Source organism: Marmota flaviventris, chromosome 3, assembly GCF_047511675.1.
Source record: "Marmota flaviventris isolate mMarFla1 chromosome 3, mMarFla1.hap1, whole genome shotgun sequence".
Lineage (NCBI taxonomy): Eukaryota > Metazoa > Chordata > Mammalia > Rodentia > Sciuridae > Marmota > Marmota flaviventris.
The window spans coordinates 172999601-173071689 of NC_092500.1; the positions used below are offsets into that span (position 1 = coordinate 172999601).

A 72089-nucleotide genomic window follows, 5' to 3' on the forward strand; every position below is an offset into this window, starting at 1 on the left:
GTGTGGTCTACCCAGGTGTCAGTCAACCTGCTGACAGTGGACATCATAGACTCAGCCCCCTGAAACCTGACCCCTTGCCTCATTTGAATAGCTTCTTCTCAATAAAAGGGGTCAGCGTGTGCTCTCGTTCTCTCTCTTTCTTTGGGACCCTTAAGGTCAGAGGAGCCGTCACAGCGACCCCAAAGAAAAAGGTATTTGTGTCTCTTGTGTGGTTATTTTGCGCAGCCCAGTTAGCCCAGTTCAACTGGAGTGACCCCTGAGCTTTTTAGTCGTGAGAACAGAAACTCGGCATTTCCAGGCATTGGTGTGGCAATGATGTGATAGGGATATATTTGAATTAGTACTACAAACAAGGAAAGAGAAGAAAAAGTGTTTTGTGTGTGTGTGTGTGTGTGTGTGTGTTTGCGTGCGTGGGCGCGCGCGCTCGCACGCGCACCTACATGTTTATAAGTATTTTCAGGTGTGGACATTTGCATACTAATAAAATCCCTGTAGTATTAGAGTTTGCATTCTTTAAAAACAATTTTAAGGGATGCGGATGTGGCTCAAGTGGCAGCACACTCACCTGGCATGCGTGGGGCGCTGGGTTCGATCCTCAGCACCACATAAAAAATAAAATAAAGATATTGTGTCCACCAAAAACTAAAAAATAAATGTTAAAAAAATTCTCTCTCTCTCTCTCTCAAAAAAAAAAAAAAAAAACAAAACAAAACAAAACAAAAAAACAAAAAACAAACAACAAAACACCCCCCCCTAATTTTCCCATTTAAGCCACCTCCAAGAAAAGGAAGCATTTTAACTCTTCCTCAATTAACCAAGTTGTCTTGACAGTCTTTCCTGACATATTTTTATGATGGTTTTGATGGAAGAGAAGTAGTATAGAAACAGCTCTACCTCTGTTTGGAAGAAATACAAAGGGAGCCAGGAGCAGGGGTTGCAGTAAGTTTTTTATGATGTTTTAGGTAATGCTCCATACAATACTCAGGTGCCATGTGGACTGAGCTCTGTACCCACACACGACTACTTTAGAAGACCATAAACAATTAAGAACAAGATTTTAAAGAAAAGCTTTCTTTCTGTGGTTCTTTATCTCTCTCAAATTTCATTCATAATTGGCATAGTAAGTAAAGTGGCTAAAAATATTAATCTATTTCTGTTGGGCCTATAAAATGTAACAATTTAAATCCCTGTCAATCAGTAAAAGCAGCCTGTACATTTTAATCTTCTATTTCCTAAAGTGGTTAGTATTCTCAGTCATAGAATTACCATGAGCACTATTGGTGTTATTCATTATTGTGTATACTATTCAATTTCTTTGCATGGGTTATTTTTGAACATTTCTCTGTTCAAGTTAGGTTTTACCTACTGATGATGACCACTGAGGTTTCTCTACACCTTGGATGCCCACAGATACTCTTGGATGGCATATTTACTGGTGGTTGCCTCTGGATTAGAATCCCCTCATTAAATATTTCAATTGGTCTTCTGGAGACAGTGAGTAACCTGGGCTTGTAGGGTTGATTCGAGGAAGGTGTCTGTGCGTGGTTGAGCATCTAAAAAGATGTAAAATTTAGGGATTTAGTGTGTCCCACACAGCCTGAAAAGCTGTGGGTGAGGATCCTTCCCTCCATAGCTGTGGGTGGCAATCTTTCCAACCACAGTCACCACCTGCTCATCCAGGAAAACTTGAGGCCAGGAACTGGCTTGTCTTTTGTGAGAGGTTGGGGATGGTGTTTCCATCCCAACCCCATCATCATCCCTGGAATTTCCCCCCTGCAGATCTTGAGCCCAGCAACTGTATTTTCTGGAAATGGAAGGTTAGTGCATACTCTTTGTGCAGGCCTGAGCCCTGGGAAATGTTCCAGTTGCCCTGGGGTGAGCAGGAAAGGCTAATCTAACCTGGAAGGCATGAAGAAAGTAGTGATCCTCATAGGCACTGCTGAAGTTTCACGTACTCCGTGGAGGTTTGTTAGTATTCCAATGATCTTCTTCTTCCCTTCAGGCTAGCAAATATGATGATGATGATGATGACCAAAGTCCAGATCTTCCCAATGCAAATTTATGTGTCTGGAATTCTCTGGGACCAAGAAAGAGGGATACTATCAGGAAAGGTCTGGAACACAGCTGGGAATTTCTGTTGGTCAGGGTGAGGTTTGGGACCACTGGGCAGGGCAGAGGGCCACTGCTAACATTTCTGCCTGCCACAGGCACTGAGCAGCACTGATTGATTTGGCCAGGTGAGGGCCCCAGTGGATTCTCCAGGAGAAGGGCTGATGCCAGAGCCATATACTGCTCCTCAAATGGAACTCAGAAGCCCCACCCAAATCTCATAGCAAACCAGGGACAACATCCCTCAGCATCAGACCGTCCTTCGCCCATGTGGTCATTCTGGGTTTCATGTCCAGAAATGTCATTCCAAATTTTCAGGAAATAGAAAGTCTTTTCAAGGCAAACTGAGGTTCATGTTCACCACATAACAAGTATATTTCTTGTAAATAATTGAATCATTGAAATGTATTACTTTTAATGAAGACATCATTAAGTAAAATGGCAGGAAAAAAATCTTTCAGACCACAGTAACCAAAATTCATTAAAACCAAATGCCGGAGATTCCGAAGATGGCGGCGAGGGGAGTGCATTGCCCCCGTGTGCTGCTTCACTGTGTGGGAGTATGACAAGTCAGGACGGCTAAAGGCTATCTTGTTAGGAATTTCCAGCAATAGTGGGGTGCTCCGGAACCTGGAGGAAGGATTTCCATCGCATGAGGATCGGCTACGGGGACTCAAACGCCAGAGGTTTGTCGCACGGAGGGTAACACTGCTTATTCAGCAAATCGCCCTGCGGCTAGAGTCTGCAGCGCGCGCTGGGAAACGAGGAGATAGCGACGCAGGGATACAGCGCTGCAGTTTCTGCCAGCCGTGCAAGCACCGTACTCAGGGCTGAATTCTGGGTTTGAGACGGGGGAAGGAAGCGGTCCATCTCGGTTCTCCACACCGGTCAGACCACAGAGGAGGCCAGCAGCCACCATGTTGGAAAGCTGACGTCACCATCCCTGTTTTCGACTGACTGCAGCTCATTCAGCCATAGAACAGGTAATTTCAGGCTGCCATTCGCCTGCGGCTTGCAGACAGATTGCTAGGGTTCAGTGCATGGGTGCTTCTTAGAACCTGATCTTATCGGAGCGAACACTGAGTGCGGGGCGGCCGAGTTCCGGCTCCCGGAACCGCCCTGGCCCAGGGCTGGGGAGCCCGCGGAGGCTGCTTCTTGGACCCTGCTCCTATCAGAGCATACACCAAGCACTAAGCGGCCGAATTCCGGCTCCCGGAACTGAGCCCGCGGGGACTGCTTCTTGGAGCCTACCCTTATAGGAGCTTACACCGAGCACGGAGAGGCCGAGTTCCGGCTCCCGGAACTTCCCTGGCCCGGGGCTAGGAGCCTGCGGAAACTGCTTCTTGGTCCGGGTCCTGCTGAGGGCCGGTCAGGACTCACCCGTTGCTTTGGTTGCCCGGCAAGGGGAACGAAATGCTGCCATTCGCATAGGATACCAACATGGCAGAGATCTGATGTCATCAGAAAGCGGCGGAGGAGAGAACTTCATCAATACCAGCGGCGACAGAAACAGTTGGTCTCCTGGTAGGGGGGGTGAGGCACAGACACCCGAGTCGCCTCAATTTGTCGTTGAGCCAGAGGGGAGGAGCTGGGCCGCCGCCAGCGCCCGGAGCAGGCCCAGCGGCTCGCCAGCATGGTGACCGCGTGACCCCAAATGGAGAGGGGGCGGAGCAGAGCCGCCACCCGCACCCGCAAAGTGGGCAGACCCGCGACCCAGTGGTACATGGGCGTGGTAGGAGGGGCAGGGCAGAGCCGCCGTTCGCGCTTGCAAGGTAAACAGACCTGTGACAGCCTGGCGGGTCAGGCCCAGTGGCCTGCCAGTGTGGTACACACGTCACCCCAACTGGAGTAGGGGCAGAGCAGATCCTTCTCCCACGCCCGGATCAGGCCCTGCCAGTGTGGTGGCCACGTGACCCCAATTGGAGTGGGGGCGGAGTGGAACCGCCACCCGTGCCCGCAGGGTGAGCAGACCTGTGACCAACCTGCAGATCAGGCCCAGGGGTCCGCAGGTGTGGTAGGAGGGGCAGGGCAGATCCGCCGCCCGCGCCTCCAAGGTAGGCAGACCTGCAACAGACCGGCGGATCAGGCCCAGGAGCCTGCTGGCGTGGTACACACACCACCATAATTGGAGTAGGGGCAGAGCAGAGTCGCCGCCCGTGCCAGGAACAGGCCCAGCGACCTGCAGGCGGGGTAGTCACGACACCCCAATTGGAGTAGGGGCAGAGCAGAGCCGCCACCCGTGCCCGAAAGGTGGGCAGATCTGCGACTGACCAGCGGGACAGGCCCAGTGGCCTGCCGGTACGACAGACATGTCACCCCATTTGGAGTAGGGGTAGAGTAGAGCCGCCGCCCGCGCCTGCAGGGTAGGCAAACCTGCAACCGACCGGCGGATCAGGCCCGGTGGCCTGCCGGCGTGGTACACTCGTCACCCCAATTGGAGTAGGGGCAGAACAGAGCCGACGCCAGCACCCAGAACAGGCCCAGTGACCTGCCGGCGTGGTAGCCACGACACCCCAATTGGAATAAGGAGAGAGCAGAGCTGCCGCCCGCGCCTGTAGGAAAGATACGCAAGCAGTATGAAAAGACAAGGAAAGAAAGGACCACAAGCAATGCAGGTCAACGCAACTTTAGAAGAGGTAACAGCTGCAGCAGATGGAATGTCAGATAAAGAATTCAGGATATACATGCTTCAGATGATCTGGAGTCTCAAGGAAGACATTAGACAGCAAAATCAGACAATGAAAGATCACTTCGACAATGAATTACGCAAACAAATCCAGGAAGCAAAGGATCAACTATACAGGGAGATAGAGGTTATAAAAAACAAACAAACAGAAATCCTAGAAATGCAGGAAGCAATAAACCAACTTAAAAACTCAATGGAGAATACTACCAGCAGAGTAGAACACTTAGAAGATAGAACATCAGACAATGAAGACAAAGTATTTCAACTGGAAAAGAACATAGATAGCTCAGCAAGACTGTTAAGAAACCATGAGCAGAACATCCAAGAAATATGGGATAACATTAAGAGACCAAACTTAAGAGTCATTGGGATACAGGAAGGTACAGAGCTCCAAACCAAAGGAATGAGCAGTCTATTCAATGAAATAATGCGAGAAAACTTCCCAGACTTGAAGAATGAGACAGAATCCCAAATCCTAGAAGCCTACAGGACGCCGAAAGTGCAAAATCATAAGAGATCCACACCTAGACACATTATAATGAAGATGCCCAACATACAGAATAAGGAGAGAATTTTAAAAGCTACAAGAGAAAGGAAGCAGATTACATTTAGGGGTAAGCCAATCAGGATAACAGCTGATCTTTCAACACAGACTCTGAAAGCTAGAAGATCCTGGAATAACATATTTCAAACACTGAAAGAAAATGGGTTCCAACCAAGAATTGTGTATCCAGCGAAATTAAGCTTCAGGATGGAAGATGAAATTAAAACCTTCCACGATAAACCAAAGTTTAAAGAATTCGCAGCTAGAAAACCATCTCTTCAAAACATCCTCGCCAAAACATTACAGGAAGAGGAAATGGAAAATAACAATGAAAACCAACAGTGGGAGGTAGGACAGTAAAGGGGGGGAAAATAATCAAAGAGGAAAACAAACCATGTTTAGTAACAGAAATAAACAAATATGGCTGGAAGAACAACCCATATCTCAATAATAACCCTAAATGTTAATGGCTTAAACTCACCAATTAAGAGACACAGGCTAGTAGAATGGATCACAAAACAAGACCCAACAATATGCTGTCTACAGGAGATGCATTTGATAGGAAAAGACATACATAGGCTGAAGGTGAAAGGTTGGGAAAAATCATATCACTCATATGGACTTCGGAAACAAGCAGGAGTGTCCATACTCATATCAAATAAAATAGATTTCAAGGCAAAGTTAATCAAAAGGGATAAAGAGGGACACTACATACTGCTTAAGGGAACCATACACCAACAAGACATAACAATCATAAATATTTATGCCCCAAACAATGGTGCAGCTATGTTCGTCAAACAAACTCTTCTCAAGTTCAAGAGTCTAATAGACCACCATACCATAATCATGGGAGACTTCAACACACCTCTCTCGCCACTGGACAGATCTTCCAAACAAAAGTTGAATAAGGAAACTATAGAACTCAATAACACAATTAATAACCTAGACCTAATTGACATATATAGAGTATACCACCCAACATCAAGCAGTTACACTTTTTTCTCAGCAGCACATGGATCCTTCTCAAAAATAGATCATATATTATGTCACAGGGCAACTCTTAGACAATATAAAGGAGTAGAGATAATACCATGCATCTTATCTGATCATAATGGAATGAAACTGAAAATCAACGATAAAAGAAGGAAGGAAAAAGCATACATCACTTGGAGAATGAACAATAGGTTACTGAATGATCAATGGGTTATAGAAGACATCAAGGAGGAAATTAAAAAATTCTTAGAGATAAATGAAAACACAGACACAACATATCGGAATCTATGGGACACATTGAAAGCAGTTCTAAGAGGAAAATTCATTGCTTGGAGTTCATTCCTTAAAAAAAGAAAAAAACAACAAATCAATGATCTCATACTTCATCTCAAAATCGTAGAAAAAGAAGAGCAAAACAACAGCAAAAGAAGTAGAAGGCAAGAAATAATTAAAATCAGAGCTGAAATTAATGAAATCGAAACAAAAGAAACAATTGAAAAAATTGACAAAACTAAAAGTTGGTTCTTTGAAATAATAAACAAAATCGACAGACCCTTAGTGATGCTAGCGAAGAGAAGAAGAGAGAGAACTCAAATTACTAGCATACGGGATGAAAAAGGCAATATCACAACAGACACTTCAGAAATACAGAAGATAATCAAAAACTATTTTGAATCCTTATACTCCAATAAATTAGAAGATAGTGAAGGCATAGATAAATTTCTTAAGTCATATGATCTGCCCAGATTGAGTCAGGAGGATATAGAAAACCTAAACAGACCAATATCAATTGAGGAAATAGAAGAAACCATAAAAAGACTACCAACTAAGAAAAGCCCAGGACCAGATGGGTATACAGCAGAATTTTACAAAACCTTTAAAGAAGAACTAATACCAATACTTTTCAAGCTACTTCAGGAAATAGAAAAAGAGGGAGAACTTCCAAATTCATTCTATGAGGCCAACATCACCCTGATACCTAAACCAGACAAAGACACTTCAAAGAAAGAAAACTACAGACCAATATCTCTAATGAACCTAGATGCAAAAATCCTCAACAAAATTCTGGCGAATCGGATACAAAAACATATCAAAAAATTGTACACCATGATCAAGTAGGATTCATCCCTGGGATGCAAGGCTGGTTCAATATACGGAAATCAATAAATGTTATTCACCACATCAATAGACTTAAAAATAAGAACCATATGATCATCTCGATAGATGCGGAAAAAGCATTCGACAAAGTACAGCATCCCTTTATGTTCAAAACTCTAGAAAAACTAGGGATAACAGGAACATACCTCAATATTGTAAAAGCAATCTATGCTAAGCCTCAGGCTAGCATCATTCTGAATGGAGAAAAACTGAAGGCATTCCCTCTAAAATCTGGAACAAGACAGGGATGCCCTCTCTCTCCACTTCTGTTCAACATAGTTCTCGAAACACTGGCCAGAGCAATTAGACAGACGAAAGAAATTAAAGGCATCAAAATAGGAAAAGAAGAACTTAAATTATCACTATTTGCAGATGATATGATTCTATACCTAGCAGACCCAAAAGGCTCTACAAAGAAACTATTAGAGCTAATAAATGAATTCAGCAAAGTGGCAGGATATAAAATCAACACGCATAAATCAAAGGCATTCCTGTATATCAGCGACAAATCCTCTGAAATGGAAATGAGGACAACCACTCCATTCACAATATCTTCAAAAAAAATAAAATACTTGGGAATCAACCTAACAAAAGAGGTGAAAGACTTATACAATGAAAACTACAGAACCCTAAAGAGAGAAATAGAAGAAGATCTTAGAACATGGAAAAATATACCCTGTTCATGGATAGGCAGAACTAACATCATCAAAATGGCGATATTACCAAAAGTTCTCTATAGGTTTAATGAAATGCCAATCAAAATCCCAATGGCATTTCTTGTAGAAATAGAGAAAGCAATCATGAAATTCATATGGAAAAATAAAAGACCCAGAATAGCAAAAACAATGCTAAGCAGGAAGTGTGAATCAGGCGGTATAGCGATACCAGACTTCAAACTATACTACAGAGCAATAGTAATAAAAACAGCATGGTACTGGTACCAAAACAGGCGGGTGGACCAATGGTACAGAATAGAGGACACAGAAACCAATCCACAAAACTACAACTATCTTATATTTGATAAAGGGGCTAAAAGCATGCAATGGAGGAAGGATAGCATCTTCAACAAATGGTGCTGGGAAAACTGGAAATCCATATGCAACAAAATGAAACTGAATCCCTTTCTCTCGCCATGCACAAAAGTTAATTCAAAATGGATCAAGGAGCTTGATATCAAATCAGAGACACGCCGTCTGATAGAAGAAAAAGTTGGCTACGTTCTACATTCGGTGGGGTCGGGCTCCAAATTCCTCAATAGGACACCCATAGCACAAAAGTTAATAACTAGAATCAACAAATGGGACTTACTCAAACTAAAAAGTTTTTTCTCAGCAAAAGAAACAATAAGAGAGGTAAATAGGGAGCCTACACCCTGGGAACAAATCTTTACTCCTCACACTTTAGATAGAGCCCTAATATCCAGAGTATACAAAGAACTCAAAAAATTAGACAATAAGAGAACAAACAACCCAATCAACAAATGGGCCAAGGACCTGAACAGACACTTCTCAGAGGAGGACATACAGTCAATCGACAAGTATATGAAAAAATGCTCACCATCTCTAGCTGTCAGAGAAATGCAAATCAAAACCACCCTAAGATACCATCTCACTCCAGTAAGATTGGCAGCCATTATGAAGTCAAACAACAACAAGTGCTGGCGAGGATGTGGGGAAAAGGGTACACTTGTACATTGCTGGTGGGACTGCAGATTGGTGCAGCCAATTTGGAAAGCAGTATGGAGATTTCTTGGAAAGCTGGGAATGGAGCCACCATTTGACCCAGCTATTCCCCTTCTTGGTCTATTCCCTAAAGACCTAAAAAGAGCATGCTACAGGGACACTGCTACATCGATGTTCATAGCAGCACAGTTCACAATAGCAAGATTGTGGAACCAACCTAGATGCCCTTCAATAGACGAATGGATAAAAAAATGTGGCATTTATACACAATGGAGTATTACTCTGCATTAAAAAATGACAAAATCATAGAATTTACAGGGAAATGGATGGCATTAGAGCAGATTATGCTAAGTGAAGCTAGCCAATCCCTAAAAAACAAATGCCAAATGTCTTCTTTGATATAAGGAGAGTAACTAAGATCAGAGTAGGGACGAAGAGCAGGAGAAGAAGATTAACATTTAACAGGGATGAGAGGTGGGAGGGAAAGGGAGAGAGAAGGGAAATTCCATGGTAATGGAAGGAGACCCTCAGGGTTATACAGTGGAGGGGGTAGAGAGAGAGAAGGGGAGGGAAGGGGAGAGGTGGGGAGGGGGGAGGGTGGAGGATGGGAAAGGCAGCGGAGCACAACAGACACTAGTATGGCAATTTGTAAATCAATGGATGTGTAACTGATGTGATTCTGCAATCTGTGTATGGGGTGAAGGTGGGAGTTCATAACCCACTTGAATCAAATTGTGGAATATGATATGTCAAGAAATTTGTAATGTTTTGAACAACCCACAATAAAAAATTTAAAAAAAAAAAAGAATGCTGATTCATAATATGCTGGGGTGGATGGGAGGATTAAATGAACTATCTAGAGATAGGGCAAAGGGGAAAGGGGAGGAGTAGGAGGAGGAATAGGGGTAGGAAAGACAGTGGAATGTGATGATCATCATTACCCTAAGTATATGTATGAAGAAACAAATGGTGTGACTCTACTTTGTATACAACTAGAGACATGAAAATTGTGCTTTATATGTGTAATATGAATTTTAATTCATTCTGTTGTCATATATAACAAATTAAAATTTAAAAAATCTAAAAAAGAAAAAAAAACCAAAAAACAAACAAACAAAAAAAACCAAATGCCATTTAGATCAACTTGCATTTGCAATCTTTTAAAACTCTCAAAATCATTTTAACTGTTGATTTTGAGCTTGTATCTAAACAAGTATTGCCTCAGAAAGATTGGCAAAAGGGTCCAGGGATGTACACAATGATTGGCAGGTCAGATGCCCTGAGTAGAGTCATGTGAGGCAAAGGTGTGAGTCACTGATTAACAGGAAACTCCACTGGGGGATTAGGAGGCTTACGTTAGCTGAGGTGTTGGATCACATAACTGTGGGTCAGTATAAAAGTCCAAGGAAGGGACACTCCCTCACTGCCCCTTGCACTGGCCTCCTGGAGGCTGCATCTCTTCCTGGGCTGTGTGTCCAGCAGCCACCTGTCTGACCACCTGCTGAAAGAAAAGAGCAACGGTGGGACCTCAGGTTGGTGTCCTTTTCCAGATTATTGCTGGAAAAAGTGGAGTGGAGACAACGGGATGACAGAGGGTTAAGTGCTGAGCTAAGGGCAGTTTCATTTTCAAGAGTGTTTCTTTATACTGAGAAGGATAAAATAGATCATTCTATGTTTAGATCACCACAGAACTGTTGACAGTTCAGAGAACATTTACTCCAGCATTCTGATCCCCATGGGCAGGTGGATGGATGGATGTGAAAACTGGCGTTTTTTACCATGGACATTTGGAAATGATGGTGACGAACACAGATAGATTGAGGAAGTCAATGGGATTCCCTGTGCTGTCTCCACACAGGCACAGACAAGCCCTGGGTCCTCTCCACCCAGCCTTCCTCTACCCGTTTCCCCCTCTCTTCTGACCTCTCCTCCCATCCCCTCCCCTGCCCCTAGCAATCCCTCTTCTACCTTTTGGTCATCTTCTCCCCTTAGTTTCCACACATGAGAGGAGACACTTGTTTTCTCTGTCTAGCACACGATGTCCTCCATTTCCATCCATTTTTTTAAAAAATGATAGGATTTCATTTTTCTCTGTGGCTGAATATTTATCATTTTCTTTTTCTGTAATGCCTGTGTCAGATTTTGGTAAAGAATCATGCTGTCCCCACAGAATGGGTTGGAAAGGAATCTTCCCTTTCAATTCTATGGAAGAGTTTGAGAAGTCTTGGTGTTATTACTTTCTTCAAAGTTTGGTAAAACCCAATAGTGAACCCATCCAGTCCTGGGGTTTTCTCTGTTGGGAGAATCATCACTACTAATTTTTTAAATCATTACTATTAATTTTTAAAATTAATTTATTTATTCTAATTGGGTCTATATGATTCATTGTATACAATTGCAGCACACATTTTCATTTCTCTCATATGTGCAGTCATACCTGTACCTAGGGTAATGAAGTCCATCTCATTCCACACCATCTTTCTTGTCCCCGTGCCTCCTCCCCTCCCTTCCCATATTTAGTTTTTAAAGTATTTTCTGAGGTCAATTTTGGTAGGCCTTATGTGTTAGTAAATTCATCTATTTCTTCCAAATATTCCAGGATAGAATCACCATTCCATCCAAGTTTTATGAGGGACCTCCATGTCACATTCCAGAGTGGTTGCAGCAATTTGCAGTCCCACCAGCAATGTTTGAGTGTCCCTTTCCCTCACATCCTCACCGACATTTATTGTATTCTTGATAATTGCCATTCTGACTGGAGTGAGATGTAATCTCAAAGTAGTTTAAATTTACATTTCTGTAATTGCCACAGCTGTTGAATATTTTTTCATGTATTTGTTGATCATTTGTGTTTCTTCTTTTCAGAAGTGTCTGTTTAGTTCCTTTGCCCATTTATTGATTGGGTCATTAGGGTTTTTTTTTTTTTGTGTGTGTGTGTTAAGTTCTTTGTGGGTCTTGAATATTTATGCCTATCTGGGGAGCAGGTGGCAAAGATCTTCTCCCATTCTGTTGCCTCTCTCTGAATGCTCTTTATTGTTTCCTTTGCTGTGAAGAAGTGTTTTAATTTTTTGCCTTACCATTTATGGTTTTTAAGTTTTACTTCTTGTGCTTTAGGAGTCTTGTTAAAGAAATCGGTTCTTGTGCAGACATTTTGAGTATTGGGCCTCCATTTTCTTCTAGCAGCTTCAGGGGTTCTGATTTAATTCCTAGGTCTTTGATCCACTTTGAGTTGAGAATTGTGCAAGGTGAGAGATAGAGGTTAAGTTTCATTCCAATACATGTGGATTTCCAGTTTTTCCAGCACCTATTGTTAAAAAGGCTATTTTCTCCTATGTATATTTTTGCATGCTTGTCAAGTAGGAGATAACTGCACTTGTGTGTTTTTGTCTTTGTGTCTTCTGTTCTATTCCATTGATCCTCATGCCCCCATGCCTGTTTGGGTGCCAACACCATGCTGTTTTTGTTATTGTAGCTCTGCAGTATAATTTGAAGTTCAGTATTGGGATGCCTCCTTCTTCATTTTTCAGACAAAGGATTGCTTTGGCTATTCTGGATTTCTAATATTTCCAACTGAATATCATAACTGCTTATTGTTGTTCTGTGAAGAGCATAATTGGAATTTTAATGGAAAATGCATTGAATCTGTATAGTGTTTGGTAGTAAGGCTATTTTGACAATATTAATCCTGCCTATCCAAGAACATGGGATGTCTTTCCATCTCTGAATATGTGATAGTTGAGATAATTATGTGATTCTTGTCTTTAAGTCTATTTATGTGGTCAATAACATATGTTTACCAACCTTGCATCCCTGGGATGAAACCCACTTGATCATGGTGCACTGCCTTTAAAAATGTGTTTTTGTATGCAGTTTTCCAATATTAAAAAGAAAACTTTTTGCATGTATGTTCATGAAGGGTATTGGTCTGAAGTTTACTTTCTTTGAGTTTTTTCCCCTATTTTATTCATCTTTTCTGAATACCTGGCCTTTGTTTCATTGGTCACTGTTCTTTGTGTCCCTGTCTCATTTTTTCCTGTGACATTTATTATCTTTTTCTGTCTTCTGGTTTTGTGTTTAATTTTTCTTCCATTTTTCAGAACTAGGGATAACAAATTACATTAATTATTTGAGTGCTTTTAAATTCTTTCTAATGTAGGCAACTCATTAAAATTCCCTGCTCAGCATTGCTTTTGCTGTATCCCATAAATGCAGTGTGTTGTGTTTCCTTTTTCAGTTAATTCAGGCAATGTGTAAAATTCCATCCTTTCACTTTTTCAAAGAACCACTGTTTGTTTAAAGTGAGTTCTTCCATTTCCTACCTGTTGATAATTTGTAGTGTTTGTTTTGCTAATTATTAACATCTAGTTAAATAGTGGGGTGCTGATTAAAGCAACAAATAAGAATCCAGATCATCAGCTTCAAGTCTAATATCTAAGACAAGAGATTTTCTATGTGAATTTGTGCCTGAAAATATTACCTCCTTTGATTCAAAAGTAGCAATTGAAATTTTGAAGGGGAGACTGAAGTGGGTTTCTAATTTTCAAGTAAGTGTGTAAGGAGATTACATACACCCATCCTGGTAGCCATGATTATTTCATAAGTCTGGGGAAACCCTTTATTTAATAAACCTAAGTCACTGTGTAATGAAGAAAATGAACAGAGTCTCTAGAATTGGTCACCTGGGGTGCAAATCTAAAATAACCATTCATATGTGATGTGTCTGGTCCGTGGCAGGGTCCTATCCTTGGACCGAGTGCCTGTACCTGAGGGCGAAGACACATCTGGGAATGGACCTTCACACTGTGGGAAGCATTTCACTCTGTGGCCATGGGGTCTACTCAACACCACATGTGAAGAAAGAGCAAGAGAGGGCCCATTTTCTCCATGGTTATGAATTTGTTTTTCTTTTCCTTGTGACTCAAGAAATCCAAATGTCAACATCTGAGGAAGTCAGACCTGAGGCAGGTGGAACCCCACAGCCTCTGCCTCAGAGGCTCATTGAAACCCAGCCTGAGAAGCCACAGAGGGGAGGTGTGGGGCAGAGGCCTTCCTCCACAGACGAGGAGATCCCAGGGTAGGTGCAGGCCTGGGTGAGAGGGGAGCCAGAGGGCAACATGGATCAAGTGTGGGTTGGATAATCAATGATTCTAAATTGTCCCTTTCCAACCCACGAGTGCCTTTCCTGGGACCTCCTCACCTGTTGGATTAATCCATTCATATGATGTGTGGAGATATCTTACCTCCAAATTTCAGACATATTTATTCAGTGAGAAGTTTGTCCTTTTGTTCAAATCTGGCCCAGTGTCCTCATGATTGATTGATTTAGTGATTCTCAATTAGTCATTCATGCAGGCAAAATTATATCTATCCGCTCACCATAGCAGGAGTAGTGACACATGCCTGTGATGTCAGCGTAGGTGTTGGCACAGCTTGTCCTCTCCCTCCAGGTCTCTTAGGAAGACACCAGGGAGGAGCCATTCTGTATCTTCACTATCAATTTAGTATTTGAGGGCATTCCTCACCACTAAATGGCAAGCTTGAGATTTTCCATTCTTCCCAGGAGTTTGAACCTGGATTTGGGTTCCTGGTTGTAGTGGTAGGGAACCTTCGTTCCCCACTGAACACTATGTTCTGCCAAAATTATGTTGACAAAAATAACTGACTTCTGTGAGCACGCCACTGTTCTTTTCCTTTCAATTCAGAACTACAGCCTAAAAAGCAAAGCTATTAAGTAGGGTTTTAGTCACCTGTTTCATCACTCTGACCAAAAGACCTGACAAGAACAATATAGAGGACAAAAAGTTTCGGAGGGCTCAGTCCATAGTCAGGCTGTGACTGTTTCACAGCCCTGGGCCCAGAGTCAGGCAGAACATCATGTTGGAACAGTAGGGCAAATGAGAGCAGCTCCGTAGTAACAAAAACCATATCCTACATTCATAAAAGCAGCCATATAGACCAAGTGCACAGAATAGAAGACAGAGACAAACCAACACATCTGTAGCCATCAGATCCTTGCTAAAGGTGCCCAAAACATACACTGGAGAAAAAACAGCCTCTTTAACAAATGGTGTTGGGATAACTGGTTATCCCATAAGAAGAGGAATGAAAATAGATGCTGTCTCTCATCCTGCACAAAAATCAACTCAAAAATGCATCAAAGACCTTGAAATTAGACCAGAAACTATTCATTTCCTAGAAGAAAACATGAGGTTAATACAGCACTTTTCAGGCTCAGGCAATGCCTTTCTCAATAGGACCCCTAAGGCTCATGAAATAAGGACAATAGTTAACAAATGGAACAAAGTCAATTAAAAATCTTTTCATAGCAAAAGAAAAAATTTCAAATGTGAAGAGAGAACACACAGAATGGGAGAAAATCTCTGCAAACTATTCTACTGACAAAGGATTAATATCTAGAAAATATAAAGAGCTCAAAACACTTTATACCAAAAAATCAAATAACCCAATTACTAACTGGGCAAATGAACTAAATAGACACTTCTCAGGAGAAATACAAATGGCCAACAAATATGTGAAAAAATATTCAACAACATTAACAACTAGGGAAATGCAAATTAAAAAAAACAATGATATTTTATCTCACCCAGTCAGAATGGCCAATCATCAATAATAGAAATTTTAATCAATATGAAGATGATGTAGAGGAAAAAGGAACACTGTTGGTGGTACTGTAAATTAGTCGAGCCATTAAGGAAATCACTATAGAGTCTCCTCAAAAGACTAGGCATGGAAACACCACATGGCACAGGTATACCACTTCTCAGTATGTACCCTGAAGAATTAAGGTAGTCTGACTAGGTGACACAGGCACAATCAGGAGCCACTTGTCAAAAGAAACTAACTTTATTTTTAGAACCACACACGCCAAACAAAACAGCCTCTCAGGAAAAACCCTCAGAGCCTCAACTGCCACCACCGGCTTTCCACAAGCCTCTCTCTCCCCCACAAGCTTCTCTCCACCTCCCACAATCCTCCTGCTCTTGAGGCCGATTGGCTGGGTCACGTGGGCGGAGCCAAAAAAGTCCCCCAATGAGCAGCTCCGTGGTCTGAAAGGGCAGGGAAACAGCCCAATGAGCATCACCGCAGAGGAGCCAATCAGCTAGATGTTGCTGGGGCCGAGGAGCCAATCAGCTAGATGTTGCTGGGGCCGCTGTGAGCCAATCATCAGCCGGCAGCTGGAAGTTTGCTGGGGCTCCTTCAGCTGTGGCTCTCAACAATAGCAGCACAATTCACAATAGCTAAACTATAGAACCAGGCTTGGTGTCCATCAACAGATGGATGCACAATGTAAACATTAAACAGTAAGACCAAGACACTCTGGATCACCTGGAAAAAGAGAAGAAGGCAGGTCAACAGAAGTTGGCAAAGGGGCGGGGAGCTCTGAGGGAACAGGTTCAAGTTCAAATCCAGACAATAGAAATCCTGGTGACTGAGAAAGCAGAATTACAGACAGCCATGGCTCACACTCTGAATGCAGCCAGGCGGTGTGAGGGTCTTGCCAGCCGTCTACGGTTTTCCCAACAGCGTGTGGGAGAGCTGGAATGGACACTGTGTGCCCTCTCCACGACAAGCAGGCAGACAGGCACAACACAGAGCTGACCAGAGAGAGAGAGATGCCCTCATTCTGGAGCTGAAGAACAACAAGCAATGAGGACGTGAAGCAGCAGAACTCAGAACTGCAAGAGAGGCTCCTCAGGAAGCCTACTGGGAGAGAAAGCAGCTATGTACTTGGGTCCTGGCAGAGAAAGCAGCTAAGCAGCTGGAGTGGAGGAGCTCCAAAAGAAGCTGGACATGTCTGAGCTTCTGCTTCAACAACTCTCTAGCCAGCCTGAAGCCCCTGATAGTAACCAGCAGTCACAGCAGGTCATGAGGAGCGGGCACAGCTGGAGAAACATGGGGGGGCAGCTGATGGAGTCACTGAAGCAACCGCAGGAGGATAGAGACCACTATGCAGAGAGCCTGAAAGGAGAATGGCATGTGGCAGCAGAGAATGCAGCAAATGTCAGAGCAGATGCACACTTTGAGGGAGAAGAAAGACAGTGAGAGTCAAGTGCAGGAGCTGGAGACCAAGTTGGCAGAGCTGAGAAGCCAGATGGTGGAGCCCTCATGCTGTGAGACCCCAGCAGGGCCCTCCAAGGAAGAGCAAGGGCTGCAGGCAGAGATGAGGAGCTGCAGAGGGCACTGGAGAACCTGGCTGCACAGCTCCATGCCCAGGTGCAGGATAACAAAAGGCTGAGTCACCTGACTCTGGAGTAGGAACAGCAGCAGAGGGAGTTGGATTGGGCAGTGGAGGGCTGCAGCAAGCAGGTGGAGGGGCTAAAGCAGATCCTGGAGAGCAGGCAGAAGGACCACACCACCATCAGCCATGAGCACTCACAGAGCCATGAGCTCAAGGAGCAGCTGGCCGAGCTGCAGAGCGCTTCCTCAGGCTGGCCAGTGAGAACATGGAGATCACCAGTGCGCTGCAGTCTGAGCAGCAAGTCAAGAAGCAGCTGGCCAGGAAGCCGGGTCAGCTGCAGAAGAAGCTGGGAGAGCTGAAGGAGACCATGGAGCTGAAGAGCCAAGGGGCCCGGGGTCTGCAGCAGCAGTGAGACCTGTACCTGTCCCACCTGCTGCAGTACATGGCTGCCAATCAGCAGCTGACCTCTGGGAAGGAGGCTCTGCACAAGCAACTTCTGCTGCAGAATCAGCTCATTGACCGGCTGCAGCATAAGGAGGTGCAGGGCAAGATGGAGTGGAGATGGCCCGCCAGGAGTTGCAGGAGACCCAGGAGCACCTAGAAGCCACCCATCAGCACCTAGAACCACCCATCAGCAGAACCAACAGCTACAGCCCAGCTGAGCCTGCTGGCTGTCCCTGGGGAAGAGGATGGAATGGACAAGGAAGAAAAGGATGAGGAGGCTATTCAGTCCAGTCTCACAATCCCAGAGGACGTAGACAGCCGAGAGGCCATGGTGATGTTTTTAATGTGGCTCTAGCCAGTGCTGAGGAAGAGAAGGCAGGGCTGCGTGAGACCCTGGCACACTACTGGCACCTGGCTCACTTGGCAGCCCCATCCTGCAGTGAGCACACAGAGCAAGTCCTGGTCCCCAGGAGTGGGGACAGCTGTGTCTGGGGAGATCCCCAGGCTCCACAGGAGGCCATGGAGAAGCTGCAGAGCCGCTTCCTGGAAGTTATGCAGGAGAAGGTGGAGGTCAAGGAGCAGGTGGAGGAATTGGACCATCAATGCACCCAGCTCTCTGGAGAGACTGATACCACCGCAGAGTACATTGCCCTCTTCCAAAATCAGAGGGCAGTGTTGAAGGAGGGACACCAGGAGAAGGAGGCGTACCTCAGCCGCTGGCCCAGGACAAGCAGGAGAAGAAGGTCAGGTTGCTGGAGCTGCAGGAGGTGATTCTGAGGCTGGTGGGGGAGCACAGTGAGTGGCAGGGCAGTTCCTGGCAGCAGCTCAGCGTCCTGCTGAGGAGCCCACTCCTGGGCCCGCAAGCTCCCAGGAATTTGGAGCAGCTGATGTTGGAGAGGTGAGCCTTGCTGACAGCAACACAAGAGGAGGCTGGGGGTTTCTCCCCCTCTGAACCCCACTGCACAGACCATGATCCAACTGCTGCATGAGACCCAGAACCCCCAGAAACACCTCAGCCTGGGCACCAAACCCTGCGTCCCCTTCCTCTACTGTGTGCACACAAGCATGACCAGGTGAAGATCATGGTCTTGTGAGAGACTCTTGGTTGACGCTTGGAGACGTGGGACTAGGGCCTTTTCCCCAACCTTTCATGCCACCCTGACGCTGCCACTCCTTCCCTGTCACCCATTTACTATAAGAACCCTGTGTAACGAGGGACAAAGAGGTATAGACCCTTTGCCACCTTCACTAGGGCTGAGTGTTAATCTCTGGACTCTTGTTCCAGAAAGAGCGCCAGAGGCTCATAATGTTACCAGGCTGCCTTTCTAGAGGGGCGGGAGCTCTCTGGTGGCCCCGTTACCCTCACCAAGCAGTCCTTCATTAGGGGGCTCCATCTCCTTACACGGGGGCCCTTGGGGCAGGGAAGGTGGGCAGCGTTTTCACGGCCCTTAAGATGGGGCTCACTGTAGGCAGGGCTGGGGCAGAGTCTGGCGGTGACAGTCCTCCATTCACTGAGGCTCCCATCTTCTTAGAGGCCCTGTGGGCCAGGTCAGCTAGGCCACCTTCTCCTGGGTCTTCAGAGAGGTGGAGTCACTGAAGGCTAGAGGAGGGCAGGGTGGGTGCAGGCAGTCCTGGAGGCTCTGCTCCTCAGAAGCATCTTGTGCAGGGCCACTGGGCAGGGTTCTCAGGCCCTATGACACTTGAGGCTAACTGTAGGCCAGGCAGGGCCCAGGGGGCTGGAGCGTGGGCCACCCTCCCCAGTGGACATATTGTACCTGTGAAATATTTGTATATGTGGAGTAGGACTGCCCCCTGTGTCACAGCTGGAGCTAGCAACAGGAGAGGAGGTTCCAATTATATGGGACTGGGGAACTTCCATATTGATAGCTTTGGGCAAAGGAAGGAGACGGGACTGGTTGTGGTGGCCTGGTGATACGGCTCCCTTTTATTTTGCTTTTTATTTCATAATAAATGGATTTTGCCATAAAAAAGTTAATAAAAAATGTAAAAATCCAGCCTAGTATGTTCTGTTTTTAAATACTCATGGGAAGAAATAGAAATAATAAGCTTAAGTTTTCTGAAATGATAGAAAAATTAATTTTTACTTGATAAAACTAAATTGTGCATATTACATAAAGATTACACAGGACAAGACACAAAATACTTAGAAATAGAGAACAGAATTAGATGGAAACATAAGATGTTTAGAATTTAAATAACATTCAGATTGTTGTGAGACTAAAGATAAAAATGAGTGATAAAATATATTTTATCTGATGTTAATAAGTTGATCACAAAATTGTGTCCACATTAATTGCAAGGGCACTCTTAAATTTATAAATCACCTGAAAAATAAAGTAAATATAAAGAAAAAGGAACTCAATGAAACCTATGATTTTGTTCTTTTCTTCCCTGTGATCTGTGGCTTATTCATCGTGTATAACTACAGGGTTCAAAGTGATGTTTCCATGCCTGCATACCTTGTGTAAATCTACTACCTCAAAAATACTTCACTATGGGGAGAGCTTCCGAACTCCCCTTCTATTCTGAAATACACGAAGCATTATTGTTATTGCCCATGGGTGGCACTGCAGGACAGCTCGTTGAGTGAAATGAGCTGTGCACAAAGTGGGAGTGATTTTTGCTGTTACAGCAGTGTCTTGGCCTCACCCTCACTGCCCAGGTGCTGGCTCTATGAAGTCCCAGGAGCTGAGTCCATGCCTGTGTCTCTCTCACTTGCAAATGCCAAATCCAAATGGAATTTGCCTCATCGGTGTGAAACTGCTCTTGTACACATTTTGCCACTTCACTTTCTAGTTCCTGCTATAAACAGTAAAAATCATACAAAAAAGTTATAATGGACTGAGCCACAAATATTGCTAACCCACCCATCACAAATGTCGAACTGCATGGACTTCCAAGCTTTGTGGACACTCTGTTCCACCCACTCCTACACACAAACAATTCGTTTTACTTCAACTGTTTCCATTCTGTAAAGAAAGAGACATGTCATCCCTCAGGTCAGGGGCCTCAGAGTTTTAAGCCTTAACCTTAAAGCATGAGTGTGGGGAGCCGCCCTGGATGAACACGCATTTCAGTCTTGAAACCCGGGGTCCGGAACAATTATTGCTCTCCACAGTAACTCGGGCATCACCCCAGCTCAGATAGCAAGGCATGGCACCAGGTGTAGGTGTCACCTGCTGGGGTTGAGCTACACTTACCTGTTCCTTATAATCCTACCCCTTCCGCCTTTTTTGGATAGAATGCTCTAAGAAACAGCGTCCCCCCAAATAAAAGCCCACCTCAGAGTGTGCTTGCTCTCTCTCTCATCAGCCTCCCATGACCTCCTCTTGCCCCGCTTCTTGAGGAGCCTGAGGCCGGGAGATGGAAAAGCCCTCCTGAAGCTTATTGAAGGTATTTTGTGTCTGTGTGGTATCTTGTGTCACCCCATATGAGTCACTTAGTTCAGCCACTCGTGCTGGTGGGGGGTGGCACATGAGAATCCTCCACAGCTTTGACCCCATTTGTTATTTTTCTTTCTTTCCTAATGGTCATTCTAACTGGGCTGAGGTGGAATACTGGGATTCTCATTTATTTTTTCCTGATAGGTTAAGGATGTCAAGCATTTTTAATATATTTGTTGGTCATTTGTATTTCTTCTTTTAAAAGTGTGTACTCAGGTCATTTGCCCATTTTTCAGTGGAGTAAGTTGTGTGTTTTGTGATTCATGTCAGTATTTTCTGGTTCCTTAAATATACTGGAGATTAACCCTAGGTCATATGAATATTTGCAACTACTTTCTACCATTATCTAGGTTGTCTCTTCACTGAGGATGTGGAGAAGGAGGAAATCACATTTACTCTTGGTGGGAACATAAATTAATTCACACGTTATGGCAGACAGTATTGAGTTTCCTGAAAAATCTAAAAATAGGTATACCATGCGATGCAGGTATCCCACTTCTGGACATATATCCATAGGAACTGATAACAGCATATCAAGCAGACACCTGCTGAGCCTCATTTCTCGCAGCTCTGTTCCTAGTAGCTAAGACACAGAATCAGGTGCTGCCTATTGACAGAGGACTGGATAGAGAAGATGTGGTCTGTACACACAATGGAGCAGCATTCAGCCAAATCCTGTCAGTTAAAGCACAAGTATGAAGGTAGAAGGCCCTATGTTAGTGGAACCAAGCCAGACCCAGAACGACAAGAACCACATTCACTCTGTTATGTGGAAGATCAAATGTGCTGACCTGAAAGCGTACCAGTGGTCACTATAGATAGATCAAGTGCGTGTGCAGTGGTGGGTGGGAGTTGGACCTGAACCGTGTGAAGTGGCTGCTTGTAAGGAACTGCTGAAGGGCATGAGCCTGCTGCACACTGAGGAGCCATGGCAATGCTCCTCACCAGTTCCTGCATTATGCCAGAAACATGTCCACAGGTCACGCAGAGTAGAGGCTGGAGCTTATTAGAAAGCACAGGAAAAGGAGAAGGGAACTCTCTCAGGAGGGTCTTCTCAGGAGAAGGAAGGTGCCCTCCTCCTGCACTCCAGTCTGACTGGGGGTTCCAGGGAAGCTGTCAGAGAGCCCCGTCCAGGTTCCCCTTTGGACATCTGACTGAAGCATGGGCACTGCATGGTCAGTGTTGGAGTCTTTAAGGAAATTGAGTCCCCCTTGGTTTTGGCCCAGCTTCCTGTGCCCTTTGTCAGTTTATCACCCTCTGGATAGCCCTTGGCAAGCTTTCTGTGAGCTTCTTGATATTCTGTTGACAGGTGGATTGGTGGTTGTGACCATTTCAGTGATCAGGGAAGGTCCAGGGAGTGACACAATCTTGAAACAACAGTGTGTCCGAAGGTGGTGTCATTATGGCTGGGAAGGCTCTGTCACACCAAGCCCCCGACTCCCAAGTGCTTGTCTGTCAGGTAGTATTCCTGTGGCGTCCAGTCACCCTTTATGCCTTCCCCTGACCAGCCACCCATTGCTGACTGAAATCCACCCCACACAAGATTTAAGGTCCCTGAATTATTTTAGGGCATTTATGGGTCCCTTTCATCTGACTGCTCACTGGTGACAGATGGTCAAGGTGGGAGTGACCCAGTCCTGGTTCTCCATCAGGTGGGTCAGGGGCAGTTAAGGGTGTTTAGCATAAGGGGAATCAGGAGGTCCATGGTACCGCAGTCTGGCTGGGCACAAAATCACGAGCCACTCAAGCAGGAACAAACTTTATTATTTTTTGAAACTGCCGCCAATGTCCGGTAGGCACCCGGGAAGAAGATTTTTTCCACCCACGCGGCCTCCTCCCGGACCCGCAGAGACCGCTCCTCCCCCGGAACTCCCTCCTACTGTACTTCCCCAACCAATGGGAACTCTCCAGGAGTCCCGTAGCCGGCCTAGGTGAACAGCAGGAGTCCAATATCCATATGAATGCAAATCTTAACATAATCATATCATCTCAATGGCTAGCTGGTGTCACCTTTCGACCAAAAATGCCATGCATCATACACTTGGCTCTTAGCACATGGTACAGCTGCCAGGTGACTGATGAGTCATCCACAGGCAGGGATCTTGCTGGGACAACTATAAAATAGACAGCAAAGTATTATTTTTGCAAACCATTAGGACAAAAGTCTTCGGTGGGGTATCATCAGCCAGGCTGTGGAAACCATGAAGGTAGTAAGTAACTCTTTAAAGCTTAAGGGGAATTCAAATTGTCATTGGTTTGTGAATGAAGGTCATTTAACCTTTGGAAACATTATCAATGTTTAAGACAATTTAAGATTTTTAATTTCATCAGATTAGTAAAAAAAAAATTTTTAAAGCATTACCTCTGTATTTACCATAGGGATTCATTTAACTGTGTCCCTTCAGGCTGTCACATGCCACACTGCATGTTTTATTCGAGTCTGAGGGATACACCATGGGGTTTATCAGGTTACCAGCAGAAAGCATGTCAAGTCCACATGTAGGAACTTAGAATGATTTTTAGGACTGAACAATTCCCAGGGCACATTTGCCACTCTGGCAGAGTCCTTGATGATAACTGTTATTACACATTCCTTACAGCCTCCTGGATGTATTTATCTTTCTTAGGGCTGACACAAGTACACATCTCAAGTTACAATGAAAGGACCATTTTCCTTCCTTCTAACTGTGTTTGCATGACTGTTAGTGATCCTACTTCCTTACCTGGTATTAAAAATCTAGTTGGTCAAAAGTTGTCTTTATTTTTATTACTGTTCATGTCCACTGAGGTTCCTCAGGGGTCACTCTTGGGAACTCAAGAGAAGCCTCTGGGCTCCTTCAGCATTCCTGTACCAGTGCTGCCATCCTCCATGATGGGCCAGGGTCTTGCAGGTCACAAAATGAAGTTAACAAGGCCAAAAACATATTCAGTTTTATGATATGTTTCCACCATGAAACATAATGTGTATAATGACAATAATGTATCTTTGGAATCTATTTAGCCTCCACAAAGACCCAGAAGTTCATTACCTTAATCATACATGAAATCCGTGATAAAGGTTGCTTTCTTTTAAAAGATATTTTCATCTTCAACTAGATTTTACAATGTCCTAAACATTTCCTTCATTTTGTATTATAAACTTTTATTTTGAGATCACAGTAATCTTTACAATAAAAAACAATATTCGGCCCAAAACGGTAAATGAGCTTAAATCCTCTAACATTGGCTTCACTGTGGGAATGAGCAGGGTGAGTGGTGGAGCCTTATCCCAGGGAGGCTGGCCGTGGGCAAGTCTCAGTCAGTTAAAATGTTAGTTTTGAAGCTGACTTTTACCCCCATCATCAATTCACAAAGCTCTCAATATTGTTTCCTGACTCTATCTGAATATCAGTTTAACATAATAAAGTACAACCAAACAGAAAGGTAAGAGAGCTCTTAACTTCCTTTGTAAGGAAAAAGTGGAAAAATATTCCTTGTTCCAGGGTGCTCATCTTTAAAAAACCAGGAATGCTTTACTCACTTTTCAAACATATATTTAAAATTTCATCCCAGTGTGAAAGGGTAATATAAATTATACACACACACACACATTTAATATGCATGCACACATATATGTATGTATATGCCATAGGAAAGTTATTGATAACAGGTTCCAGTAACTGAACTTTAAATTACATAAGACATTCCCTACAAATGTGTTGCTTTACATTTAAAAAAATATGTATACTTGAAGATCATGAATATATTCAATGAAAAAGCCAGAACTAAATAGCATCAAATTTATACAGATATTCTTATATTACCTTAGATTCAACATGTAGAGTAAAATTTAGAATGTATGTGTATGTATGTATTTAGAATGTATGCCATGTCATTAAATTTGACCTAAAATTTGTGTGTATTTCCATAATGTCAGACTTCATGAATAAGTTTGTATAGATATAGATATTATTTATTTATATTGTGCAAAGGCACCAAGAATACACGTTGGAGAAATGATAGTCTCTTCCACAAAACATGCTCAAAAAAGCAGGTATGGTGGTGTACACCTGTAATCCCAGCATTTCGGGAGGCTGAGGCAGCAGGATGGTGAGTTCAAAGCCAGCCTCAGCAACATAGAGAGGCCCTAAACAACTTACTGAGAACCTGTGTCAAAATAAAAAATAAAAAAGGCTGGAGATGTGGCTCAGTGGTTAAATGCCCTTGGGTTCAATCCCCAGGACAAAAAAGAAAAAGAAAAATTCTAAAAACTATACATATATACGTGTGTGTGTGTGTGTGTGTGTGTGTGTGTGTGTGTGTACATATGAATGTGTTTTGAAGTTTAAAAAAATGTTCAGATAATTTAGAGAATAAAGAAAATATGGGTGGAAAGTTATAATATATCTGGAAATTAAAGAGTTGATCAAACTATAGAATATCACCCATTTTTGTGTCAAAGGCATTTGAATTTATAAATGAGCTGAAGTCTGAAAAAAGTAAATTAAATGAAAATAAAGAGAAGGCAACTTACATGCCACCTCTGTCTTTGTTTTTTTCCCTCATTAATTGACGTAATAATTGTGTATACTTGCCGAGCACCATCTGATATTTCCATACCTGTATACATTGAGTAAATCTACTACTTCAAAAATACCATGTAATTGTGGTGAGAACAACCAAAGCACCTACTCTACCTATTTTGAAATATACAAATCATCACTGTCATGGCCACAGGGGTGGAACTGAAAGACGTCTTCTAAGTGGAATAAGCTGTGCAAAAAAATGGCAAGAAACTCTGTTGTATTAAAGCAAAGGCTCAGCCCTGTCCCAGCACTGCCCGGGGCGGGGCTTGTTCCATGAAGGGCCAGGAGGTGAATCCACACATTGGTCTCTGTCACCCTTGCCAATAGGAAGTCAGAATGGAATTGGCCGCATGAGAGTGAAACTGCTCTTGCACAGAGAGGTTGGCATTGCACTCTCTAGTTCCTACTACAAAAGGAAACAGTCTACAAAATAAAAATTTCATGGCTAGAGCCTCAACTATTCCTAATCCACACATCAGAGATGTTAAATAGTATAGACTCCCAAGCTTTGTGGGGACTCTTGTCAATCTGCTTTCACTCACACACACACACACACACACACACACACACACACACCAGTTTAAATTCAACTATTTCCAACTCATTAGCAAAGAGATATGTTGTTGATCATCATATGCTTTAACATTAAAACAAACCTGTTGTCCTTTGAATAGCCCTCAGTGAGCTTTTTTTTTTTTTTTTCTTTTTTTGAGGGTCTTGATGCTTTGGTTGCTAGGGTGTTTGGGATTGAGACAGTTGTGGCAAGAAGAGTCCAGGCCATGGGGTAGGGAGTGACCTGATCTTGAAACACTAGTTTTTCTTAAGGGGACGCAATCACAGCTGAGGAGGCATTGACATCCCAAGGCTTCATCTCCCAGGAGTTCTCCCATCAGATGAGGCTCCCTGTGGTTTTCAGTCATCTTCATTATCTTCTCCCTGCTCTCCCATTCATGACTTCGGTTTGGACATGCGGTGCCCCCCAAAACTCATGAGTGAGACAATGCAAGAAGGGTTAGAGGAGAAATGATTGGGTTATAAGAGCCTTAACCCAATCTGTGAATTAAATTGGATGGTAACTGTAGACAGCAGGGTGTGGCCTGAGAAGGTGGATCCCCGGGGGCGTGCCTTTGGGGTATATATTTTATAACTGGTGAGCGGAGTCTCTCTCTGATTTCTGATTGTGATGTGAGCTGCTTCCCTTTGTCACACTCTTCTGTAATTATATTCAGCCACATCTTGAGCCTCAAGGAATGGAGCTATGAAACTGGGAGTCCCCACATAAAATTCTACTCCTTAAAATTGTTCTGCTCAGGTCTTAGAGCAGTGAAAGTAGCTTACTAAAATAATGACTGACTAATGACTGACATTCCCACCTGCTAAGACTCAGTTACTTACATTCTTTGGGTATTTGGGCACTGATTCAATCTGACTTTTCCCTCATGAGAAAGGGTGAATTTGGGCGGAGTGACCTAAAGTCCTGTTCTCTATCGGGTGGGGCATAGGCAGTTAAGGGTACACAGCATCCTGGCATCCAGAAGTCTAGGTGACAATTGGGATCATGCTAGGACAATAATAAACAAGACAGCAAATTGTATATTGTGTACAATTATCACAAAAGCAATCAGCATAATGAGCCTTCTCTGAAACCATAAAGATAGTATATAACTGGAGTATATTAAGGCAGAGTCCAAAATACCATTGATTTGTGAGTGGAAGCCATTTAAGCATTTAAAACATTGGTAGAGAAGTTAAAAGTCTAAGTTGTTAGAAGTCATACCAAGGAATGCATAGTCAAACACAACTTTTCTCTTACCGTGTTCATAAATGCTTGTGTGTTTCTGTGTGTGGCATGACCTATGTATGTCATCAACATAGACTATATACATTTGTGTCTTTCTGCAATGTCAGAATTTGTTGAATGACGAATTCAGAGGCTACACCACTTTCATTAATGTCAGTTCTCTAAATACTTGCATGTCATCTGATTCTAAATACCTACTAAAGAAAATAAGAACATGTAAAGCTGTGAGAGAAAAATGTCAGGTCACATTTATATGTAATCCAATAAGGCTCACTTCCGACTTCACAACTCAGACCCTAAAATTTATGTGTTTCATTCCTTCTGCATTCTTGCCAGCATTTACTGGTATTTGTATTCTTGATGTTTGCCATTCTAGTTGCAGTGAGATAGAATCTCATTATAGCATTGATTTGCATTTCTCTGCTAGCTAAAGATTTTAAACAAAGTTTTCATATACCAGTTGGCCATTTGTACTTATTTTTTGAAATATGTCTATTTAGTTCATTGGTTCCTTTACTGAATGAGTTGTTTTGCTAGTGGTAGGTTTTTTGAGTTTTTTTTTAGTATGTTCTTGCTATTAATCTTCCTTTGGAAGAGAAGCTGCCCAAGACTTTCTTCTTTGGTGTAAGGTTCTCTCTTCATAATGCTAATTGTTTCTGGCCCTGTGCAAAAGCATTTTATCTCCTTACCATTCCATTGGTTGATTCTTGGTGGTGTTTTCTGAACTACTGGATTCTTGTGAAGAAAGTTGCTGCCTGGAGCTATATATAAAAGTGATTATTTTATATATATCTACTCTATCAGGTGCAAAGTTTCTGCTATTTCAAGTTTTTTGATCCATTTGCAGTTGACTTTTGTACAGGGTGAGAGATTTCTATTTTTAGTTTTTTTTTTTAATATGCGTATCCAGTTTTCAAAGCACCATTTGATAAAGATGCTGTCTTTCCTCCAACACAAGATTGTGGCACCTATGTCAAGAAATAGATGCCTGCAACCTGTAACTATGCAGGTTTGTCCCTGTGTCTTCCATTTTGGTTCATTGCCCATGTGTTTAACTTTAGGCCAGAAATATCCTATGTTTGTTACTATGGCTCTGTAGTACACTTGAGGTCAGGTATTGTAATTCCTCCACGTTAACTCTTTGGGGTCAGAATTATTTAACTATTATTGGTCTTTTGTTCTGTATAAATTTTAGGATTAGTTTTTCTCCTTGTAAGGAGAATATTATTGATATTTTCATGGGAATTTCATTGAATCTGTACAATGCTTGGGGTAGTCTGACTATTTTAACAAAATCAATGATACCTATTTATGTATATGAAAGTTTTTTTTCACCTTCTCATGGCTTCTTAGATCTCTCTCTCTCTCTCTCTCTCTCTCTCTCTCTCTCTCTCTCCTCTCTCTCTGTGCGTGTGTGTGTGTGTGTGTTTGTGTGTCTCTGTGTGTGTGTGTGTCAGTTTGACTTGTAGAGCTATTCCAATCTTTTGTTTAGATTCATTCCCAGTAATTTATTTTATTTTTAAAGCTCTTGTGAATGGAATTGTTCTGCAACAGATTCATTATTGGTATACTCTGAATGTGAATCCTGTTAATTTGGTGAATTTGCTTTTAGAATTTTGTCAACAAAATATCATATCATATCATTTGCAAAGAGGAACAATCTGACTTCTTTCTTTCCTAGTGGTATCCCTTGAGTGCTGTTGCTGAGGTTTCAAATAGTGTAATGAATAGGAGTGGGGAGAGGAGAATGGGCATCCTCAATCGTTTCTGATTACAAAGAAATGCTTTCAAGTTTTTTCCACTCACCATAATTTTGGCTTTGTGTGTGTCATGTAGAAACTTTATGATGTTAAGTTCCTTGTATTTTTAGTTTATTCAAAAATTTTATCATAAATGGATGTCAAATTTTGTCAAAGACTTTATGCATCTGTTGAGATGTTTGTGTGATTTTTGTCCTACATTCAATTTATGAAGCATATTACTTTTGTTGATTAGCCTGTGTTGGACCATTCTTTCATACTCAGAATGTAACCAACATGACCGTGATGAACAATGCTTAATGTGAGGTTGAATGTGATTTGACAATATTATGTTAAGGATTTTTGCCTCTTTGTTCCTGAGGAATAGTAGTCTGGAGCTTTCTTTCTTTGAAGGTTACATATCTGGACTTGGTATTAAAGTTATACTGGTTACATAGAGTGTATATGCAAGTGTTACCTTTCTGTTTCCTGGAATATTCTGAGTAGAATTTGTACTAGTTCTTCCTTAAAAGTCTATTCGAATTCAGCTGTGAAACCATCTGGTCCTGGACCTTTTAAATTTTTTTTTTCTTCAGAGTAACTAATAAAATTTTGTTTACAAAAAACCATGATGGAACAAGACAGGGATGCCCTCTCTCACCACTTCTGTTCAACATAGTTCTCGAAACACTGGCCAGAGCAATTAGACAGACGAAAGAAATTAAAGGCATCAAAATAGGAAAAGAAGAACTTAAATTATCACTATTTGCAGATGACATGATTCTATACCTAGCAGACCCAAAAGGGCCTACAAAGAAACTATTAGAGCTAATAAATGAATTCAGCAAAGTGGCAGGATATAAAATCAACACGCATAAATCAAAGGCATTCCTGTATATCAGCGACAAATCCTCTGAAATGGAAATGAGGACAACCACTCCATTCACAATATCTTCAAAAAAAATAAAATACTTGGGAATCAACCTAACAAAAGAGGTGAAAGACTTATACAATGAAAACTACAGAACCCTAAAGAGAGAAATAGAAGAAGATCTTAGAAGATGGAAAAATATACCCTGTTCATGGATAGGCAGAACTAACATCATCAAAATGGCGATATTACCAAAAGTTCTCTATAGGTTTAATGCAATGCCAATCAAAATCCCAATGGCATTTCTTGTAGAAATAGAGAAAGCAATCATGAAATTCATATGGAAAAATAAAAGACCCAGAATAGCAAAAACAATGCTAAGCAGGAAGTGTGAATCAGGCGGTATAGCGATACCAGACTTCAAACTATACTACAGAGCAATAGTAACAAAAACAGCATGGTACTGGTACCAAAACAGGCGGGTGGACCAATGGTTCAGAATAGAGGACACAGAAACCAATCCACAAAACTACAACTATCTTATATTTGATAAAGGGGCTAAAAGCATGCAATGGAGGAAGGATAGCATCTTCAACAAATGGTGCTGGGAAAACTGGAAATCCATATGCAACAAAATGAAACTGAATCCCTTTCTCTCGCCATGCACAAAAGTGAATTCAAAATGGATCAAGGAGCTTGATATCAAATCAGAGACACGCCGTCTGATAGAAGAAAAAGTTGGCTACGATCTACATACTGTGGGGTCGGGCTCCAAATTCCTCAATAGGACACCCATAGCACAAAAGTTAATAACTAGAATCAACAAATGGGACTTACTCAAACTAAAAAGTTTTTTCTCAGCAAAAGATACAATAAGAGAGGTAAATAGAGAGCCTACATCCTGGGAACAAATCTTTACTCCTCACACTTCAGATAGAGCCCTAATATCCAGAGTATACAAAGAACTCAAAAAATTAGACAATAAGAGAACAAACAACCCAATCAACAAATGGGCCAAGGACCTGAACAGACACTTCTCAGAGGAGGACATACAATCAATCAACAAGTACATGAAAAAATGCTCACCATCTCTAGCTGTCAGAGAAATGCAAATCAAAACCACCCTAAGATACCATCTCACTCCAGTAAGATTGGCAGCCATTATGAAGTCAAACAACAACAAGTGCTGGCGAGGATGTGGGGAAAAGGGTACACTTGTACATTGCTGGTGGGACTGCAAATTGGTGCAGCCAATTTGGAAAGCAGTATGGAGATTTCTTGGAAAGCTGGGAATGGAGCCACCATTTGACCCAGCTATTCCCCTTCTCGGTCTATTCCCTAAAGACCTAAAAAGAGCATGCTACAGGGACACTGCTACATCGATGTTCATAGCAGCACAATTCACAATAGCTAGACTGTGGAACCAACCTAGATGCCCTTCAATGGATGAATGGATAAAAAAAATGTGGCATTTATACACAATGGAGTATTACTCTGCATTAAAAAATGACAAAATCATAGAATTTACAGGGAAATGGATGGCATTAGAGCAGATTATGCTAAGTGAAGCTAGCCAATCCCTAAAAAACAAATGCCAAATGTCTTCTTTGATATAAGGAGAGTAACTAAGAACAGAGTAGGGTCGAAGAGCATGAGAAGAAGATTAACATTAAACAGGGATGAGAGGTGGGAGGGAAAGGGAGAGAGAAGGGAAAATGCATGGAAATGGAAGGAGACCCTCAGAGTTATACAAAAGTACATACAAGAGGAAGTGAGGGGAAGGGGAAAAATAATACAAGGGGGACAAACGAATGTCAGTAGAGGGGGCAGAGAGAGAAGAGGGGAGGGGAGGGGAGGGGAGGGGGGATAGTAGAGGATAGGAAAGACAGCAGAATACAACAGACACTAGTATGGCAATATGTAAACCAATGGATGTGTAACTGATGTGATTCTGCAATCTGTATATGGGGTAAAAATGGGAGCTCATAACCCACTTGAATCAAATTGTGAAATATGATATATCAAGAACTATGTAATGTTTTGAACAGCCAACAATAAAAAATTTAAAAAAAAAAAAAAAAAAAAACCATGAGCCTCCTCTTATTTTTATTTTTAATTTTTCAGGGTGAATGAGAATGATCTTTACACATTTGTTTGCACTTTCCAAATATTCTGCAATGGGCATATTTCACATTTAAAACAAAACAACACCCAAAGTTGATTGCTTCCCAAGAAGGAAAGATTCATGCTGATGTCAGTCATGAGAAGTCACAAAATGCCTCTCCTCCCTGGTCCCCAAGCATACGGGGGAGCTGGGGTGCAGCTCGCTGCCTCGATTCCTTCCCCAGTACTCCCAAACTGAACAAAACAAACAACATGGCCAAATGATAAGAAATGGCTTATAAAGCATTTGACAAATGACATCCACAGAAACTTTTAGGAATCATATTTGTTAGCTCTAGAAGTGTAAAAACCTTGCTGTTAGGTCTCAACATCTAAAAAAAGAGACAAGCTGACCACAGAGACCCTGGTTATCTTGCCCTGCTCTGGGACGGGCGAGGTGCACTAGTAAGAGCAATCCCAGCCCATTTACCCAAAGATTATGAACTTGGGGTGCCGCAAGGCCTGCAACAGATTTCTCTTGGCTCCCACTATAATAAAGTGCAAAACCTGGGTGGCAGCTGAAGGCCCCCCAGACCAGATCCTCCTTCAGCAGCTGCTCCCACAGGCAGACTGTCAGTGTCCCAGTGTCACAGAAGTCAGAGGTGCAGCCCTGGAGGTGAGGTGAACAGGCTGTTCCTCCTGGGCTCTGACCTCTGGGGACAACTCTTTCTCTTTCTGAGGAGTGACATTGATGCTCCAGGCTGGTCCTTCCATATGGTTGGGACACACTTCTGGGCTGGGCTTCACCCTAGGGGTGGCAGCTTCTTTCCTTCTGGGGACTGGATTTCCCTAGGGTGTCCTGTAGAGCCTTCAGGTGGATCACCTTGGAGTCCTGGTCCCAAGCCTATTCCACTTCCTTTTCTGGACCTCAGTTGGTCCTTCCATCCCATCCTTCTGACCTTCAGCTTCAGCTGCAAATTCAGAGTTCATGAGTTAGGAGAACTATCTTTGGAATCAACCTTAAGGCTGCAGGCTTCTTCCTCTAGAAAAGCCATTTCTTCTAGGGAGGGGTTGGCAGGGAGCATAGACGATCCCTTGGACAAAAGAAGGCCCAGTGCTCCTAATCAGGCAGCCTTTGGAGGTGGCTCTGCCCACACCTGGACCACAGTAAGAAGAGGAAGGAGAGTAGAGGGAGGAGGGAGGCAGAGGAAGAAGAGAAGGAGGAAGAATTTCTGCATTGGGATGAGTTCCTGGATAATCACAGCTTCCTCCTTATGACCTTTCAGGTGCTTGGGGCTGCTGCCCCCTCAGGAATGCGATGCAGGGCTGTGAGCTGGCAGCTGGAGAGTGCCACGTCCCTGGGCTCTGAAGGAGCTGAGCTTGTTGGGACAACCTTCTGCAGTGGTACTTGACCTTGAACTGCTTGGATGCCATGGGCACCTTTCCCTCTTTCCACTGCCCATCCACCACAGTTCTCAAGGTTTCAGAGATGCCATGGCACTTTGGAGAAGTCCCAATGATTGGAGACTGACTAAAGGCTTTGGTTTGACTCCCAAACCCATAACTGGATTCCATGATCACCCAGGCTTCTGTTTGCACTCCTCTACTTCAGGGAACTCAAAGCACTCCAGGGACTGCTAAGTGCTTACCATTAGTTTGCAATGCAAAGGCCTTCACAGTGCCCTGGATTGCTAGACCACAATTACTGCCCTCTTGCCCTGCTTGTTCTTCTTCTTGGTGGCTCTGGGCCTTCCTGCAACACATGGGAGTTGGCCAGTGTTCACCAACTCCTCACCTACTCTGTACTTGGTATCCTTGTTCGGCTTGTATTTTTCCTGCTTATCGTTTATGTTCTCCTTTTCTCTGTGTTTTGACTGGTGAATCACAACAACATTGGGAGGCAGAATGAATTCCACTTTCCTGAGGTTGAATTCAGACTTTGGTCGGTTCTGTTGTTGGAGAAATTTCCACTGATCCAAGGTGATTTCTCCAGTAGCTGTATGCACCAAGTGCTCTTCTGGCTCTACTGCTTTGCTATAGGAGTCTCCTTGGAGCTCTCCTTGGGTGGCTCCCAAGATTGTATCCTCAGTCCCAGGAGATATTGGTTCCCTGCCTGGTGACACACTCCCATTGTCAGTTTCAAGTTTACTCTTCTGGACATAAAAGAGGACGTAGGCGCGCTGACTCAGGACACAAGTAATGTCACAGGCCACTACCTTAGCATCGTCCATTTTGTACCACTGGCCATTGCCAGCTTTTATGTAACAATAGTAATGTCCACTGTGACAACTCACCCCAGCATGGACCAGCACAGCATAGAGGGTGTACACCAGTGGGCCTCTGCCCTGCTGAGACATGTATGGCTGCATGTCAAGACACTCAGGATAGTGCACGTGCTTAGCAATTTTTTCCCCTGTGAGATCCGAGAACCGTTTCAATACAAGCATAAGAACTTTTGGTGCCTTCTGCAGGGTCAGGGTCTTGCAGGCTGGCCTCTTCTTCTGACAAACACCACACTGGTAGGCGTTCTCCCCTTCCAGCCACTCAGGCTTCACCAAGTTCTCCAGTGCATGCTGCACACTCTGAGCTGCTGTGATGTCTACTATAATGTCCAGGTAGGGGTCAAAAGTGTCTGAAAGGCCACAGCAGTGGAGACACTTGAGTTGAGATCTCCAGCACCCTCCAAATATCTGGTGCATGAGGGTGGGTTCCTTGAGGTGAGCACCTGGCCTCTTGTGCCCACGGAGACATGCTTTCTGCATGGCATGGAGAGTGAAGAGCAGAAATTCATGGGCATCTTCCTGCCGCGATTTGTGGAAGCCAGCAACCAAAGCAGGCAGGGGCTGAATGACATCCCCAGGGTGGCGGAGAGCTCGTGTCACGTGGGCTTGCATCACACACAGCATGCAGACCCTGTTACGAGGACAGCGTTGGCAGTGCTCCTGGGATAGCATGTAGTTGGCCAGGGGAGGTGTGTATGTCAGGCACTGCAGGGCTGCATTCACGTAGCAAGTGTTTCCCATGTTCTGCAGCCCAGCACCAGCTGTGGACGGTCTCTGCCAGTTCAGACAAAGTTTCCCTCTAGGAGCCAGCAGTGGCCCCACAGGAGCTGAATTCTTATTTAAGTGTACCTCAGGGCAAGGTGACAACGATGACTCTGCAGGTAGAGAAGAACCCAAATGGACTTTAGCATCAGCTGCATTTGATGAGCACTCAGGTTTATACAGTCATGAAACTGAGACTCACCTCCACAGTGGAGTGCAGCTGCCTCCATGTCTCCAGGAGCAGTAACCCCAGGTTTCCCTGCTGAATCGCGAGAGGAGAGAGCTTCTCCTTCAGAGCTGGCCTTCAAATGACAGCCTGGTCCATGTTTTCAGCCTTTTATAGCTCAGCCTCCTGACCACACCCACTAACTTCCTGCCACACCCACCAATCACCTGCAAGCACTTAATTGGTTTAGGGATTTGGGTGTAGTCAGTTCACTTCCTGGAGAGACTGGTTGACTCTTTTCCCTGTTTGTGGATCCTAGGAGCATTTTTTTTTTTTTGAGAGAGAGAGAGAGAGAGAGAGAGAGAGAGAGAGAGAGAGAGAGAATTTTTAATATTTATTTATTTTTTTTTTATTTTTCAGTGGACACAGCATATTTATTTTATTTTTATGTGGTGCTGAGGATTGAACCCAGAGCCAAGCACATGCCAGGCAAGTGCTGTTACCACCTGAGCCACATCCCCAGCCCAAGGAGTATTTTTATAACCACATTTCATTAGCATTTTGAGGTGTGCACATATTCATAGTGGTAATATCTCAATTAAAATGTTTTTACTTATTAAAATATATATGTATTTTTGAATTTTTAAACCACTTTTCTGAGAAAAAGATACATTTCATTTCCTTCTCAATAAACCAAGTCATGCTGGATGTGTCCTGACACATTTCCATGATGGTTTTGAATTCAAAAGGAAGTCCTTTAGGAATATGCCTGTTTGTCTTTGGGAGAAATATCAAGGAGGCAGGGAATAAGATTTTTATCATGTTCAAGATAATGTTCCTTCCAGTACTCATGTATCTTATGTAGGACTTCTCCACCCAAATGCCAGTACTTATATCGGGTCATAAATAGTTTAAATGAGATTAATGGACTAACGTGTTCATTCTCTGGTTCCTTTCCTCTGTTGAATTTCATTCCTCAGTGGAATGGTCTGGAACATAGTTTGAAATGTATTTGTCTACCTCTGTTGGCTTATAAAATGGACAGCCTTCTGTGTGTGCAGCTTGTGGAGGGCTCTGAAGGAAAACATGGAACCCACCTCTCTGCCCAGGGTGGGGACCAAGTATTGACAGATGTAATCGAAATCTGGAAGCCAGAGAAGAATTACAAAATATTGCCTGCGGGCAGAAGGACCCATGCAAAGGTGAGCATAGGAAGGGCTGTGGGGAGCCACACTGAATGACCACACCTTCCAGTCCTGATGCCTCAGATTCTAACCAAACACTGCATTTGCTATGGCTTGGGTGGGGTCCTGCTCAGACAGTAAGGGGTCTTCTTTGTGGGGCATGCCCCTAAGGTTGAATTACACTCACCTCTCCCTTGTAGTCCTGCCCCTTCTGCCCTTTTTGGGTAGAACTTTCAAAGAACAAAAGTCTCCCCAATAAAATCTCACTTCCAAACGTTCTCTCTCTCTCTCTCTCTCTCTCTCTCTCTCTCTCTCTCTGCTTTCTCTTGCTCTCCCTTTTGGGTACCTGAGGCTAAGAGCTGGGGAAGCTGTCCTGAAGCTTGTGTAAAGGTAAATTGTGTCTGTGTTTTATTTAATGTCCCTGAAAATTCACAGGAGCGATCGGAAGTTCAGCTGTCTGTGCTGGTCAGGGGCAGCAGGTGGTGCCTGAAGCCAGGGACCACTCCCGGTGGTTTTCCAAGTAGATTTGGTTGTGTATGCTTAAGAAATTTACTGAACCGTGTTTTGGTGTTGTAGAAGAAGCAGGCAGTCAGAGAGCCAGGGACGTTAAAGAAATAATGGGATATTCCACGTCTTCAGAAAAAGAAATTTACTTAATGATCCTGGAGACTCTAATCAATCAGAGAGGAAAACAGGTCAGGAGGGCCCAGCTGGTTCAATTCTTGAAAACAGTTAATGATGTAAGCCCATGGTTTTGTGAGGAAGATTCACCAGGTTTTTGTACTTGGGAGAGGCTAGGTAGAAAATTGTCTAAAATCTGCTTCTCTGCCAAGTTATCTAAAAGTAACAGTAGAAAATATTTTAAAAGTCTGGACTGTTTTGGGAATGTGTCCTGGAGGATTGAGAGGAGGACCAATGGTTTTTGGAAGACTTGTTAAAAGGGCTCCAGAAAGCTACTAGAAGTTTGGAGCAGGAGAAGTAGCCTGAGGCTGTGACCATGTGATTTTCATTATCTATACCAGGACTTAGAGTGGAGTCAATTCTCTCCCACTCTGTAGCTTGCAAACCTCAGACAGAGGGCCTCAGGGCAAGACCTAAAACCAAGCCTTCAGTAAGAGCTGAACCAGACATAACCAGTGATTTAGAAGGGCACCAACCAAATTCCATGGTAGGGGCGTGCACTAGAGAGGAAGCCAGTCCTGATTGGATTTCTGTGAGTTGATTCAAGATGGAGGGGAAGAAAATGGACAGGAAGACACTAATGAACCTGAGCCACAGTCTGAGCAAACTCAGTCAGAAGGTGAGAATGAGCTAGAGAAGGGTTTTGGTAGATTAGGTCTGGTTGGCCCTGTGCCTGCTATTTGGATCTGGCCACTCTCCTCCTGGAGTATGAGGTTTAATAACTACTCTGAATTGGCAGTAGGCATGCTTATGCTCCTCCAACATGGCCTTAGAATAGCACTGGAAGCAGAGGGGGACATTACAGGTTTTTTACTTTTTCAAGTCTTTGAGCAGGTTAATAAGCAAAATCAGCCTGTCCCCATGATGCTGTAGTTCCTTTTAAGACTCTAAAGGAGCACAAAAGCACTTGCTGTACTTATGGTCCAAAGTCAAAGTCAGCTGATTCCTTATGCAATGAGCCCTTACCCCATATGACTGGATTTCAGTGGCCAAAGATTGTTGACCAGGGGGTGACTACCTTTTTGGTGGTCTCACTGGACTGATAATTGCACTGAACAGGCTGAGAGAAACTGGAGGCAAGGCTTTGATGTCCCTTTGGTGAAGTTAACTGGAACTGGAGAATTTTCAGATTTAGAAAGGCAGTTAAATTATGATCTGGCCATATATGATTGATAGACCTAACCTGATATTTTCTTCAAATTGGAAGCCATCTCACCATAAAGCCATGAAAAGATAATTTTGGCTTTACTATAAATTACTGCAAATTCTGAACCTGCTTGGAATGCCTGCCCGTGCCTTGAACTCACCCATGCCTGGCTCTCTGACCAGATAGCAGCCCTCTCTGAAACTTTAGTGACACCTCACAAATCTTGGCCTTCCCTGGCCAGACAACGACCCTCTCTGAGGCTCTCATGGTCCTCATAAATTCTGATGTTGGGGCCAGCAAAAAATGTAAACTACCATTAGTGTGATGCTTGTCAGAGTTTTGTTATCTGTAACCCCCCTTTGTGTAACTTTCTGGGCTATAAACCTGGGCTGTAGGAAAGGTGGGGTGGCTGTCTTGTTCCTGCCATTTTGGGAGGGAGAGGCAGCCTGGCTGGTCGAAATAATAAGCTTGCTTTAATTTGATTTTAATTGGAGTCAGTGGTCTTTTCTTGCATCCTGGTCTAACAAAGATGAAATTACTGCATGTGTCAAAAGGGCGTGGAGAGAGCTACCTAATCAGGATCAATCAACCTTGGATTTTAGTTCAATCAAACAGGGACACAGGAGCCATTTTCATATTTCACAGCAGGTCTATACCAGGCAGCAAACAGACCAATAGGAGACTTGAATGCCTCTGAATTCCTAGTCAGGCAGCTAGCATTTAAAAACTCTAATAAAGTTTGTCAGGAAATCCTCCGACCCCAATGGGAAAAGGGGACTGACTGAGTTCATTCGCCTTTGTGATGATGTAGGTTCCACACAGCTACAGGGCTTAATGCTCACCTAGGCTCTGAAGCAGGTGCTACAACTTCAGGCTGGGAGAGCCATTCTCGCAGGTGGTGTTTCAGTTGTGGTAGAACTGGCCCTATGGCTCAGGACTGCTGGTCTCTGCACAATAGGGCAGAGACTGAGCAACTGATATGACACCATTTTTGAGAAACCAGCCTCTACCTCAGAGCAAAGCCTGTCCAAGGAAGGGGGCGTGACCCTTGTCCTTGGAAAAATCCAGAGAGCTCCTAGGCACATAACCACCCTGCTGAGTTGTTTATCTACAAATAAAGGGGGATATCTGCTGCACCAGGTGTCCCTGACTCAGTTAGGCTAGGTGAGGACCCATAGCAACCCCCTGGCAACCACCAATCAGCATGAGACAGGGAAAATACCTGGGATGCCAGATGACCCTCCCAGTAGTGTATGGTGGTTAATAACACATTGGGAAACCATGTAGTTCGGCACATACACCCCTCATAGCCTAAACCAATCAGTTCAAACAAATCCTCCTCTTGTACTAACCAATCAACTCTACCCAACTTGTTCCCAGCAGTGAATGTGCTAATCATGTTTTAGAGTTGTTGTATGATTTTCCCGCAGTGTGTGATGATTTGCTAAGAGTTGCTATGATGTATGTGAAGTCCCTGCCTTCCCCCAAAGAGTGTATAAAACTGCTGGAAACCCTGGGCTCAGGGCCTCTCAGCATCACCAGTTGCTGTGTGCACAGGGGACTGAGCTAGCTCACAATAAATGCCTCTTTGCTGCTAACATCAATCTTGTTGTCTGGTGGTCTTTTGGGGGTCCTGAACTCGAGCATAACAAGACCTCTCTTGGTTTGTGCAGACAGTGCTGCCAGAGAGATGATCACATAGCATGGGAAGATTTGAGTAGATATGGCAGCAGCTCACAGCCACTTCTGACCTCCCTTCTGCCTTCTTCAGCACGGGGAAATCGGGAACAGGGCCTGTCCCAGGACCACCAAACAGTAGGGGTGCTGCAGTGTACACCTGAAGAGGAGTTGCAGACTCCAAAGTCATCAGGGCTGGCCATGCCAGCTGGTCCCTACTACCAGCTGACTCCACAGAGTGGGTACACTTATGGCCAACCTTGGGAGTAACTCTAATGCCTGAAATAGGGCCACAACGAGTCCCTACTGGGGTTTTGTGGGCCATTACTGCCAAATACCATAGGCCTAATTTTAGGGTGAAACAACTTAAGGGAATTCAGGTGCTGCCAGGAGTAATTAATTCAAATTTTAGAGATGAGATTGGGATCACTGTACAACAATTGGACCCTGCCACTCAGCTCTCTACAAGAGATGTACTAACACAGCTAATACTTCTGCTTTGTCACACCCACCAACTTGGAGGGAATAGATCAGATCTCTCATCCTGCAGAAAGTTCTCAGTATCTTCACAGGGAAGATAAAGATGGTAACTCTGGGATTTTCAAGACTTATGTCTTAGATACCTTGCCAGTAAATTTGTGGGGCCATGATAGTCTAAGCAGCCTAGGTTTGTTATTAGTAACTCCAAATTCTGTCATCTGAGGGATTTAATCAAAAGTTTATTTCTAGAAAAATTGAGGGAAATTTACAAGATTTCCCTATAACCCAATCTTCCCAACAGATTTTTATTACTACATGCAGCCAGAATTTTTGGTAGGGGCCCTGACTTTATCCCCAACCCAGAGAACAGCAGAAAAAAATACTTGGCTCACAGAAGAGCCAATCTGGGTTAGTCAGTGGCCCTTAACTGGAAACAACTTGAAATAGCCTACATGCTAGTTCAGGAACCACTTCAGGCTGGCCATTCACAACCTACTCTCAGTCCTTGGAACACACCCATCTTTGTAATCAAGAAAAAAATCTGGCCATTGGAGATTAGTACAAGATCTCAAGGCAGTTAATTGTGTTAACGAGCCCACGGAAGCCTTATAACCAGGGCTTCCTTCTACAGCTATTCCTTTGGGTTATCATTTAATAGAAATAGATTTAAAGATTGTTTCTTTTCTATACCTTTACACCCAGAAGACTGTAAAAGGTTTGCCTTTAGTGTCCTGGCAATAAATTTTAAAGAACTAGTCAAAAGATATTGTTGCCTTAGGGAATGTGGAACAGCCCTACTCTGTGTCAAAATTTGTGGCACAGGCCATCATGCTTGTGAGGGAGAAATTCCCTGATGCATATATTATTCACTTTATGGATGATATATGTTTAGCTCATGCTAATCCAGATGTACTCCTAAAAATCTTTACCCAAACAGACTTCACTCACAGCAATGGGTTTGTGCATTTCACCTCAGAAGGTACAAAGGACATCTCTTTTCAATATCTAGGTCATGTGATTGAAGGACATACAATCCACCCTCAAACCTCACAAATAAGAGTCAAAGAGCTGAACACCCTTAATGATTTTCAAAAAGTTTTAGGTGATATAAATTGGCTGAGACCATCTTTAAAGCTAACTACTTCAGATTGGTATCAGAGTTTTACTGACTACATAGGATGAGTATGTAAGTGTTACCTCTCTATTTCTTGTAATTTTGAGTTGAATTCACACTAGTTTTTCCTTGAAGATCTATTAGAATTCAGCTGTGAAACCAATCTGGTCCTAGACCTTTTTTTAAAAAAAAAAAAATGGGGTAGGGAGGGTGAGCATGGGAGGAAGATTACCTCTAGATAGGGAATAAGGGTGGGAGGGAAAGGGAGGGAGAAGGGGAATAGCCTGAATAGTGAAAGAAGACCCTCATTATTATACAAAATACATGTATGAAGATGTGAATTTGGTGCACTCTGCTCCTCAGAGAATCAGGCTCCACTTCAGGGACCTTCTTGGCCCTATGACTGCTCAAGGGGGGAGATCAGGGGCACTCCTACTAATGGACATGAAATGCATCATAGGCATGCCTTTTTCTGGTCCAGTCATGGCTCTGGCACACGGGTGTTCTGCACACCTTTCTTTTAGACCCTAGTATGTGTGAGGTGGGCCCAGAACAAAGTACTCCTGAGTGCACACTGTGGAGCCGATACCATTCCTTCATCCTCTGCATTGTCCAGACTAATCCCCCCACCTCTCCACCCCTTCCTTCCCTTTCTAAATATGCATCACTTGGTGAAGTTTGCTCACAGCACGGGTGGGAGAAGCAACTCCTACTCTAGTTGGGGGGCCCAGGACAGACCCCTGTATATATGGCACTTTCCAAAAATCAGGAGTGGAACCAGGAAATGTACAGGAAAGCCTACCCTGAGGGAAAAATCAAATCTGAATATGGAATGCATCTCAAGAGCTGCCTTGCCGAGACATCGGTGTTCACCCATCTCCATTCTTTCAGGCTCCAAACTCAAATTGAGGAGCTCTCTGTTTCTCCTCCCTGTTTCCCTGTGAAATCACCTGCCTGTGGATCAGAATCCACATCACCCCAGACTCTGTCTCTGAATAGGGACAGCCATGTCAGTGCTATCTGCAGACGGGAGTGTCCGGTTGATAAATTTTGGCTAAAATACCACAGAGTCATTCAGGACCCTGGACACACATGTTCCCAGACATAGGAAATGGGGACTGGGTGTGAAGGACCAGAGCTCTTTCCACCAGCTGCAGTGGTTCCACAACTGCTCACAGTTAGTAGCACCCAGAGAGAGAGTTGAAAAGCATCAATGTTCAGGCCTCCAAATCGCAAGTGACTTCTTTGATCTGGGATACACAATTTCACACATTTATTATGGTAGTATGGGAAATCCAGTGATATCCTGAACTGCACCAAATGAATGATCTTAATTGCCACGTGGACATCACCTGAGACATTCGGGATGTCCAAGTCATTGCAATTGAGCACCAGGACACAATAAATGCAGTTTGCAGGAGAGACAAGGTACAAAGGCACATGCCTATTGAGCACTCCAACGATGCACACAGTAAAACATGGGGAAAATTGGATGAGGATTCAGAGAAACGTCAAGTACATGATTATCATAAGGGGCAAGGAACAAAAAAGGTAAGGCCAGGGAAATTGTCCACCATGCTTTCCATAGCCACACTCGAGAGTCAAGAAGGTCCACTGCAGTCCAGGACAGAGGTCCCAGTGATCAGCAGGTGTTACACTCCATGCGGTCATAGGACAAAAGGGACAAACTGGAGCCTTCTACTTCTGTTCCACTTCAGTCTCTACACCTGCATACCCACTCCATTTGTCATCCCATAGACAACCTGTGGAAGGTGACATGAGCACCTTGGACAATCCCCTGGAAACCCCATTCAGAGGAGTCTCTCCTCTGAGTCCTGGACAGGTGGCTGTGCGTCAGAGGCAGGGTCTGTGGCTGTGCCAGAGATTTCTGAAGTTTCAGCCTTTGCTCCTACTCCATAGTTAGGAAGGTCCTGTGACCCTGGTGCCACCTGCTCCTGCATCTTTGCTTCCTCAGCCCAAGAGACTCTGCAAGTCATTGGAGCCCCAAAGGCTATTCTTCCCTGCTATGGTGTGCCACACTCCATGTCACTGTCCTCAGAGGAGGACGACACCTGAAGGTCTTCATAGAGGACACTCACTGGCTCATGGGAGCTGGGACTCTCTGACTCATCAAGATAGGGAGGAGTGTCAGCAAGAGCACTGGTCTTTGCAGTGGGAGAGGAAGGGAGATCGGCAATGAACCTGGATCTCCACCAGTTCTTGTGCATTCTCTTGAAGAGCATTCGGAGGGGCTGTCGGGGAACACAGCTGGGTGCTGGTGGACTCGATTTGGTGCACGGCTCGACTGGATTCAGGAAAGGGCTTTCCTTGGGAGGGCGAAGATCCATGCTGGAATCATGGGCTGGAGATTTTCTGGTCACCTGGGGTGACCCTTTTAGTCCGATACCACTTGTATCTTGCCAAGCAGGCAGAGACTTCCTAGCCTCCGAGCCTGGCCTGCAGGTGTTCCCCCGTGGAGTGAGACTGTGCCCCAGCCTGAGTTTCTTTGGGGCGTTCTGGCCAGTCTGGATGTGGACCTGAGCTTGTCTCTTGCCTGGGGCCTGGAGGCTGAGTTTGTGGCCCTGGCCCTGTGGACATGCTGCAGGCTGCAGGCAGGGCTCTTTGCTCACATCAGGACACCTGGCTAGTGATGGAGGGTGGAGCACATGGCCCCCTCCGAGAATTTTGGCAGAAGTCTGGGCAACTTTAGAGGAGACAACCTCTGGTGTTTCAGGTGCTTTCTTCCCAAGGAGGCCAGGGTTCTGCCCTGAGTGCCTTGCTGCCAGCTGGATGGTGCCAGGGATGCTCACATCCTGTTTTTTCTGGATCCCGGGACCTGAGTGGAGTCCACGTTTGGGTCTCTGAAAGGGATGTGCGCTAGTGAAGGTGAGACTCTCATCCGAGCTCTGGACACAAGGCTGACTCTCAAACCCGGAGCCCAGGACACACCTCGTCCTGGTCGTGTGGAAGGGCAGTGGCCTGCTGGGTTTCTGGAGGAAAAGACAAACACAGGAAGGTTTCCTGAGTCCCTGCACTCAAGCACCAACAAGGCCCACCTAAACAGGAATTCGGCTACAGAGCATAGAGTGGAACAGGAAGACAAGTCATCAGCCCAGGAAAGGAAAAGGGGTGCTCCACCTCCACCTCCATGGCTATCAGCCAAAGACCCATTCGAAGAATGACTTGACATGTTTCAGGGCACATTGGGAAATATCCCTTTCTTAATCGGAGGTCTCATGCATTGAGATGGGCAGGGCTCTTTTGTGTGTTCTTCCGTGGGATGCCGATGGCTAATGCTCCTCTCAGCAGATGTGGCCACTGAGGAGTTGGCCTACAGAAGCTGAGAGTGTTCTCCCACTTTCAATAGGAATATGCCTGCATCGGACATTGTGTCCTTTGAGACGTTGGAGTCAACTCTGCCCCCATGGGCCCATGCACCACGTCATGGGGAAGATGAAAAAAGTACCACACAAAATTGGAAAGAGCAAATGTGAAAGAGCCCAAGCTTGAGTCCCATTGGGCTTAAATGTTGATAGCAAATCCCTCAGGCAGAAGGGCCACAGAGAAGGAACTTATCAGGCTTCTCCAGGACACCAAAAGAGCAGGCCACCATGCACATACTCACCCTCAGGTAGGCACTGGGTTCTGTCTCTTCCTTCCATTTGGGTTGCTGCGTCTCTTGGGGTCTCCTATGGGAACTCCCTGTCTGGAGTAGAGCCTTTCCCCGTTCCTCTTCTTGCCTGCAGAAACACGATGGTATTTGGATGAATGCAGAGGAGGGAGCGAAATGAGAGGTGCCCATTTTCTTAGTGTCACCTGTGCTACCCTGGGTTTTCCCCAAGTCTGTGCCTTTCCTCCTACAACACCCAGTCCCTACGTGCAGGCAGCCCTTCTCCTTTCCCACTAAGTAGTTCCATGTGGACACATTGCTTTTGTGCCTCCCGTGGTCATGTTCCTAGTGCTGCCCTGAACCTGTCCCTTTCTGAATTGAATGCACAGGAGAATGAGCTGCAGGCTGCGGCTTTGGGACATGGAGTCCTTGTCTATCTCTCTCCATTGACCCAGTCATTAGCTGCATGTGAATGTGTGGAGATGACTATGTGGAGAAGGAGAGACACCACCCCCCCTGGAGTTCCGTGCCCGAGGCTTGGATCCCAGCTTCCCCATCCCTCACCTCTGCACCTGGCCCTTCATTCTGGCTGGCTGCTCACAGGCCCCTGTGTTCTGGAGATTCCTAGGCTTGCTTGGTGCCTGGTTCTCCTTCTCCATCTTTGGGCCCAAGGGTTGTGGGGCCAGCGCACCATCCCAGCACTTGATGGGGCATCTTCTGCTCCTCGCAGTGTGTCCAAAAGCCCCACAGTCCTTACACTTCAGCTGTTGATGGAAAAGCACAAGTTGTCAGGAATCAGCGCAACCACAACTAGATCTGCCCTTTTACAGACAAAGAGAGATTGAAGTCTTAGTTTCCTCTCATTTTAGGTCAGGCACTCAGGCCTGTGAACCATGAATTTCTAGGATTTTTAAGGTCCTAGAACACATTTGTGGAATCATGTATTATACGGGGGCACTGGAAGGAAGGTTTGGATGTTGCAACTTGAGGACGCTGGGCCAGATTCCAACAGGATAAACGTTGGGATGCATGGGTTTCAAGGGGTTCCATAAGATGCCTCCTCCCATCCTAGGAAAGGACTAAGCTGAGAGGAGGTTCCCGGGCAGGTCCTCATGGGTTGGAATGGGAGAATTGGGTGGTAGAGGCAATCTGAGAGGACGTAACCAAGATTCTGACCTGTGTCACCCCCTGGCTTCCCATTGCCTCCAATGTCCACATACCCTGGGGTCCTCCTCTTCAGGGGGAGGAGCCCTATGCCCCACAGCTCCCCTCTGCTGGTGCTTCTTATTCTGGATTTGAATGAGGCTCGGGGCCAGAGGCTGTGAGGCATGCTCTGCCGACTGTCTCATGTTCTTCAAGTCAGGTCCCATTCCCTCAGATGCTGACATTGGGCTTTCCTAGGTCCAAGAGAAAAGAAAAAAGTGTCATGACCAAAGTCAAGATGGGATCTTTCATTTGTTCTCCACATTTTGGCATGGAGCACATCCCATGATCTGGGGAGCCCAGTAGAATAGGTGGAGCACACATGGGTGCACAATCAAGGGAGGAGTAGGCCAACTACTGCGCTTGACAAAAATAAGATACTCTATGCTCTTAGAATTATAGCAGAGTGAATGCATGATTCCTGTAGGTACAAGAAAGCAATCTTAACCAAAGGGAACAATTTTGACTCTATCAAAATGATAACGAAAAGAGGAAAGGTGAAGAGAGGTAAACCTAGTTCATACAAAGAGAGATCAAAAGAAATTTCATCTTAATACAGAGATTTGCAGAGCATGATTATCCAGAGTTATTCTTGACAAAGTCAGAAGTCATGAACTAGAAATGCTAGTAGATATCCAAGAATGTCCTTGCATATCTGACCTAAGCAGATTGACCTTTGAAAATATTTCCAAATTAATGATACAGAGAGCAAACTCAGGAGTGGATCAGTGGTAATGAACCTAACCAAATAGAGAAGCTGAGGACTAGTAGATATCCAAGAATGTCCTTGAATATCTGACCCAAGCAAATAGACCTTCAAATATATTTCCAAATTAATGATACAGAGAGCAAGCTCAGGATTGGTTCAGTGGTAATGAACCTAACCAAATAGAAAAGCGGAGGACATGGGGGGTTCAATGTTGAATTTCACCCAACCCAGCCTTCAAAAAGTTCTAGAGAAAGGTTTCTTAAACACTTCTACAGAAAGAAAGGGAAAAAAAATCATCCTCAAGGCATGGGGTGGGGTCACGATGATTCTCTACCATAACATGATATAAGAAAAACAGAGCAAGACAATGATAGCTATTAAGCGGCAGAGAAGAATGAAATTATGACATTTTCCAAACAAGCTATGGATGGAACCAGTGTACATCCTTTGCTAGACATGCCAAACCAGTGTTTGTTCCTAGGTGTGGATCCTGAGGGGAGAAGCTACCCTAAAGGGGGAAGGGGGAATGCGAGAGGTGGGTGGGGGGAGGGGGGAGGGGGGAGGGAATGGAAGAGCAGGTCAGAAGAGAGGGGAAAATGGGTAGAGGAAGGCTGGGTGAGGATGACCCAGGACTTCTATGTGCCTGTGTGGAAATAGCACAGGGAATAACGTTGCTCTATCCATCAGAGGTATTCCCTATCCTACCCAAGGGTCCATGGTAAACTACAGCAGTTTTCATACACATTGATCCACCTGCTCACAGGTATCAGAAGGCTGCAGTAAATATTCTCTGAAATTGCAATAGTTCTGTGGTGATTTGAACCTCGAATGACCTATTTGATCCTCCTCAGCATAAAGAAACACTCTTGAAAAATCTTAAATCCACAAGCACCTCCCCCTCCATCCTTAACATTTTCCCCATCTACATGTCTTCTAAGGAATCTTCTGTAAACTACCTGGGCAAAGAAAACCAACCTGAGACCCCACTGTTCTGCTGTCTCCTGTCAGCAGGCGCTCAGACAGGTGAGGGCTGGACACAGAGCCCAGGAAGAGATGCAACCTCCTGATGCCAGCCAGAAGGAGCAGTGAGGGAAGGTGGCTTCTGGGAACTTGGATCCTCCCCCAGGATCACGTGGTGCAACACGTCATCTTCAATACAACAGGTGCAATTTTAGGCCAAAATTCAGTGACTCGCACCTTTGATTTCCATGACTCTACCCAGGAAGAAGATTTGCCAGCCTTTTCGAGTCAGTACTTTAATTACAGAGGTTTGAAATCCATAGTTTGAATGACATTGAGGTGCTGGGAAGAGGTCAGAGGCCAGTTGACCTAAGGGCCTTGGCGTTTTAACAAGTTTGGCTCTCTGGGGTATCAATTTTTTTTTAACTCTGCTTTTTAACATAAGGATTCCAGAATTCAAAGAAATGCAGCCCAATGCTTTCATACTTCATGTGACATATATAAGCTCTGCATTGCATTGACTCTACACTTTCCTTGGAAGAGTATTTCTTTTTCTGCTGGGTTTGGAATGACATTTGTGGACATGCAAGTGCCCAGAATGACCACAGGGCTGAAGGAGAGCCTGCTGCTGAGGGCTGATGTCCCTGGTTTCTCATCCAAATCTGCTGGGCTTCTGAGCTCCCTTGGAGGAAAAGGGTGTGTTTCTGGCTTCAGCTCCCTGGCCCCGCCCCCAGGGAATCCCCTCAGGCCCTCACCTGGGCAATCCTGCAATGTTGCTGCAGAGGAGAAATACACCTGTGTAAGTCTCAAGGGTCCCAGACCAGCAGGATTTTCCAGCACTCTGCCAGGGCTCTTGTGCTGGTGTCGCTTCCTTTGTAGGTCACCATGGATTTCGTGCACACAGATTTGCACTTCTCAATACACAGGCCTATGGGTACACAGTTCAGAACACCTGGTACCTCAGTAGCTTTGCTCATCTCCAATATCACAGAAAAGTGAGTGCAGCCTCTACTCCACAGTCCCTTTAGAGGTTTTCCTTTTTTGTTGTTAAATATTTTCACTTGTTCATGGACCTTTTGTTTATGCATATGTATGTGCAGGGATTAGAATCAAAACACACTCACTCATGGGTGGGAGGCCAAAGCTCTGCAACTGAGCAACAACCCCAGCCCCATCTTTTCATAGTTCTTGAAATAATGGGTAGAATCAATTCTAAGCTGGCTACATTTTCCCAGTTCAAAACCATCATGAAAATCTATCAGGAAAGAAGTCAAAATAATGGAATTGAAGAAAGAATGAAAATGTTTGTTTTTCGTGAATAGTTTTGAAGGAATACCAACTCAATGCATTGTTAGAATGTAATATTAGTAGGCTCCATTCATAACTGAAAGTACATATGAACACACAGACACATGCATAGGAATGTGCAAATGAACATGTCCACAAACACACTCATCCACAAAGGAACACCCATCACCACCCCACCCCCCCCACACAAACACCTGCTCACAGTTAAGCAGCTAGAATTCTTTTTCTGGAGTTATTTTTGTTTGTTTGTTTGGTGAAAGGAGATCCAAGTGCATCCCATTACCGCTTGCCTGCTGCCCTACTTGAAAGTTTATGAAGCAACTGGACCTCCCTAATGATACTGGAACCATCCTTGTAATGAATCTGCTTCATTACTTCTGGTGTTCACAAAGAGTCTTTGGAGAACAGGCCCCCTTCAGCACTCCAGGCTGTGAACTGGCCACACCCAAAGCTTTCTCATCTCCTTAAGTTCTCAGAAGGTATTGTGGATCTGACACCAAGGGAGTGGGTGTGCTGGGTGGACTACTGATCACGTGAGTATATGGAAAATTCCCTCTTTGGAAACCATCTCAGCAGGGGAAGTGTCTCTCTCCCACTTGAGGTCAGGCAGGAAATTCCACTAGTCATTGATGGTGGAGACGAGGAGGCAGCTTCCCTCCACAGGTGAGAGCAGTGTCCTGAGGATGACTTGACTTAGCCCAGTTCTTCTCCATTAAATGCAGCTGATGCTCAAGTCCTCTTGGGTTCTTCTCTACATGCAAGTTCCAAAGAGTGACCCTGGGCACATGGACACTTAATCAACAGTCTCTTTCAATCCACTTTGGGCTGCTAGAGAGAAACTGTCTGCCTGGAAGAGTCTTTCTGTGGGTGGCTCTGGGCTGTGGAATATGGGAAACACCTGCTAGGTGAATGCAGCTCTGCTCAGTCTGAGCCCCAGAGCCCCTCAGTCAATGAAGGAAGTGGAGGAAGAGGTTCTATGTCCAGGAGAGTACAGAATGCATCCTAGTCAAGGCTAAAGGAAAGTGTTTGTGTCTATGGACCCAATTCAGTGTCTCCAAAGTTCCCCATTTGGGAAACCCAATTGTTATAGGTCGGAACCCTTCCCAGGGAGAAGGGGGAGTTGACTCAGGACCCATGGTATTCTTGGCATGCAGGATAGAAGAGAATCCCCACAGGACACAGTTGAGCACATACACAGAGGTTAGGTTAAGATAAATAATGCTGAGAGGGGTGGAAGGCTGCAGCCAATGCAGTCCGGGATGCATGATATGGCCAGGCTGGTGGAGAGCACGGATCCTGTGGGCTTGCATCCCACTCAGCATGCAGATCTATGACTAGGACAGCACAGGAAGGCTCCAGAGCCAACACATGTGCTGGAGTCAAATTGTTGTTCAACTTTGCATTGGCCCAAATGACACTGATGACTCTGCAAGTAGAGGAGAGCCCAGGTAGACTTGAGTGTCAGGGGTATTGGATGAAAATTTTTGCAGTTCCTAATGTCATCCACCTGAGATGGGTCTTTCTAGTGGATGAAAGCTGCCTCCGTGTGTGGAGGATCAAGGAGCACAAGGGACTCCTGCTGGGAGCTCAGAAGAAAGGGAGACATTCTCTGAGAAGTTTTCCATAGGACAGGCTTCCTCATCTCCTCAGCCTGCAGGGAGTCCACCCACCTCCCCCCTCTCTCTCCATGTCAGATCCTCCAATCCCTTCTCAGAAATTCATGGACTAGCTGGATTAGGAATTCCGGGGCATATCTCTTCGAACTTCTGGAGAGCTGCTTTGCGTGCTTTTCCCTGTTTCCATCTGTGGCACACGAGAGGCCTGGGAGCAGCTACAATTCTCAGGGTGTCCAATTACCAAGAGTTTATTGCTCCAGAACATGTAGAAAACCTTAGTACACTGTGGCCATTTCCAGGCTGTGGTGCTGGGAGGGTGTTTTGAAAATATATGTTTCATTGGTCTTTTTTCACTTGGAAAAGTAAAAGGACTCAGAGAAGTGCTATTGTTTGTGTGAGTTGTGTGCGCGCATGTTACTATTGGAGGGCTTGTTTCTGTTTGTGTGTGCAAACACACCTGTGGGTTTAGAAGTCTTTTTGCACAGATGTTCTCATACGAAGGAAAATCCAGAAAGTATTAGAGGTTGCATGTTTTCAAAGCACTATTGCCATTTCAGCCACCTGCACGGGAAACAGAAACAGTTTCAGGCTTTCACAGTTTCCCATGTTATACTGATAGGGAGATCTTCAAATCACTCTCAGACCACACTTTGCCATTCCAATGAAGCCTTTATTGTGGGCCAGCAGGGGACACCCTACTCTCTAAAAGTCAGGTAGTCAGAGTGGCGCACCCCCTTCTCTTTGGCCTCCTACTGAAGGCAGAAACACACCAAAGGTATGTTTGGGGGGTTTACCCAATACAAGCAAGCCAAGTCACAGAAGCAGGAGAATGCAGTCAGGTGATGGGAGGCTAAGCCGATCCACATGATCCCAGTTACCTCAGGTACACCAAAAGCACCAGATACCCCAGTTACACCAACAGTGCCCAGTCACCCCAGTTACAGAAACAGAGCCCAGTTACCCCTAGTTGCACAGAGCCCAGTCACCCCAGTTGTACAAACATAGCCCAGTTACCCCAATTGAAGAAACAGAGCCCAGATACCCCAGTTACAGAATCACTGCCCAGTTAGATAGTTCATGTTCTAGAGGGTCTCCACAACAGACGGAAAAACAACAATGACCTTTCTAGTTGGCATAACTGTTTCACAGAATGGAGTTCCTAAACAAAATGGATTCAATAGACTAAAGACATTGGTCTCATCACGACCAATAGGTAGTGGCTGTCTTTTTGGGGAGATTGTCCTCCAGGTTTCAAATTGGAATGGAAAAATTCAGAAAGCACCATACCAGCCTGTTGCAGAAATATGAAAGGAGTAAGAAAGGAGGGTTTGCATTATGTTTTCTGTCACCTTTGAGCTAAGTGTGCACAAATTTCTCAGGTGCCTCGGGATCTGAGCAAAGTCCCCTTGCCTTGTGACCTGAGAAGTGCAGTCTTGTCTCTGGAATTCTCGGTGAACCAGAATGAGAGGGAAGATGAAGAAGAGCACATGCTGGGGCTCCTAAAAGAACCTGAACCAACACAGATACCAGCTCTGATGGACAGAGGTTTCACCTTGGGTATTCATCGGGACTTCTCCTAGGAGCACATGGAGGATTCTGTAGGGTGTGTCTACAATAAAACTGAGAGTTGCTATGCAGGTTGTAGATTGACCTGTAATGTCTGTAGGGGGCTCAAGGGTCTGACTCCTCCCCTACCACTGCAATCTGTAAGAATTCCATGTCTCCATGCGCCAGGGCACAGAAAGCCCCACAACCCGTTTTTAATCTCACTGTCACATGCACACAGGTGACTGATCCACCTCTGCCCATCAGAGAATCAGGCTCCATTTCAGGGACATTCTTGGCCCTATGCCTGCTCAAGGGGGAGATCAGGGGCACACAAGAAATGCCTCATAGGCATGCCTTTTTCTGGTCCAGTCATGGCTCTGGCACCCGGGTGTTCTGCACACTTTTCTTTTAGACCCTAGTATGCGTGAGGTGGGCCCAGAACAAAGTTTTCCTGAGTGCACACTGTGGAGCCGATACCATTCCTTCGTCCTCTACATTGTCCAGACTAATCCCCCCACCTCTCCACCCCTTCCTTCCCTTTCTAAATGTGCATCACTTGGTGAAGGTTGCTCACAGCATGGGTGGGAGAAGGAACTCCTATGATAATTGGGGGGCCCAGGACAGACCCCTGTATATATGGCACTCTCCACATCTGGAGTGGAACTAGGAAATGTACAGGAAAGCCTACACTGAGGGAAAAATCAAATGTGAATATAGAATGCATCTCAAGAGCTGCCTTGCCCAGACATCAGTGTTCACATATCTCCATTCTTTCAGGCTCCAAACTCAAATTGAGGAGCTCTCTGTTTCTCCTCCCTGTTTCCCTGTGAAATCACCTGCCTGTGGATCAGAATCCACATCACCCCAGACTCTGTCTCTGAATAGGGACAGCCATGTCAGTGCTATCTGGAGACGGGAGTGTCCAGTTGATAAATCTTGGCTAAAATACCACAGAGTCATTCAGGACCCTGGACACACATGTTCCCAGACATAGGAAATGGGGACTGGGTGTGAAGGACCAGAGCTCCTTCCACCAGCTGCAGTGGTTCCACAACTGCTCACAGTTAGGAGCACCCAGAGAGAGAGTTGAAAAGCATCAATGTTCAGGCCTCCAAATCGCAAGTGACTTCTTTGATCTGGGATACACAATTTCACACATTTATTATGGTAGTATGGGAAATCCAGTGACATCCTGAACTGCACCAAATGAATGATCTTAATTGCCACGTGGACATCACCTGAGACATTCAGGATGTCCAAGTCATTGCAATTGAGCACCAGGACACAATAAATGCAGTTTGCAGGAGAGACAAGGTACAAAGGCACATGCCTATTGAGCACTCCAACGATGCACACAGTAAAACATGGGGAAAATTGGATGAGGATTCAGAGAAACGTCAAGTACATGATTATCATAAGGGGCAAGGAACAAAAAAGGTAAGGCCAGGGAAATTGTCCACCATGCTTTCCATAGCCACACTCGAGAGTCAAGAAGGTCCACTGCAGTCCAGGACAGAGGTCCCAGTGATCAGCAGGTGTTACACTCCATGCGGTCATAGGACAAAAGGGTCAAACTTGAGCCTTCTACTTCTGTTCCACTTCCATCTCTACACCTGCATACCCACTCCATTTGTCATCCCATAGACAACCTGTGGAAGGTGACATGAGCACCTTGGACAATCCCCTGGAAACCCCATTCAGAGGAGTCTCTCCTCTGAGTTCTGGACAGGTGGCTGTGCGTCAGAGGCAGGGTCTGTGGCTATGCCAGAGCTTTCTGAAGTTTCAGACATTGCTCCTACTCCATAGCTAGGAAGGTCCTGTGACCCTGGTGCCACCTGCTCCTGCATCTTTGCTTCCTCAGCCCAAGAGACTCTGCAAGTCATTGGAGCCCCAAAGGCTATTCTTCCCTGCTATGGTGTGCCACACTCCATGTCACTGTCCTCAGAGGAGGACGACACCTGAAGGTCTTCATAGAGGACACTCACTGGCTCATGGGAGCTGGGACTCTCTGACTCATCAAGATAGGGAGGAGTGTCAGCAAGAGCACTGGTCTTTGCAGTGGGAGAGGAAGGGAGATCGGCAATGAACCTGGATCTCCACCAGTTCTTGTGCATCCTCTTGAAGAGCATTCGGAGGGGCTGTCGGGGAACACAGCTGGGTGCTGGTGGACTCGATGTGGTGCACGGCTCGACTGGATTCAGGAAAGGGCTTTCCTTGGGAGGGCGAAGATCCATGCTGGAATCATGGGCTGGAGATTTTCTGGTCACCTGGGGTGATCCTTTTAGTCCGATACCACTTGTATCTTGCCAAGCAGGCAGAGACTTCCTAGCCTCCGAGCCTGGCCTGCAGGTGTTCCCCCGTGGAGTGAGACTGTGCCCCAGCCTGAGTTTCTTTGGGGCGTTCTGGCCAGTCTGGATGTGGACCTGAGCTTGTCTCTTGCCTGGGGCCTGGAGGCTGAGTTTGTGGCCCTGGCCCTGTGGACATGCTGCAGGCTGCAGGCAGGGCTCTTTGCTCACATCAGGACACCTGGCTAGTGATGGAGGGTGGAGCACATGGCCCCCTCCGAGAATTTTGGCAGAAGTCTGGGCAACTTTAGAGGAGACAACCTCTGGTGTTTCAGGTGCTTTCTTCCCAAGGAGGCCAGGGTTCTGCCCTGAGTGCCTTGCTGCCAGCTGGATGGTGTCAGGGATGCTCACATCCTGTTTTTTCCGGATCCCGGGACCTGAGTGGAGTCCACGTTTGGGTCTCTGAAAGGGATGTGCGCTAGTGAAGGTGAGACTCTCATCCGAGCTCTGGACACAAGGCTGACTCTCAAACCCAGAGCCCAGGACACACCTCGTCCTGGTCGTGTGGACGGGCAGTGGCCTGCTGGGTTTCTGGAGGAAAAGACAAACACAGGGAACTTTCCTGAGTCCCTGCACTCAAGCACCAACAAGGCCCACCTAAACAGGAATTCGGCTACAGAACATAGAGTGGAACAGGAAGACAAGTCATCAGCCCAGGAATGGAAAAGGGGTGCTCCACCTCCACCTCCATGGCCATCAGCCAAAGACCCATTCCAAGAACGACTTGACATGTTTCAGGGCACATTGGGAAATATCCTGTTCTTCATCGGAAGTCTCATGCATTGAGATGGGCAGGGCTCTTTTGTGTGTTCTTCCGTGGGATGCCGATGGCTAATGCTCCTCTCAGCAGATGTGGCCACTGAGGAGTTGGCCTACAGAAGCTGAGAGTGTTCTCCCACTTTCAATAGGAATATGCCTGCATCGGACATTGTGTCCCTTGAGACGTTGGAGTCAACTCTGCCCCCATGGGACCATGCACCACGTCATGGTGAAGATGAAAAAAGTACCACACAAAATTGGAAAGAGCAAATGTGAAAGACCCCAAGCTTGAGTCCCATTGGGCTTAAATGTTGATAGCCAATCCCTCAGGCAGAAGGGCCACAGAGAAGGAACTTATCAGGCTTCTCCAGGACACCAAAAGAGCAGGCCACCATGCACATACTCACCCTTAGGTAGGCACTGGGTTCTGTCTCTTCCTTCCATTTGGGTTGCTGCCTCTCCTGGGGTCTCCTACGGGAACTCCCTGTCTGGAGTAGAGCCTTTCCCCGTTCCTCTTCTTGCCTGCAGAAACACGATGGTATTTGGATGAATGCAGAGGAGGGAGCGAAATGAGAGGTGCCCATTTTCTTAGTGTCACCTGTGCTACCCTGGGTTCTCCCCCAAGTCTGCGCCTTTCCTCCTACAACACCCAGTCCCTACATCCATGCAGCCCCTCTCCTTTCCCACTAAGTAGTTCCATGTGGACACATTGCTTTTGTGCCTCCCGTGGTCATGTTCCTAGTGCTGCCCTGAACCTGTCCCTTTCTGAATTGAATGCACAGGAGAATGAGCTGCAGGCTGCGGCTTTGGGGCATTGAGTCCTTGACTATCTCTCTCCATTGACCCAGTCATTAGCTGCATGTGAATGTGTGGAGATGACTATGTGGAGAAGGAGAGACACCACCCCCCCTGGAGTTCTGTGCCCGAGGCTTGGATCCCAGCTTCCCCATCCCTCACCTCTGCACCTGGCCCTTCATTCTGGCTGGCTGCTCACAGGCCCCTGTGTTCTGGAGATTCCTAGGCTTGCTTGGTGCCTGGTTCTCCTTCTCCTTCTTTGGGCCCAAGGGTTGTGGGGCCAGCGCACCATCCCAGCACTTGATGGGGCATCTTCTGCTCCTCGCAGTGTGTCCAAAAGCCCCACAGTCCTTACACTTCAGCTGTTGGTGGAAAAGCACAAGTTGTCAGGAATCAGCGCAACCACAACCAGATCTGCCCTTTTACAGACAAAGAGAGATTGAAGTCTTAGTTTCCTCTCGTTTTAGGTCAGGCACTCAGGCCTGTGAACCATGAATTTCTAGGATTTTTAAGGTCCTAGAACACATTTGTGGAATCATGTATTATACGGGGGCACTGGAAGGAAGGTTTGGATGTTGCAACTTGAGGACGCTGGGCCAGATTCCAACAGGATAAACGTTGGGATGCATGGGTTTCAAGGGGTTCCATAATATGCCTCCTCCCATCCTAGGAAAGGACTAAGCTGAGAGGAGGTTCCCGGGCAGGTCCTCGTGGGTTGGAATGGGAGAATTGGGTGGTAGAGGCAATCTGAGTGGACGTAACCAAGATTCTGAGCTGTGTCACCCCCTGGCTTCCCATTGCCTCCAATGTCCACATACCCTGGGGTCCTCCTCTTCAGGGGGAGGAGCCCTATGCCCCACAGCTCCCCTCTGCTGGTGCTTCTTATTCTGGATTTGAATGAGGCTCGGGGCCAGAGGCTGTGAGGCATGCTCTGCCGACTGTCTCATCTTCTTCAAGTCAGGTCCCATTCCCTCAGATGCTGACATTGGGCTTTCCTAGGTCCAAGAGAAAAGAAAAAAGTGTCATGACCAAAGTCAAGATGGGATCTTTCATTTATTCTCCACATTTTGGCATGGAGCACATCCCATGATCTGGGGAGCCCAGTAGAATAGGTGGAGCACACATGGGTGCACAATCAAGGGAGGAGTAGGCCAACTACTGCGCTTGACAAAAATAAGATACTCCATGCTCTTAGAATTGTAGCAGAGTGAATGCAGGATTCCTGTAGGTACAAGAAAGCAATCTTAACCAAAGGGAACAATTTTGACTCTATCAAAATGATAACGAAAAGAGGAAAGGTGAAGAGAGGTAAACCTAGTTCATACAAAGAGAGATCAAAAGAAATTTCATCTTAATACAGAGATTTGCAGAGCATGATTATCCAGAGTTATTCTTGACAAAGTCAGAAGTCATGAGCTAGAAATGCTAGTAGATATCCAAGAATGTCCTTGCATATCTGACCTAAGCAGTTTGACCTTGAAAAATATTTCCAAATTAATGATACAGAGAGCAAACTCAGGAGTGGATCAGTGGTAATGAACCTAACTAAATAGAGAAGCTGAGGACTAGTAGATATCCAAGAATGTCCTTGAATATCTGACCCAAACAAATACACTTTGAAATATATTTCCAAATTAATGATACAGAGAGCAAGCTCAGGATTGGTTCAGTGATAATGAACCTAACCAAATAGAGAAGCTGAGGACGTGGGGGGTTCAATGTTGAATTTCACCCAACCCAGCCTTCAAAAAGTTCTAGAGAAAGGTTTCTTAAACTTTTCTACAGAAAGAAAGGGAAGAAAATCATCCCCAAGACATGGTGTGGGGTCACGATGATTCTCTACCATAACATGATATAAGAAAAACAGAGCAAGACAATGATAGCTATTGAGCAGCAGAGAAGAATGAAATTATGACATTTTCCAAACAAGCTATGGATGGAACCAGTGTACATCCTGTGCTAGACATGCCAAACCAGTGTTTGTTGCTAGGTGTGGATACTAAGGGGAGAAGCTACCCTAAAGGGGGAAGGGGGAAGGCGAGAGGTGGGAGGGGGGAGGGAATGCAAGAGCAGGTCAGAAGAGAGGGGAACATGGGTAGAGGAAGGCTGGGTGAGGATGACCCAGGACTTCTATGTGCCTGTGTGGAAATAGCACAGGGAATAACATTGTTCTATCCATCGGAGGTAGTCCCTATCCTACCCAAGGGTCCATGGTAAACTACAGCAGTTTTCATACACATTGATCCACCTGCTCACAGGTATCAGAAGGCTGCAGTAAATATTCTCTGAAATTGCAATCGTTCTGTGGTGATTTGAACCTCCAATGACATATTTGATCCTCCTCAGCATAAAGAAACACTCTTGAAAAATCTTAAATCCACAAGCACCTCCCCCTCCATCCTTAACATTTTCCCCATCTACATGTCTTCTAAGGAATCTTCTGTAAACTACCTGGGCAAAGAAAACCAACCTGAGACCCCACTGTTCTGCTGTCTCCTGTCAGCAGGCGCTCAGACAGGTGAGGGCTGGACACAGAGCCCAGGAAGAGATGCAACCTCCTGATGCCAGCCGGAAGGGGCAGTGAGGGAAGGTGGCTTCTGGGAACTTGGATCCTCCCCCAGGATCACGTGATGCAACACGTCATCTTCAATACAACAGGTGCAATTTTAGGCCAAAATTCAGTGACTCGCACCTTTGATTTCCATGACTCTGCCCAGGAAGAAGATTTGCCAGCCTTTTCGAGTCAGTACTTTCCTTTACAGAGGTTTGAAATCCATAGTTTGAATGACATTGAGGTGCTGGGAAGAGGACAGAGGCCAGTTGACCTAAGGGCCTTGGCGTTTTTACAAGTTTGGCTCTCTGGTGTATCAATTTTTTTTTTAACTCTGCCATTTTAACATAAGGATTCCAGAATTCAAAGAAATGCTGCCCAGTGCTTTCATACTTCATGTGACATATATGAGCTCTGCATTGCATTGACTCTACACTTTCCTTGGAAGAGTATTTCTTTTTCTGCTGGGTTTGGAATGACATTTGTGGACATGCAAGTGCCCAGAATGACCACAGGGCTGAAGGAGAGCCTGCTGCTGAGGGCTGATGTCCCTGGTTTCTCATCCAAATCTGGTGGGCTTCTGAGCTCCCTTGGAGGAAAAGGTTGTTTCTGGCTCCAGTTCCCTGGCCCCACCCCCAGGGAATCCCCTCAGGCCCTCACCTGGGCCAATCCTGCAATGTTGCTGCAGAGGAGAAATACACCTGTGTAAGTCTCAAGGGTCCCAGACCAGCAGGATTTTCCAGCACTCTGCCAGGGCTCTTGTGCTGGTGTCGCTTCCTTTGTAGGTCACCATGGATTTCGTGCACACAGATTTGCACTTCTCAATACACAGGCCTATGGGTACACAGTTCAGAACACATGGTACCTCAGTAGCTTTGCTCATCTCCAATATCACAGAAAAGTGAGTACAGCCTCTACTCCACAGTCCCTTTAGAGGTTTTCCTTTTTTGTTGTTAAATATTTTGACTTGTTCATGGACCTTTTGTTTATGCATATGTATGTGTAGGGTTTAGAATCAAAACACACTCACTCATGGGTGGGAGGCCAAAGCTCTGCAACTGAGCAACAACCCCAGCCCCATCTTTTCATAGTTCTTGAAATAATGGGTAGAATCAATTCTAACCTAGCTACATTTTCCCAGTTCAAAACCATTATGAAAATCTATCAGTAAAGAAGTCAAAATAATGGAATTGAAGAAAGAATGAAAATGTTTGTTTTTCATGAATAGTTTTGAAGGAATACCAACTCAATGCATTGTTAGCCTATAATATTAGTAGGCTCCATTCATAACTGAAAGTACATATGAACAAACAGACACATGCATAGGAATGTGCACATGAACATGTCCACAAACACACTCACGCACAAATGAACACCCATCACCACCCCACCCCCCACACACAAACGCGTGCTCACAGTTAAGCAGCTAGAATTCTTTTTCTGGAGTTATTTTTGTTTGTTTGTTTGGTGAGAGGAGATCCAAGTGCATCCCATTAAATCTTGCCTGCTGCCCTACTTGAAAGTTTATGAAGCAACTGGACCTCCCTAAAGATACTTGAACCATCCTTGTAATGAATCTGCTTCATGACTTCTGGTGTTCACAAAGAGTCTTTGGAGAACAGGCCCCCTTCAGCACTCCAGGCTGTGAACTGGCCACACCCAAAGCTTTCTCATCTCCTTAAGTTCTCAGAAGGTATTGTGGATCTGACACCAAGGGAGTGGGTGTGCTGGGTGGACTACTGATCACGTGAGTATATGGAAAATTCCCTCTTTGGAAACCATCTCCGCAGGGGAAGTGTCTCTCTTCCACTTGAGGTCAGGCAGGAAATTCCACTAGTCTTTGATGGTGGAGATGAGGCAGCTTCCCTCCACAGGTGAGAGCAGTCTCCTGAGGATGACTTGACTTAGCCCAGTTCTTCTCCATTAAATGCAGCTGATGCTCAAGTCCTCTTGGGTTCTTCTCTACATGCAAGTTCCAAAGAGTGACCCTGGGCACTTGGACACTTAAGCAACAGTGTCTTTCAATCCACTTTGGGCTGCTAGAGGGAAACTGTCTGCCTGGAAGAGTCTTTCTATGGGTGGCTCTGGGCTGTGGAATATGGGAAACACCTGCTAGGTGAATGCAGCTCTGCTCAGTCTGAGCCCCAGAGCCCCTCAGTCAATGAAGGAAGTGGAGGAAGAGGTTCTATGTCCAGGAGAGAACAGAATGCATCCTAGTCAAGGCTAAAGGAAAGTGTTTGTGTCTATGGACCCAATTCAGTGTCTCCAAAGTTCCCCATTTGGGAAACCCAATTGTTTATAGGTCGGAACCCTTCCCAGGGAGAAGGGGGAGTTGACTCAGGACCCATGGTATTCTTGGCATGCAGGATAGAAGAGAATCCCCACAGGACACAGTTGAGCACATACACAGAGGTTAGGTTAAGATAAATAATGCTGAGAGGGGTGGAAGGTGGCAGCCAATGCAGGCCGGGATGCATGATATGGCCAGGCTGGTGGAGAGCACGGATCCTGTGGGCTTGCATCCCACTCAGCATGCAGATCTATGAATAGGACAGCACAGGAAGGCTCCAGAGCCAACACGTGTTTCTGGAGTCAAATTGTTGTTCAACTTTGCATTGGCCCAAATGACACTGATGACTCTGCAAGTAGAGGAGAGCCCAGGTAGACTTGAGTGTCAGGGGTATTGGATGAAAACTTTTGCAGTTCCTAATGTCATCCACCTGAGACGGGTCTTTCTAGTGGATGAAAGCTGCCTCCGTGCGTGGAGGATCAAGGAGCACAAGGGACTCCTGCTGGGAGCTCAGAAGAAAGAGAGACATTCTCTGAGAAGGTTTCCATAGGACAGGCTTCCTCATCTCCTCAGCCTGCAGGGAGTCCACCCACATCCCCCTCTCTCTCCATGTCAGATCCACCAATCCCTTCTCAGAAATTCATGGAGTAGCTGGATTAGGAATCTTTGGTCATTTCCATTCAATATGACACAGAGCTTTTTTGTGTTCTTTTTAGAGTTTCTATTTGTGGAAACACAAGGATCATGGAAGCATTTTTTATTTTCAGAATGTTTGATTACCACAGGTTTATTTTTCAAACCTATGCTTTCACAGTTTACCAATATGTCTTGGCTGTTTTTCATGAAAGATTGTCCTCAAGGTTTTTATATCGGAAAGATAGGAGTTAGTGTGGACTCTACCTGCCTTTGGCAGAAATATGAAAGGAGTCAGAAAGTAAGGGTTGCATTATGTTTTCTTTTACCTTTGAGATAAGTGTGCCTAGAATACTCAGGTGCCTCTTGGTCTGAGCCTTGTCCCCTCATAGAGAGATCTCTGAAGTACAAATCTCTGATTCTGAATTTCTTGGTGACCCAGAAAGAGAGGGAAGACAAAGATCAGGACTGGTACAGGAAATGCTGAGAGTCCAGAAACAATGGGATCAGACACAGACACTGGCTCTGAATGACAGAGGTTTCTTTTGGGATTTCTATTGGGACTTTTCAAATGGGCACATGTAGTTTTTTATTTTGTGCAGATAATAAAAATGGGAGTTGGTATGCTGGTGTATATATGGAACTGTAATGTCAGTACGAGGCTCAACTGTCAGTCTGTTGTCCTGTGACTGAATTGAGCAACACTGGATGATTGCTGGGACCTCTGTTCTGGCCTGCAATGGGCATTCTTGACTGTAGGGTGTGATGGTGGAAAACATTGTGGACACTTTCCTTGTCCTGTCACAATGAATGATCTTATCTACAAAGAAAAGGGAAGAGTGAGACAAAATTCCTCCTGTATTTTCATCTTTCCTTCCATAACTAAGCATATTTTAAGTGTTCTCTTACCATTGTGTTTGACTTAGTGGGGAAAATACTAATGCATGTGGGAATTACATATCCTGAGAGATCCTTGTCTTCGTTTTCTACTTTCAAGATAGTCCTGATTTTTGTCTGCCCAGGCTTGCTTTTCCATTTAATTTGTGTACGAGGATCAGAAATGTTCATGACCTTTGATTTCTAGGGTCTTTTTTCAGGACTGCAGTTTTCTTTCATCTGGCCCATCTGCTCCATTGAAGTGCACACTGGATAATTGCACAGCCACGGGCAGGGACACACTTCAACACTCTCATTCTCCTAAATTTCCAGAGACTTTTCCTATGACCAGATTACAGGAATGAAAGGTGCACATGAAGAACTTGAAGGGACATTCAGAGAAGACAGAAGATGTAAAGACACACCCTTTACCCTCTCAGTGGTAAGTTCTGTGGATTTGAATAGTGGTGACAGAGATGGAAGACATGGCCATGGTTTAATTAGAGTCTGAGCACATCTGCCTGCCTCAAGGCCTCAGCAAAATCTCTGGATAGTTTTAATTTACTGAAACCTTTAAACGTGTTCAAATGAACACATTACATCTTAAAAATATACTTCAGTTCATGAGCTCTAGCATGAAATTGTGCAACCCAGCTGCCTCCCACTCTTGTTCATGAGACTGTCACACTAAAATGTTAACACCCCTCACCAAGGGGCAGCTGTCTCTCCCTCTGGAGAGGCCACATTCTCCCTTCAGTCCCTATTGCTTCCGTCACCACAATGCATCTCTATATAAATCCCTGTCTATGACTTTAAGTGGGGCATGTGGAAATTCTATTCTGTCATGAATGCTAAGAACCCCATGCATCCTGTGTCAAGGTCCTTCTTCCTGGGAAAGTTTCAGACCTGTAACTTCTTGGTGTCCCTAATGGGGACCTTTGGAGGCACTGAATTTGGTCAATTTACACAAGTACTTTCTTTTGGCCTGACTAGGATGCATTCTGTTCTCTCCTGTACATAGAACCTCCTCCTCCATTTCCTTCATTGACTGAGGAGCTCTGTGGCTCAGACTGTGCAGAGCTGCACTCTCCCATATTCCACAGCCAGCGACAGAGATAGAATGACACTTCCAGGCAGACAGTTTCCCCTAGGAGCCTTCTGAGTCCCCAAAGGACATTTAAAGAAAGTGTTATTCAAGTGTGCATGTGCCCAAGGTTACACTGGTGACCCTGCAGGTAGAGAAGGACCCAAATTAACTTTAGCATCAGCTGGATTTCATGGAGAAGGTGTGGGGTAAACAATGTCATCCAATTGATACTGGTCTCCCCTGAGGAGGGAAGCTGCCTCCATGTCTCCACCATCAGTGACTCCAAGGATTCCCTGCCTGACCTCAAGAGGAAGAGACACACTTCTTCTGAGATGGTTTTCCAAGGACAGGATTTTCCATATCCTCAGTTGATCAGTATTCTACCCACCACACCCACTCACTTGGTGTCAGATCCACAATCCCTTCTAAGATTTTAATTGGATTAGAAAGCTTAGATGGGGCCAGTGCATTTTCTGGGGAATTTGGGTGTGTTCCTTCTGCAATTATTTTGGTGAAACACCTTAGGCATAGAATCCAATTTCATTATCAGGATGGTTTAAGAATTTTCAGAGAAACCAATCATTTAATACAATCCCAGACAGTGCTGCAAGGAGTCTGTGATGGAAAAACAGTTGAATTAGGTTTCCCAAAACAAGGAAAAGGAAGAACTCTACAAAAAAAATTATACGTGTGTGTGTGTGTGTGTGTGTGTGTTTGCATATTCATATGTACTTTTAGTTCTGGACCTCCCATGCTAACAATGTATGGTAATAATATATTAGTGTTTGCATTCATTAAAAATAATCCTTGAAAAGGAAATATTTTCATTTTTTCTTAATAAACTAAATTGTCTGTCTTTCCTGACAGATTTTTATGATATTTTTATATTGGGAAAAATAGTTTATAATGATTTTCACCTCTTTAAAAAAATGAAAGGAGTCTGAGAGTAGAGCTTGCATTCAGTTTCCTGTGACATTTAAGATAAGTGAGCATAAAATCCTCAGGCACCATGTGGTCTGAGCTCTGCACCCTCCCACCAGTGCTTTGAGCAGTACAAATCTCTGTGAGTGGAATTCTTGGAGACATGGGAAGGGAGGGACTCTAGCAGGAGAGGACTGGAAGAGTGCTGGGAACTACTGTTGGTCAGGGGCGGTGGACAGGGACACTGGCATGTTTCCCATTTGCCACACACTGAATGAGTTGGCCACTTGAGGGCCTGAGTGGACTCCCCTGGAGCAGGGCTGAACCAGAGCCACACTTTGCTCCTGCAGTGGAACTCAGAAGCCCCCAGATTCTCATGGGAAACAGGGTCATCAGCCCTCAGCACCAGGATATCCTTCACCATGTGGAAATCCTGGGCCCTTCCATGTCCAGAAATGTGATTCCAAACTGTGGACAAAAGGAAAGATTTTTCAATATAAACAGGGATTCATATTCTCTTCATGATAAAAATAGTTCCAATAATAATCAAAGCATTAAAGCACTGTAGTTCATTTCTTTTAATTAAGGCATCATTAAATAAAATGGTAGGAAAGAAATCTTTGAGACCCCAGAGAGCAAAATTTGTAAAAACTCAAAGTCATTCAGGTCAACTGGCATGTGCAATCTACCCAGGGTCTCAAAATCATTCTAACTACTAATTTTAAACCTGTTTCTGAAAAATATTGGCTGAGAGAGATTGACACTGAAGTCAGGGAAGCAGCACGGTATCTAGAATACAATGATTCGCAAAAACGTATACTGAGAGAGTCATGTAGTGCAAAGGTGCGAGTGATTAGCAAGGAAGATGTGAAAGAAAGAAAAGAAGTTTAAATGTAAAACAATTAGAGTTGTATTCAATAGATTGCTCAACCTCAGTGTTGATTAAAAACATAATTTATGGTGTCTACATTATGCAATTCATGCCATATTAGAAAATAAAATCATTCGTTAGGTGTTGTTAGTAATTTGTTAAATTGTTTCCTACATTTTATGAAGTGTCATTGGCTATTGTGATTTTGAGGGCATTCTTACTGTGGTTATAACCTATCGAGGCCTCTGTTGGCTGGTCTCTTCAGGTTTTCAAATGCTCTAATTTGTTGGAGCACATGCTGCGAGGGACTCTGTTGCTTCTGTTGTGTGAGGGTATCCAATGTAATCAGAAAGGAAGTTCAATTCCATTCCCTATTAGAGAGGAGAGAACCTGTCAATGCCATTGCCATCTCTATAGTGACATGTATTTAACATTTACTGCTGATCTCTACAACTGGGTTAAGCAATGAGAAAAGTGGTGAATAAATAAAATAGACTGGCTGAAGCCTGAAGCATGAGTCATACTGTGAGCACTACTCAACTGATTGGAAGAAGAGGGTTAAAAAGACAATTGCAAAGGAACCACGTGAGAAAGGGAAGGAGACAGCAGAAAGGGAGAGTGAAGCAGAAGGGCAGTTGAGGGAGCAGAGAAGCAAAGGAGTGGCTGAGTGAAAGTTCAGGTGATGGACAAGTTGTACTCAACACAACCTTTGAGGAATAAACAATAGAACATTTCTAAGACACTGGAGAGAAAAGAAGCAGCATAACAAGAATCACAAAGAGATCTCTGTTTTCTCTTGGCTGAGGATTTTTAAATGAAGATGTTTCCATGGTTTTCACTGTAACGTCCCCTGGCAATGAGGGTGTTTGTAACAGAAATCATCCTACCCATTGTTGCTAATTCACTTTGATCCAAACTGGACACAATTTTCAGGGGTCTCTCTGCTAAGCTCTGCCTGCTTTTACCTGAGAGTGAGTATGAAGGAGAATTTCCTGTTCAGAGCATAGCTCACCCTCAGTGTGGCTCTGTTTTTCCATCTGCGGAAGGGAGTGTGGCTCTGGCAGCAGATACTGACCAGTCTTCTGTCCTGGACAGCCTGTGGGCCAAGGCAGATTGCCAGACTCAGGTGATTTCCATGGGCTGGGGAGGAGTCTGGGGATTGCCTTGAGATACTTCTGGTGTGTGGGAGCTGGGGCATCCTGAGCTAGAATTCTAAAGGTAGCACCTCACACAACCCCAACTAGACCCAGTTCTAAATGCCAACAACCTTCTTCCTTATCAAGCAGTTTGACCACCCCTTTGAAATGGAAGTGCCCATTGCTTCTCTCCACTCTGCAGACCTAAAGCCTGGTAGCCAAAGTTCCTATCACTGCCCAAATTTTCAGTAAAACTATGGCAGAGTCTCACTCCATGTCCAGATGGATTCATCATTTGTGCACAGTGAAAATCCAGGACACATGGCCTCTGTGTCTTGGGTACAAACAAAAGCAATCCATTAACAGAGCCAGAATAATAATAAAATAACTGCAGGAATTTCTACTATGTTGAGCAGTAAGTCAACATGAAGAGTCTGGAAACTGGCAAGGCTTTCCCCATTTTCTCAATTTCCTGGGAAATGCCGATGCCTCTCCCAAAGTGATTCTTCTCAGTATGTGAATATCTTTCAGGCTCAAGCTGTGAAATTACTGGACAGCACAGCCTGCTTCTCCTTTTTCTTCCCCACCTGCCACCACACATCCCCAGTGCTGGCACAGTCCATTCCCCATTAATTCTCTTTGTCCTCTGAAAACTGCCTTCTCTGCTCCTCCCCTTTCTGCTAGCCCTGGGAGACTCCACCATCTCTTCCCTGGTCTTCCTCCCTCAACTCATCACTGCAGAACTGTGTTTTCCATTCAGCCCTGGAGAGCAGCAGCTCTGCACTGGGTTCCTCTACTTGGCCATTTTTCGAACACCCTTCTTATTTTCTTTAAAGAACGATGTAACCAGTGCTCTAGCATTTCTCTCCTGATCTCAGTGACAATTTCTTACTCGTTTTCTTCTTGAAATCTTTCCTGTGTATTCATCCTTCATTGTATTTTCAAGTCCACTATTCTGCCAGTCAGTTCTGCCTTTTGCCCAGTCTGCCAGATTCCTGGCCAATTTCCTATCATTAGAATGTTTCCAGGCCACAGCGTGCACACAAGGCTGTCTGTAAGTGAGTGAAGAGCTGAGTCATCTTTCCCAGTCCCCTTCAGGAGAGGCCTTCCCTCACTGATCTCCAACTGTGTGGAAAAGAGCTTCAGATTGGTCTGGAAAACCCATCAACCTGAAAGGGAGTGTTCGCAGCTGAAGCCCTGATTAGGGTCCCTGTCCATGAAGGCAGGGTGTGTCCCTGGTTAGATTTAATAACTGATTATCCATATATAAAAGGAAGTTAAGCAGAGGTCACAGGTTCCCAGAGAAGGGGCCCTGAAGTGTCCAGGGCCTGGGAGAAGAGCAAGTCCCTGCTCACCTGAGGAACCTGCTGGCTATCTTCTCCTCCAACTCTTATTTCCTGGTGAGTTCTCCAGACAATGGGGATGGGAGCGCCTTGCCTCACAGGGAGATCAACCCTCTCTCTGTTGGAATTTGTGCCATCACAGCAGCATCTATGGTCTCTAACTTGTGTTGTTTCAGCAGGGACTTCTCCACTCTTCCTGCTTTGCAATTGGGGAACCAGTTCCTTTGTCTTGAATCTAGGTTATGATCTTAGTTTCCTCTTCCATGATTTTGAATCTTGCTACTGCCAACAGCCAATAACTAACTAGTGGTTATAAATTTAAATGACTCATCATTGAAATGGAAATGAATTCATTTATATCTCTAATCCTTTTTATTTGCAAGGGTGAGATAGGAAGATTGCAATTCCAGGCCCTCCTCAGCAATTTACCAGGGTCTTCAGCAACTTAGGAAGACTCTGTCTCAAAAGAAAAGTACAAAAACTTAGTTGGGTTGTGGTTCTATAGTAAAACTCTGTTGTGTTCAATCCCCAGTACCAAATGCCAAATACAAAAAGGCTCTTCTGATTCAAGTGGTAGATTTTGTTCAGAATCATAAAACAATTACACAGTTCTCCTTTTTCCATATGCACATTATTATTGATGAATTGGATGATGAATATCTTACAACGCTGGGTTTTGTGTAGTAACCTATTGGAGAAAATTGTATTTTCCGTGTATATCACTGACATAGGTTTATACTGGTTTCTCACTTACTGTGGGTTTAAAGCTATTGTCATGTTCTCTAGATTTGGTCTCTGCATTTTTGCCTGCTTTGCTAGAATATAAAAGGCAATGGTTAAGAATCCCCTCAGTCTATGTCCACTGCATATCCCCAGCATTTGGAAGAAGCCTTATCCCATCCCTGAGGCTGAGAATTAGAAGGTCTGTGTTTCATGGTTTACATATGAGATGAGGTTCCCAATGGATTATGTGAAAGAATGCATGAAAGTTTATTGGTGAGAGATTGGCTTGTGATAACTTTCATCTAATCAGTGCTTGAAAGCCTTAAAGGGATTAAACTGGGTGGTGACTGAAGGCAGGTAGGAAGTGGCTGAGTGTGGTATCCCACTGATGGTGGGCCTTTGGCTTTATGTTTTGTCTTTGGTGATTTCCATTTGGTTTCTTGCCTTTATGACCTGTACAGTTTTATTTTTAGTTGTCTCTACATTTTTAAATTGTTGTCTTATATTTGTGCATGTGGATGGGATTTGTTGCTCCACACCTGTGCCTGCACACAGTAAGACAACATAAAGTGGCCAACATCACTCCCCAGCATTTTCCTACTCCCCTGGCTCCTCCCATCCTTTGCTCCTTTCCTTTACTAATCTTTATTTGATGTTTAGGAGATCCACACCCACCCTTACTTTCCTTTTTCCTCTTGAGCTTCCACATATTAAAGAATATATACTACTCCTAACTCTCTGAATTTGACTTATTTCCCTTAATAAGAGGGTCTCTTGTTTCATCCATTTCCCTGCAAATGACAGAGTTTCATTATTGTTTCTGGCTAAATAAAACTCCACTGTTTACAGATACCACATTTTCTGTGTGAGTTCATCTGTTGATGGACACTGAGGCTGGTTCCATAGTCCAGCTAGTGTGAATTGTGCTGCCATAAACATGGGTATGCATGTATCACCACAGTACAATTACTTTAATTCTTTAGGGCACATACTGAAAAGTTTTATAGCTGGGTCATATGGTGGTTCCATGCCTAGTCTTGAGACTCCTCCCTACTGATTTCTATAGTGGATAGACTCATTGACAGTCTCACCAACAGTGTAAAAGTGTTCCATTTTATCCACTTCCTCTCTAGCATTAATTTTTATTTCTGTATTTGAAGACTGCCATTCTGACTGGTATGAGATGAGACCCCTGTTTGGTTTTGATTTTCTTTTCCCTAATAGCTAATGATGTTGGACATTTTTTCATGAATTAGATGGCCATTTCTATTTCTCTTTTTGAGAAGTGTCTGTTCACTTTAATTACCCATTTAGAAGGTGGGTTTGGGATTGTTTTATATTTTAGCATTTTCTGAGATCTTTATACATTGTAGATGTAAATCCTCGGTCCGAATAGTAGCTAGCCAAGCTGTTTTCCTTTCTGTAGGCTCTCTCTTTACATTCCTAATTGTGACCTTTGCTGTGCAAAAGCATTTTAATTTAATGTCATCCCATTTATTAACTCTTGGCATTAGTTCTAGAGTTTTAGGGCTCCTATTGAGAAATTCATTGTGTGTGCCTAAAAGGTGGTGGATTGACCATACATTTTCTTTTAGAAATTGCATGGTTTTAAATCTATGTCCAAGGTGTTTGGTCCATTGTGATTGAATTTTTTGTAGGGTGAGAGATAAGTGTCTAGCTTCATTCTCCTCATGTGGAGTAACCAGTTGAACTAGTACCACTTTTTAAATAGGGATGTTTTATCCAATGTGTACTTTGACAACATTGTCAAGGATCAGGTGACTGTAGATATATGGTTTTGTCTCTGTTTCTTCCATTCTGTACTCTTGGTCTCTCTGTCTGTATTCAAACCAGTACCATGTGGTTGTTTTTTTTTATTCAACTGGTTTCTTTTGCCATATTGTTCCCCCATGATATTCTGCCTGACTCTGGGCCAGGGCTGTGGAGTCAGCTGTCTATGGACCAAGTTCTCTGCAACTTCCAGTCAAGTAAACTTTTCCTCCTCTATATTGTTCTTGCCATCCCTATTGGTCAGAGGGATAAAATGGTCGTGAAAATCCTATTTTAGTAGCTTTACTTTTTAGGTTGTAGGTTTGAATGGAAAGGAAAAGAACAGTGGATTTCTCATGGAGATCAGTTATATTTGATGACAATCTTTGCAGAATGTAGTTTTGAGTGCAGGCAAAAGGTCCCTAACACTGCAACCAGGAACTAAATCCTTGTTGAAATATCCTGGGAGGACTGGGAATTCTCAAGGCTGCCACCTAGTAGTGAGGAATGCCCTCAAACACTACCTTGATAGTGGGGATACAGAATGGCTCCTCCCTAGTGCCTTCCTAAGGGACCTGGAGGGAGAGAACAAGTTGTACCAATACGCTTGTTGACTTCACAGTGATGTGTCACTACTCCTGCTATGGCACGTGGATCAGTGTAAATTTGGCTACATGAACGACTAATTGAGAATCACTAGGCGAATTGTTAGTTTCTTCAAAACTGCTCTGCAGCCAGGTTGTTGTTTTCTGAAAGCATGAGAAGAAGATTACCATTAAACAGGGACGAGAGGTGGGAGGGAAAGAGAGAGAGAAGGGGAATTGCATGGAAATGGAAGGAGACTCTCATTGTTATACAAAATTACATATAAGAGGATGTGACGGGAAGGGGAGAAAAAAAAGAGAGAGAAATGAATTACATTAGATGGGGTAGAGAGAGAAGATGGGAGGGGAGGGGAGGGGAGGGGGGATAGGAAGGGGATAGGAAAGTCAGCAAAATACAACAGACACTAGTATGGCAGTATGTCTAAATGTGGATGTGTAAACAATGTGAATCTGCAATATGTATACGTGGTAAAAATGGGAGTTCATAACCCACTTGAGTCAAATGAATGAAATATGATATGTCAAGAGTTTTGTAATGTTTTGAACAACCAATAAAAAAAAATAAACCATATTTAATC

The 72089-nt window shown here is 44.7% G+C and overlaps 1 protein-coding gene and 2 pseudogenes across 1 annotated transcript; 1 reads left to right on the plus strand and 2 right to left on the minus strand.

Annotated features, from left to right (window-relative positions):
- Window positions 1-16471: 16471 nt before the first annotated feature.
- Window positions 16472-18910, plus strand: LOC114082539 (golgin subfamily A member 2-like; annotated as a pseudogene).
- A 15140-nt stretch (window positions 18911-34050) lies between these two features.
- LOC114082540 (ubiquitin carboxyl-terminal hydrolase 17-like protein 6) lies at window positions 34051-35633 on the minus strand (annotated as a pseudogene).
- Window positions 35634-43876: 8243 nt separating this feature from the next.
- Window positions 43877-46850, minus strand: LOC139705117 (protein FAM90A13-like). Its single transcript, XM_071609327.1, has 4 exons — window positions 46683-46850; window positions 46027-46226; window positions 45478-45592; window positions 43877-44842 (listed from the first exon to the last, which is right to left on the minus strand). Exons 1-4 carry the CDS (start codon window positions 46848-46850, stop codon window positions 43877-43879), a joined length of 1449 nt encoding a protein of 482 aa, XP_071465428.1.
- Window positions 46851-72089: the final 25239 nt, after the last annotated feature.

Bases quoted from the DNA above. Each gene is read 5' to 3' on its own strand.
- LOC139705117 (XM_071609327.1), bottom strand. From the start codon at position 46,850: ATGTCAGCATCTGAGGGAATGGGACCTGACTTGAAGAACATGAGACAG. The intron at 46,227-46,682 runs GTATGTGGACAT...TTCCATCAACAG, and splicing joins CTGAAGAGGAGGACCCCAGG to CTGAAGTGTAAGGACTGTGG. The intron at 44,843-45,477 runs GTGAGTATGTGC...CTTTTCCTCCAG, and splicing joins AACCCAGTGCCTACCTGAGG to AAACCCAGCAGGCCACTGCC.